Source organism: Pseudorasbora parva, chromosome 23, assembly GCF_024679245.1.
Source record: "Pseudorasbora parva isolate DD20220531a chromosome 23, ASM2467924v1, whole genome shotgun sequence".
Classification (NCBI taxonomy): domain Eukaryota; kingdom Metazoa; phylum Chordata; class Actinopteri; order Cypriniformes; family Gobionidae; genus Pseudorasbora; species Pseudorasbora parva.
Window position 1 is genome coordinate 30,041,994 of NC_090194.1, and position 52,472 is coordinate 30,094,465.

The 52,472-nt window shown below is 37.9% G+C and overlaps 5 protein-coding genes across 5 annotated transcripts; 2 read left to right on the top strand and 3 right to left on the bottom strand.

Annotated features, from left to right (window-relative positions):
* The first annotated feature begins 367 nt into the window (after nucleotides 1–367).
* LOC137062430 (trace amine-associated receptor 13c-like) lies at nucleotides 368–2,701 on the top strand. Its single transcript, XM_067433294.1, has 2 exons — nucleotides 368–764; nucleotides 2,064–2,701. Exons 1-2 carry the CDS (start codon nucleotides 368–370, stop codon nucleotides 2,699–2,701), a joined length of 1,035 nt encoding a protein of 344 aa, XP_067289395.1.
* A 4,003-nt stretch (nucleotides 2,702–6,704) lies between these two features.
* LOC137062431 (trace amine-associated receptor 13c-like) lies at nucleotides 6,705–7,718 on the bottom strand. The gene has a single exon (XM_067433295.1). It carries the CDS (start codon nucleotides 7,716–7,718, stop codon nucleotides 6,705–6,707), a length of 1,014 nt encoding a protein of 337 aa, XP_067289396.1.
* Nucleotides 7,719–13,344: 5,626 nt separating this feature from the next.
* On the bottom strand, nucleotides 13,345–14,358 carry LOC137062433 (trace amine-associated receptor 13c-like). Its single transcript, XM_067433296.1, has one exon. The coding sequence runs from the start codon at nucleotides 14,356–14,358 to the stop codon at nucleotides 13,345–13,347; it is 1,014 nt and encodes a 337-aa protein (XP_067289397.1).
* Nucleotides 14,359–23,557: 9,199 nt separating this feature from the next.
* LOC137062922 (trace amine-associated receptor 13c-like) lies at nucleotides 23,558–24,553 on the bottom strand. Its single transcript, XM_067433870.1, has one exon. It carries the CDS (start codon nucleotides 24,551–24,553, stop codon nucleotides 23,558–23,560), a length of 996 nt encoding a protein of 331 aa, XP_067289971.1.
* Nucleotides 24,554–49,981: 25,428 nt separating this feature from the next.
* Nucleotides 49,982–52,156, top strand: zgc:172131 (uncharacterized protein LOC100002821 homolog). Its single transcript, XM_067433297.1, has 3 exons — nucleotides 49,982–50,130; nucleotides 50,225–50,301; nucleotides 51,503–52,156. The coding sequence occupies exons 1-3, from the start codon at nucleotides 49,982–49,984 to the stop codon at nucleotides 52,147–52,149; spliced, it is 873 nt and encodes a 290-aa protein (XP_067289398.1). The 3' UTR covers nucleotides 52,150–52,156.
* Nucleotides 52,157–52,472: the final 316 nt, after the last annotated feature.

Genomic DNA, 52,472 nt, shown 5'->3' on the forward strand with positions numbered 1-52,472 from the left:
CAACCAGGTTAGGTTTACAGAGCAAGTTACCATAGTTACTGACTATGGTATCTATCTACCTCTCATTCAGAAACGGGCTTGACTTAAACTGCTTTTTTGGGTTTGACGTACCTCCCATTCTGAAATAGAGTTTCCCTCATTTCAGGGTTAACACTCAGACTTTTCACTTAACCTCCTTTCTGAAACGGGCTTTGAGTTATCAGTAGCATCAAGGTTTTGTTGTTGTTGTTTACAGTAAAGACAACAACAGCGTCGTTATAGAATTTCAGAGTGGGCGGTAGATTGGTTGGTCAGGTTGATCTAGACACTATAAATGAAAGGACAGTAAGGAGAGCAGAACAAACTCCTAACAGGAGGAGACTCACTCATGGCCTATGAGACAGAGGATCACGAGACTCAATACTGCTTTCCTGCCATCAACTCATCATGTATCAAGGGAAAACGCTCCACACATGAATACAAAATCATGTATGTGTTTTTTTCATTGCTGTCAGGATGGACTGTGTTTCTGAACCTGCTGGTGGTCATCTCCATCTCTCACTTCAAGAAGCTTCACACTCCAACCAACCTGATTATTCTCTCTCTGGCTGTGGCCGACATGCTTATTGGGCTTATTGTGATACCAATAGAGGCCATCAAACTCATTGAGACGTGCTGGTACTTTGGAGACACTTTGTGTGGAGTGTTTATCAATACTCTTGGATTGCTCCTGTCAGCATCTCTGAGTAATTTAGTTTTAAAGGGATCCCCTGTTGTGGAGACTTGTATGGCTTAATATAACATAAATGATGTCTCTTACTGAATTATGTAGTAGAAAACCCATGAAAGATCTACGTTATTTTAAAAATCGATTTTATATTTGGACCATGGGCGGCGCCATTTTGTTTGCGTTCTAGGTTGATGACGTAGAGTGGTTGAACTCCTCAATCAGCTGGCATTACCCGTAGCTATTTTTACCACAACGCAACTCGAAAATTGTTTCAGAGTTAAACAAAACCAATGAATTCCTTTGTAATTATACTTAAAACACACTCAAACATACATGTGCACACAAACTCACCTACACAAGTCACAAACAGATCGGCGGGCGCGCACACGACAGGCTCTGTCTCAATCGAGATGTTGGGCTGCTCAGTCTCCACGACAGGGGCTGAATCTGAAATCGACCCTATACCCTTAAATAGGGCATTATTTGAAGGGACGGACATTTGTAGTGTTGTCCGACACCATAGTGGACATGTTCAAGTGCAGTCATTCAGTCTCACGTTCCACCGCAATAACGAGTAAAGCCGATTTACAAACAGCTGTCCGACTTCACGCACCCAAACATACATGTGCACACAAACTCTCTCTCTCACACAGACTCTCACACACACCCCAACAGATCGGCGCGAACACACACACCCCAACAGATCGGCGCGAACACACACACACCCCAACAGATCGGCGCGAACACACACACACACACACGCACGCACTGCGCGCGCATACATAACCCTCAATCTATTCCCTGTGTTGATATCCTGTTCAACACATCCTGTTCCCTAGATAGACTGTTGATAGTAGATTAAATATAATGCCTAATGTGACCAGCAGAGGGAAACATCTAGGTAGGACGATGGGATAAAGTAACGTGAGGAAGAGAGGCAGGATGTTTTGGTGATGATGCATGCGATTGAGACAGAGCAGTCAGGTGTGTGTGTGCGCGCCCGCCGATCTGTTTGTGACTTGTGTAGGTGAGTTTGTGTGCACATGTATGTTTGAGTGTGTTTTAAGTACAATTACAAAGCAATTCATTTGTTTTGTTTAACTCTGAAACAATTTTCGAGTTGCGTTGTGGTAAAAATAGCAACGGGTAATGCCAGCTGATTGAGGAGTTCAACCACTCTACGTCATCAACCTAGAACGCAAACAAAATGGCGCCGCCCATGGTCCAAATATAAAATCGATTTTTTAAATAACGTAGATCTTTCATGGGTTTTCTACCACATAATTCAGTAAGAGACATCATTTATGTTATATTAAGCCATACAAGTCTCAACACCATGGGATCCCTTTAATAGCTGTTGATCGTTATGTGGCTGTGTGCCACCCTTTACTGTACCCACAGAAAATCACCACAACTAAAACTTTAATGATCATCTTTCTCTGTTGGTTTTGTTCATCAGCTTACAACACTGCCATTGTAATAAATAATGGATATTTTGACTCTTTTTACCCAACAGATGTATGCTATGGAGAGTGCCCTTACATGATGAGTTTTGTGTGGAGAGCCAGTGACATGATCTTGTCCTTTGTGTCTCCTTGTACCATGATCATAACCTTATATTTGAGGATATTCTGTGTTGCACAACGGCAAGTGAAAAATATTAATTTACTTTTAAAGACTAGAAAAGGTATAATGCAGGACACTTTAAAAATGAAATCTGAAGGCAAAGCTGCTCTTACATTAGGAATAATTGTGACATTTCATCTACTTTGCTGGATTCCATTCTACGTTCTTTCTTTAACAGGAAGCACAGTCAACACTGCAATCATGTCAACATTTCTGACTTGGACCTTGTATGTTAACTCCAGTCTGAATCCCATTGTTTATGCTTTATTTTACCCCTGGTTTAAAAAGGCAGTTAAATATTTCTTCACTCTCAAAGTATGTAAGCCAGCATCTAGTTATGTGGACATTTTTAATGATTACCATTAATTAAAAAAAAAATGTGAATTGCAGTACTGTAGATATTACACGTGACAAATATAAAAAGTAACATTTTAACTCATCTATTTTATCTATCTATCTATCTATCTATCTATCTATCTATCTATCTATCTATCTATCTATCTATCTATCTATCTATCTATCTATCTATCTATCTATCTATCTATCTATCTATCTATCTATCTATCTATCTATCTATCTATCTATCTATCTATCATATTTTCGGAGGGCCTATTACAATAACTCCTTTTTTTTAAACAAACTTTGATGCAGTTTTTTGTTTTGTTTGAACAAAACATTTCATTCACCCACTCTCTACCATGGTAATCTGTTTACAGTGTCACATGGCATACTTACTATAATGTCTCTCTTCTTCTGATTCTGCTCTGTTCACAAATTGCTTTATCTTTTTGTCACAACATTTAATCCCCATAATGTAGAGTTTACACAAATTCCCCCCTCATTTTGATGATCTGTGATATTAGTATTATTAGTTTTTAAAATGTACACCTTTTTTGTGAAAATAGTGAATAAAAACTGTAATGGAAACCTATCAGGCTGTTATTTAAAGGGTTTGTTCACCCAAAAATGAAAATTCTGTCATTAATTACTTCCCCTCAAATCGTTCAAGAACTGTTTCAAAACACTGCTTCCTAAAACTCTGGAGCTTAATGAATCAACGTATCGAATCAACAGGATAGCCAAAGTCATGTGATTTCCAGACCCATACTCAAAAAAACATTGTCCATGTTAAGAATGGGAATCCTTAATACTTAAAGACTCCATGGGAGTCTTTAACAGTGTAAAAAGCTCAGTATGCATGAAATAGCATTACAGCCCTCTTTAACATAGCTTGTTTGCAATCATGTGCTTCTGATGATGTGCAAAATTCAAATGGTGAGAAGGAAATGAAAAATAGAATAGATGAGATGGAAAAAGAAGTCCATACTGTGCTGGTTTAGAAAGCTATAAACAGAAAATCCAAACATATGTTGGATGTGATCCTTATGTTATGAAGAGGACCGATTTTTATACTGAATTAGAAGACTTGCCTGCCATCTAGATGGTTAAAGTGGTGGTAAAACACGATTTCACTTTTCTAACTTTAGCTAGTGTGTAATGTTGCTGTTTGAGCATAAACAACATCTGCAGAGTTACAACGCTTAGGATGCAAAGTTTAAAGCAAAGGGAGATCTTTTCTTTTAAAGAAATCACTTTCTAAGGACTACAGCAAACGGCCGGAAGGGAACTACAGACTTTTCCTCCAGACTAGCTGACATCAGCAGGTTCAATATTTACATAAACCCCTCCTCCAAGAAGGATCGACTGTTGATCGCTGCACTGATCGGAAGGGCCTACCAAGCTTGTGGGGATGCTGCCTCCTCCTTACACGCTATCGCCTTGTTGCAGGTTCATCAGGCCTAGGCACTGAAGACCTTGCACACAGATGGTCACGATCAGTGTTAATTTTGACAGCAAATTTTTATTTAGTTTGTTGAAATAAATATTTAAAAAAAGAACACTGTCTGTGTTTGTCCTCTGAATATAATCCTCTCTAATTATTCTCCATGGCCATGTGGTAAAGTAAACATTTACAATGACAACAATAAGCTTCAGTTACATTTACATCTTTCCAACTAAGAAACAGATCAGACTCTTAGCTAAAAACACTTAGTTCTCTCAAAAATATATGTGCTCATTAATGTATATTCACTTCTTTCAAGTAATAAAGTATTCTTGTAAGTTTATAATATGCCATTTAAAATACATACAGGTGAGGGGTTCGAATGCCGGTCGACATGTTGGCCCTCCATCTTGAAAGTACTTTAGCCAAAGAGTGACATACCCGTAAATTCAAGCTTCGCCTTTTGCGTACCTCTAGCTCTCCCTCGCACCTCTGTCACATCAACTGATCTCTGCTCACGGAGAAAATGATATAGCCTATAATGTAAACTTTGCCTTACGCTAGTGATGGAACATTAACAGAATAACGATAGCACTGATAAAAGTAACTTTACTAAGATTAGCTTGCATTCGTCTGGGAACTTGATAGCTGATGTTAGCAATGAAATGGTAAAAAAAAAAATAACGAAAACGTAAAACTATTATTCATTTTACATGTCATAAGCTGCATGTTAACTGACAAATTAAATAACTGCAAATTCTAATAGTTTTCTAAAGTAACTTGAAGGAACACCCATGGACGAGGTCTAACTGGAAGCCATGTTAATCTTGGACTAAATCGGCCACCGTAGTAGTTAAAACGAAATCAGAATTGAGAGGCACAGAAACTAATATTCACTGGATGGTCATATACCTTTTCACCGCTAGATGGGGGAAAATATAACACAGTTTAGTTTTAAGTATCAGCAGACACAAAACGCCATTAAAGACGACAACTTTTAAAGTAAAAAAGTTACAGAAACGATTTAAAGCTCTTTGGGGTTTCTCGGCTTGATCAATTTGAGCAGGAATAAATTACACAAATCATAGACATTTTGAGTTCTATTGTTTTGATTCCAATGGTATTGATGTGCAAACAATCAATCACAAACAAATGAGCCATCAATGGTCTTACCTGTAATTATATCGTTATTGTAACAAATGCTATAGTTAAACATTTACAAGAACTGTTACTTTTTCATAAGGCCAAGTGCAAATTAGAATCAAGAGCTTTAAAGTCTGGACCTTCTTAAATTATTGACTAAATATGTTGATTTTTCTCATTCAGATATTGCAAAAGATGACAGGGAATTACTTACAATCTTATATTGAAAATGTTAACGTTAGTTTTACTTCCCATTGCACTTTGATTAGAAAATTCTGTCAAAGTGATAAGATTTTAGGTGCTTAAATAAAATGCATCATGTCCTATGTAAACAAGTACTTGTAACTAGGCTATTACTTTATTGTACTTTATTGTACAAAAGGCCATTTTGAAAAAATAAACAAACATATAAATAAACCTTATGAGTGAGCATGCACTAGGACACTGTGAAACAATGTCCAATGTTCCCAAACCTATGCCCTTATCCATAACAATAACCTCATCAGTTCCCATGACATGCATATTTTAGGCCAGTTTAAATTAAAGGAGAACTCTACTTTTAATAACAAAAATGTATTTCTAAGCTACATCTAGATTATGGATTACAGTATCACCCATTGAAAGAAAGTCTGCATAGTAATTCTGGGCAGGGTTCCATATCTTAATATCTGTGTGAAAGATTAATTAATACAGTACAGGTACTACTGGGAAAACAGGAAACATGCAATGCTTAATAGCTCTCCATATCATCACTCTAACTAATCCTTTGTCATTTAGTCCCATTTCTATCTCATTTGTCTTATATATATATCATTTTATACCCACTGGCCCAGCCAGTGTTGACACATGAGAAGTATTTTACTTAAATTAAAGATTGTTTCTGAAATAACACTACCGCAACATGACAAAAAGTGCTACATATTAACTTCCCGAACTTTAACAGCATCACAGTTCTTTAGAACACACCAAAACAAACTTTAAAATAATTTTTTACTAACGTTAGAGCCATTCCGCAGCATTCCAAATCATTAGCTTTCCACTTAGAGTTGGTATATTCTTTAAAAAAAAAAAAGTTATTTAGATGATAGTCATTTGAGGGCATTTAGGAGAACAAATAGAGACTTATACAGAGTAATTTCAAAGCAATGTATGCTACACACAGACAGGTTACACTACTTTATTTGGAAGCAGGAGATCTTAAGGGGTCTCATCCTGCTTGCTCTAATATTGTTCTAAACCTGTATGCATTTCTTTCTTATGTAGAAATTATATTTTAAAGACTACTGATATATTTCTCAAAATATGAGATATTTCTAAAAATGTTTTATGTTCCATACGAAAAAGTTATACAGTTTTAGAACAACATAGGGGTGAATAAATGATGACATCATTTTCTTTTTGGTGTAAATTATACCCTTTATGTGCTTTACATAGGTTTTACAGTCATGCAAGAGCAGGAGATAATTTATCTTCCTTGAATAGGTTGAAGTATTCTGATGAAGGTTTGAATATTTTCAAAGTCAATATGTATTTTGCTGATATCCGAAACCATTTATAAAACATTGCATAAATGAGTGGATTCATGCAAGAATTCATGCATACAATCCAATACATTAAATTAATTATAAAGGAGTCACCTGTGTCTTGACCAAGAGTAAGAGCAGCTATATAATATGGTATATAGCAAAGAAGATAAACCGTTACAACAATCCCTAAGGTTCTTGCAGCCTTTTTTTCTGACTTGGCCTTTTTGTCTGTAAGTGAATTTATATGCTTAGCTTGTTTGTGGGCTATGAAGCAGATTTTCAGATATAAAGAAATTATTAAACAACAAGGTGTCACTAAAGTAACTAAGACATCTGTTATGATATATTCCAACTTAATAAAAAGTATACATTCTCCAATACATTTATAATTTTTCTCTGGTTGGAGTAAAGACTCATACAAAATAAAAAATGAATATATGCAGTTAAATACCCAGTTTACAACAATAGAAAAGACTGCTCTATTAACAGTTACCCTTGATGGATATCGCAAAGGGTCATTCACAGCAATGTAACGCTCCACAGATATAATAATTAAATTACCAAGAGATGCTGTAGTAACCACATAGAAAATAAAAGGAAATATCGAGCAAAATATTTCTCCAAAGTACCAGCAAGGCTCAATCAATTTGATGCCCTGTACTGGCATAAGAATCAGTCCCACAATCAGATCTGCCACTGCCAGAGAAAAGATCAGCACATTGGTTGGAGTGTGGAGCTGTTTGAAGTGAGCGATGGAGATGATCACCAGCAAGTTCAGAAACACAGTGAACACTGATATTGTAGAAATGAATATGTACACAATAATGTACTCGGCTCCAGGTTTAATATTTCTGGTACAAGACAAATTGTTGTTCGGAAAGCAATATTGAATTGTTTCATTTTCCGTGTTTGTTACGCCCCAGTTAGACATATTGACGATAGCTCAATTTTTAGTAGACTCTGTGCTTCATCAGAGATCTATTCCAAATTCAAACCAGGATTCTTGTCAGTTTGGCCTCCTGGAGCTTATCACTGACATGACTCTGGTATATACTTACAAAAAAAGTGCAGAGACCACCCATTCAACATGACATTTGATTATTCATCTTTCAACCCACCTACTACTTGAATATTCATAGTCAGGATTAATCTTGATGTTTCCCATACTAGACTGTGGAGGCCTGCCACATTCTGCAAACCCCATTCCAAAAAAAAAAATTGGGTTTCCTCATAAAAATAAGTTTCTCATAAACTTATTTTTATTCACAATAGAATAGATATGACATATCAAATGTTGAAAGTGACACATTTTGAAATGTCATGCCAAATTTTGGATTCCATGAGAGCTACACATTCCAAAAAAGTTGGGACAGGTAGCAATAAGAGAGCAGAAAAGTTAAATGTACATATAAGGAACAGCTGGAGGACCAAATTGCATCACATACAGGAATGCTACTGTAATGGAAATCACAACAAGGGCTCAGGAATACTTCTAGAAAACATTGTCGGGAAGAAAATCCACCGTGCCATTCGCCATTTCCAGCTAAATCTATAGGTCAAAGAAGAAGCCATATCTAAGCATGATCCAAAAGTACAGGCGGTTTCTCTGGGCCAAGACTCATTTAAAATGGAACGCAAAATTTGAAGTTCTTTTTTGAAAACTGGGACACCATGTCATCCGGACTAAAGAGGACAAGAACAACCCAAGTTGTTATCAGAGCTCAGTTCAGAAGCCTGCATCTCTGATGGTATTGGGTTGCATGAGTGTGTGTGGCATGGGCAGCTTACACATATGGAAAGTTCTAGAACAACATATGAACAACAGGGAACACCTTGCATTTTCCAATATGACAATGCTAGACCACATCCTGCATAAATTACAACCTCATGGATGTGTAGAATACAGATCCAGATACTGAAATGGCCAGATCATTCACCCATATAAAACATTTGCCGCATCATAAAGAGGAAGATGCTACAAAGAAGACCTAAGACAGTTAAAAAAAAAAAATATATATATATATATATATATATATCCAACTGAACATTTTCTAGTGACTGATCACATCTACATTTTTCATTAAGCCAAATTGATTTTCTGTGTATGGATGCAATTTAATTAATTGAAATTCAATTTGGCCAACTAAAAAATGTAGATGTGATCAGTCACTGGAACATTTTCAGTTGGAGACCTGAATTGTTTTTTGTTTTTTTACAGAAAAAAACAGAAAACATTCCTATTGCTAAACTTGAGCAACTTGTCTCCTCAGTCCCCAGACATTTGCAGACTGTTATAAAAAGAAGAGGAGATGCGACACAGTGATAAACACTGCCTTGTCCCAACTTTTTTCAGATGTATTGATGCCATGAAATTTAAAATCAACTTATTATAACTTAAATTTTCTCAGTTTTCTCAGTTTCTCAGTCATATATGTTGTATTCTCAATAAAATCTTGAAATTTGAAACTTCCACATCATTACATGCTGCTTTTATTCACAATTTGTACAGTGTCTAACTTTTTTGGAATATATATATATATATATATATATATATATATATATATATATATATATATATATATATATATATATATATATATATATATATATATATATATATACAGTGAGTAAAGTAAGTATTTGAACACCCTGCTATTTTGCAATTCTCCCACTTGGAAATCATGGAGGGGTCTGAAATTGTCATCGTAGGTGCATGTCCACTGTGAGAGACGTAATCTAAAAAACAAAAATTCAGAAATCACAATATATGATGAACTATTTATTTGTATTATACACCTGCAAGTAAGTATTTGAATCAGCTAGAATTCTGACCCTCAAAGACCTGTTAGTCTGCTTTTAAAATGTCCACCTCCACTCCACCTCCATTTATTATCCTAAATTAGATGCACCTGTTTGAGGCTGTTAGCTGCATAAAGACACCTGTCCACCCCATACAATAAGTAAGAATTCAACTACTAACATGGCCAAGACCAAAGAGCTGCCCAAATACACTAGAGACAAAATTGTACACCTCCACAAGGCTTTAAAGGGCTACGGGGAAATTGCCAAGCAGCTTGGTGAAAAAAGGTCCACTGTTGGAGCAATCATTTTAAAAATGGAAGAAGCTAAACATGACTATCAATCTTCCTCGGACTAGGGCTCCATGCAAGATCTCGTGGGGTCTCAATGATCTTAAGAAAGGTGAGAAATCAGCACAGAACTACACAGGAAGAGCTGGTCAATGACCTGAAAAGAGCTGGGACCACCATTTCCAAGGTTATTGTTGGAAATACACTAAGACGTCATGGTTTGAAATCATGCAGGGCACAGAAGGTTCCCCTGCTTAAAGGACAACTCCGGCAAATTTTTAAGTTTATCTTTATCGTTGCAAGCACCAATCCGGTTCTTTTTTTTTTTCATTCTATAGACTGTACTCACAAAGGTATAACGATCAAGATAAACTTAAAAATTCGCCGGAGTTGTCCTTTAAACCAGCACATGTCCAGGCCCGTATTAAGTTTGCTAATGACCATTTGTATGATCCAAAGGAGTCATGGGAGAAAGTCATGTGGTCAGATGAGACCAAAATAGGACTTTTTGGTCATAATTCCACTAAATGTGTTTAGAGAAGGAAGAATGATGAGTACCATCCCAAGAACACCATCCCCACTGTGAAGCATGGGGGTGGTAGCATCAAACTCTGTGTTTCTCAGTGACAGGACAGAAACCTGACTGATCTAGAGAAGATCTGTGTTGCAGGAGTGGGCCAAAATCCCTCCTGCAATGTGTGCAAACCTGGTGAAAAACTACAGGAAACGTTTGACCTCGGTAATTGCAAACAAAGGCTACTGTACCAAATATTAACATTGATTTTCTCAGCTGTTCAAATACTTATTTGCAGCTGTATCATACAAATAAATAGTTTAAAAATCATACATTGTGATTTCTGGATTTATTTTTTTAGATAATGTGTCTCATAGTGGACATAAGATGACAATTTCAGACCCCTCCAACACCAGCAGCTGACTCCCCATGGCACCCCAGACCATCACTGACTGTGGGTACTTGACCCTGGACTTCAGGCATTTTGGCATTTCCTTCTCCTCAGTCTTCCTCCAGACTCTGGCACCTTGATTTCCGAATGACATGCAAAATTTGCTTTCATCCGAAAAAAGTACTTTGGACCACTGAGAAACAGTCCAGTGCTGCTGCCCTGTAGCCCAAAGTGGCTTGACCTGGGGAATGCGGCACCTGTAGCCCATTTCCTGCACACGCCTGTGCACGGTGGCTCTGGATGTTTCTACTCCAGACTCAGTCCACTGCTTCCGCAGGTCCCCCAAGGTCTGGAATCGGGTCCGGTCCGGTCACCTCTTCTCGTTGTGAAGCGTTTTTTGCCACACTTTTTCCTTCCCTTAGACTTCCCACTGAGGTGCCTATATACAGCACTCTGGGAACAGCCTATTTGTTCAGAAATTTCTTTCTGTGTCTTACCCTCTCACTTGAGGGTGTCAATGATGGCCTTCTGAACAGCAGTCAGGTCGGCAGTCTTACCCATGATTGCGGTTTTGAGTAATGAACCAGGCTGGGAGTTTTTAAAAGCCTCAGGAATATTTTGCAGGTGATTAGGTTAATAGCTCGTTCAGAGAACCTTTTCATGATATGCTAATTTTTTGAGATGCTGTTTGCCAAAATCATCAGTATTAAAACAATAAAAGACCTGAAATATTTCAGTTGGTGTGCAATGAATCTAAAATATATGAAAGTTTAATTTTGATCATTACATTATGGAAAATAATGAACTTTTATCACAATATGCTATTTTTTTAGAAGGAAAAATAATCTCTTAATATCTCTGTAGCAAATGTTTAGATAGTGCTGGGTATTGATTTCGATACTTTTTAGGCATTGACCAACTTGCCTCGGTACCATCGAGTATCAAAAAAGTTCTTGTCATTCTATACCAAATTTTGATACATGAGCGGTTAATCTTGTCAATGTCAGTGATCCAATAAGCATGTAGTATGATTGGATGTGTTGAAAAAACACTTCACCAGTTACGCTCAGAGAGTAGATATGAGCTTACAGCTCAGACAACATATACTTAAATGTTTATCACTTTTAGCCATGTTTTATGTAACTTCAAAGGGTTTCCTATAATATGACACAATCATTTGTATTTAGACCAATGTAAATGGAGTATGGGAAGCTTTTCAATTTGGTAGGCTAAATCCAGGTGGAATTTGTACCAAAGTAATTTAGTGAAAATAAATAACTTTGTGTAAAACAAATTCCAAAGTGATGCATGTTTTCAGAAAATAGACATTCTAATCTTTCAAATGGAACCACAAATTAACTCCTCCACAGATTTTAAATGTAAATTATATACTTGATGATGTCATTCTGGACCCTGTACAGGGTCTCCTGAGTTTAAGATGTTATTTATTGTGGTTTGCTGTTTTAGCTACGCAAGCTGAAGCACTTAATGAACCTTTACACTGAAGCACTTTGCTGGCGCATTATTTAGCTCACAAAAATGAATCCTATATGAGATTAATCAGATAGAAACATAATATTACAAATTATGTCTGCACAAAATGATGTGAATGGACAAGTGAACTATAACCAAGTTATGTGCTGTTCAAAATGCGTGACTCATGTTGTGCACGTGCTCTTCATGGAGCAGTATGATTAAACAGGCAACTAAACCGATAATTCACAATCACAAATTCTCTTTATAATAATGATGTAATATGATAGTCCCAGTCATAGTCATTATTAGTTGTGCATTGCTTTTTGAGCTGCATCCACTGAAGGTGAACACCGATGCACTTTACTACCTCAGTAATTATAAACCAAATGCATCCTATCAGATAAATCAGATTGGATAAGCCTACACAATATAAACATAATATTACAACTTAGATTTTCACAAAACAAAAGGCTGTAATTACACACACAAACTTATAGTCATGCTGAAGGTGTAACCCCAGCTGTAAAATGGTCCCAAACATAATTGGAGCATACTCGCTTCATTTTTCCTCGTGTTTTGAGGTTGAGCAGCACAAACCCGCATGATCCTGCTTAATCGATGATTGATAAATTCTATCGATTAAATGTATTATCAACAACTCTGATCATCGATTAATTGTTAACATACCTACTTCAGGTGTATAACCTTGCATATGTATTACACTTTCAGTTTATTAATTCTTATAAATAAGTTTACTTTAACTTTAGATGATCTTAGTCATTTAAAGGCCTTTAAGAGAACAACTTAATTTGGTAGTAAACCCTTCTTAATTTTGGAACGGATAATCTGAAGGGGTCTCATCCCCATATTGTTCTAAACCTGTGTAGATTTCTTTCTTATGTAGAACACAACTTATATTTTAAAGAATTCTGATATATTTCTCAAAATATGCAAAATTCCTGTATGCAATAAATGTTTTATGGTCAGCATAAGAAAAAGTTAATAGTTTTGGAACAAAATGGGATGAATAAATTATGACGTTATTTTAATTTTGGTGTAAATTATACCTTTTATATGTGCTTTACAGTCATGCAGTAGCAGGAGATAATTTATCTTCCTTGAATAGGTTGAAGTATTCTGATGAAGGTTTGAATATTTTCAAAGTCAAAATGTATTTTGCTGATATCCGAAACCATTTATAAAACATTGCATAAATAAGTGGATTCATGCAAGAATTCATGCATAAAATCCAATACATTAAATTAATTATAAAGGAGTCACCTGTGTCTTGACCAAGAGTAAGAGCAGCTATATAATATGGTATCCAACAAAGAAGATAAACCATTACAACAATCCCTAAGGTTCTTGCAGCCTTTTTTTCTGACTTGGCTTTTTTGTCTGTAAGTGAATTTATCTGCTTAGCTTGTTTGTGTGCTACGAAGCAGATTTTCAGATATAAAGAAATGATTAAACAACAAGGTGTCACTAAAGTAACTACGACATCTGTTATGATATATCCCAACTTAATAAAAAGTTTACATTCTCCAATACATGTATAATTTTTTTCTGGATAGAGTAAAGACTCATACAAAAGAACAAAAGAATATATGCAGTTAAATACCCAGTTTACAACAATAGAAAAGACTGCTCTATTAACAGTTACCCTTGATGGATATCGCAAAGGGTCATTCACAGCAATGTAACGCTCCACAGATATAATAATCAAATTACCAAGAGATGCTGTAACAACAACATAGAAAATAAAAGGAAATATTGAACAAAATATTTCTCCAAAGTACCAGCAAGGCTCAATCAATTTGATGCCCTGTACTGGCATAAGAATCAGTCCCACAATCAGATCTGCCACTGCCAGAGAAAAGATCAGCACATTGGTTGGAGTGTGGAGCTGTTTGAAGTGAGCGATGGAGATGATCACCAGCAAGTTCAGAAACACAGTGAACACTGATATTGTAGAAATGAATATGTACACAATAATGTACTCGGCTCCAGGCTTTATATTTCTGGTACAAGACAAATTGTTGTTCGGAAAGCAGTACTGGATTGTTTCATTTTCCGTGTTTGTTACGCCCCAGTTAGACATATTGACGATAGCTCAATTTTGAGTTGATGCTGTGCTTCATCAGAAATCTATTCCAAATCCAAACCAGGATTTGAGGTCCTCCTGGAGCTTATCACTGATATGACTCTCTTATATACTCACAGATAGCACAGAAACCACCCATTCAACATGACGTTTGATTATTCACCTTTCAACCCACCTACCCGTTAAATATTCATAGTCTGGATTAATCTCAGTGTTTCCCCATACAATAACTAGACTGTGGAGGCCAACCACAATCTAGTTTGTCATGCCCAGTCTCAAAATAAACATGAAATCTAATGACCGGAATATATATTCCGGCTGGGTATCGAGTTTGATACTTTTAAGGCACCAACTGAATTTCCTCGATACTATCGAGTATCATAAAAGGTCATTGTTTGATAATACATTTAGATACATGAGGAGTTAATCTTGTCAGTGTCAGTGATCGAATAAGCATGTAGCATGATTGGCTATTGTGGAAAAACAGTATTTTACACCAGTTATGCCCAGAGACGTACATGAGGCTTTAGTGTGTAACCCCGTCTGCAGTGCACTACGGCTCCGATGCAGCCTTTGGACCTCATTGTGGCCATTCAAGTCAATGCCTCTGTTTATACCAGCCACTCCATGGCACGAGGATGTAACAAAACCTTGTCGGAGCAGTGATGCACCACAGATGTGTGCAGTGTAACGCCGGCTTCACACTGCACGCGTAAGCAGGGCGTAGGCAGCCCCGAAGCAGCGCGTGTGTAAAGCAGTAGCAGCGCGCGCACTTTTTGCTTTCACACAGGCAGCGTTTGTCACGCGCAGTTGTGTACAGAATACTCCATAATGGATAAGTTTGCATTTCTCTTTAATGTATTTGAAATGGAAATAAAGCAGATTTATCATGAAGCTAATTTTATTTTAAAGAATCGTTTCACTTGTTTCTGATGTTTTTTTATTTCGTTTAGTGCGAGTTACCCATCATTACCCATCATAAACCTATTAAAGATAATTCATAAATGACTGTAATAACTAAGAGGAAACTTCTTAATGATATATTGTAGGCTAAATGAGCAAATTATCTAAAAACGTTTTTTAAAAAATGACAAAATAACGCACGCTCTTTTTCGTGTTGACCCTCAACCCCAAGCGTTGAATATGTGCTAGAACTACATCTCGATGTTGAACTGCCATTTCGAACGATTGGGCTATTATTAGCCAGTCGTCAATATAATTCAGTACCCAGATGCCTTTTAAATCTATTGTGACGAACCAGTCCTTGGGCTGGATCTGACTCACGATGGTGGGAATAGTCAACATCTTGAACCTGAATCTCCTCAGAGACCGGTTCAGATACCTCAGATCTAAAATCGGCCGAAGCCCTCCATCCTTTTTTGGAACTATAAAGTACCGGCTGTAGAACCCGGCCTCCTTCTCCGACGGTGGGACCCACTCTATGGCTCCCTTTGTCAGCAAGGATTCTACTTCTTGTTCCATTACCCAAACCCGCTCTGGCACCACTGCAGTCCATGTCACCCCATTTTGGAGGGGGATGATCGAACTGCAGTCTGTACCCCATTTCTACAGTACGCAGGACCCATGTGGATATATTCGGAAGGCATTTCCATGTGCCGAGATAATCTACTAAGGGAATCAGCCTCTCGAGGCTGGTCTCGGGTACTAATTGAAACTCGTTTTTCGCTCCCTGAAGCGGAATGCCCGGCAGAGAGCGAAATACAATTTTCGGTATTTGGACATTCATCCCGCCCAGTCGCAGGTCTTTCTTGAGGCGACTGGAGCGTTACGTGTCCGTGGGAAAACGATGTGGCCGAAGCGTCTGTGACGGCGGGATTACCACAGCGTTTTCCCATTGAGAGCGTCATGCGAGGGACAACCTCGGTTGTTCTTGCGCGAAGGCGGCCGCTCTTAGAAGTCCCACCGCAGCTAGGACTTCTTCCCAGCAGCCTTCTTAGCGAGAAGGACGTTCCTCAGATCGCCCTTCTGCACGGAAGCCTTCTGGTGAGGGCACCGCCTCTGTTGCCAGGCTCCCGGAGGAGGGGCTCTAGAGGCTGACGGCTGAGGCTGCCCACTAGTGGCAGCCTTCCCAGATTTTGGCCGACGAGGTAGGAACTGTCAAAAGGCCGCTGACTGTTTCCTCGCCTCCTGAAACCTGTCGACGACAGAATTAACGGCGTCGCCGAACAGGCCAGAAGGCGAGATCGGGGAGTCTAGGAGAAAAGTCTTATCTTTCTCCTTCATCCCTGATTTAACCATAAATGTCTCTCCACGGTCACCATAGATACCATGGAGCGGCCGATGGCATGGGCCGTCTCCTTGGTGACGCGTAGAGACAAGTCAGCAGCCTTTCTAAGCTCCAGAATGTCCTCCGGAGCGGGACCTTCTCCCTCGTCAAGCTCTTTGAGGAGGTCGGCCTGGTACACCTGCAGAATAGATAACTTGTGCAGGGAACCACTAGCCCGACCCACCGCCATATAAGCCCTTCCCACCAAAGCCATTGTGTCCCTGCACGGCTTGTTGGGCAGATTCGGGTGACAGATAGCTCGCGAGAGCATTTTCCACCCGCGGCATCGTCCCGTAGCCGGCCTTGCGTGCCCCCACAATATTTGCATAGTCTAACACGGGGGGATTGGATATGCGCGCAGAGTATGGTCTGTTCCAGGACCTGCACAACTCATTGTGCAGGTCCGGAAAGAACGGCAAGCCCTGGCGAGGTGACTGAGCCCGGCGCGAGAGAAACCGATCATCCAGCCTGCTTGATGGCTGAACTTCCTGTCTCTCTTGTGGTCAATCGATATTTAATTTGGCCACGGCTCGAGTGAGCACCTCTATTAGCTCCTCTTGGGCGGGTGGATGCGGTGGTGACATATATGCGGCTCCACCCGCCTCGATGTTGATCTCTTCCGGATCCTCGGACCCGGAGAGGATCAACATCGGATTCTCCACCCCGGGGGAAGAAGCCACTTCGCGGGCTTCCACACGAGGTGGGAGAAACTCTGAACTGTCAGAGGAAGATTGAGAAAGTGCCTCAGCAGTCTCAATCTCCGCTGACATGTCCAGCTGTGAGCCCCATGATCTGCGGGGCTCACGTTGTTGGCCGGCCTCATCAAAGACCGCCAACCGAGACCTCAGCACCCTAAGCATCAGCAGCTCGCAATGACTGCAGGCGACTCCCTCGAGAGCCGCCTGAGCATGCTGAACGCCCAGGAACTGTACACATAAAGAGTGTGGGTCCGCTCCCGAAATGAAGCGGGGACACGGGTGCACGCATCTCTTAAACTCAGTACTTGACATCATACTTTCTAGGTCTCTTTACTGAAAATATATGTATATATATGGGACAGACAACAATAAATAGACAGACAGTCTTTCAAACACACACAGAGCGTTATGCTGAAGAGCGATAACTGACGCAAAAATGCACCGGGCTCCCCTTTATAGCTTCCGGGTATGACGTTATGACGTAGGACCAATAAGGATTGGACTAGTTTCATTCATACTTCAGATGCATTGATGCTTAGGGAGCATCCCCAAATTCGTCGTTTCGATGCAGTGCGAAGTTCCCTCGATATAGGGAACTATAAATCTGAAGCACGGATTAACTTAAATGCAGTTTGGAATGGCGGTTTGGGAGAATAAAGATCGGTGTTGTTCCTCGTTCCTCACACTTTTGGAGGAGATCAAACTGGTCTTTGACCGAGCAGCTGCAGGGCATGAGGCGGCCCGCAGGCTATCCGAACTCCAGCAAGGCAATAGACCCATTTTTGACTACATCATTGACTTCCGAACCACGGAGTGTGGAAGGAACGAGGAAGCAAAGAGAAGTTTGTGAGTTCCTTGGTGCTAACACAGTAAGTTCCACCAATGATCCCGAGCGCATGCAGGTGGGCAGAGCTCGGCTTTCCTGGGAGGAGAAAGAGTGTTGTAAATCTGGAGGACTCTGTCTTTACTGTGGCACAGCGGGGCATTTTCTCAACGAGTGTCCAGTTAAAGGATTGAGCCCGGCAGTAGAGAGGAGGTTGCTGTCAGGTGGAGCTGCGTTGGGGAAATCCTCATCCTCGACTCTCCTTCCGGGAAGACTTCAGTGAGTAACCAGATTCCACATCTGCCAAGCCCTGGTGGATTCTGGAGCAGAGGGTAAATTTATTGACCATTCACTGGCGCACCAACTAAGAATTCCTGTCACCACCCTTTCCAACACTGATGCTGTACACGCCCTCAACTGTCAGACATTGCCCACCATCACTCACACCACTGACAGGATCACACTCACCATTTCTGGCAATCACTCAGAGACTATCACGTTCCTCCTCACGGACTCCCCTCACGCACCCATTGTCCTTAGTCATCCCTGGTTTAAGTAGCGCAACCCCAGGATTGACAGTATGTTCACAGCTTGGAGTAGTCAGTGCTATGCCTCTTGTCTTGTGTCTGCCCATTCGTCTGTGTCTAGTTCTGTGTCTCAGGAGGAGACAATGGATTTATCTAATGTGCCAGAGGAGTATCTCAACCTGAAGGAGGTGTTCAGTAAGTCCTGGACTGCTTTTCTTCCTCCTCCTCATCCCTATGACTGTGCCATGGATCTACTTCCAGGAGAGTCTCTGCCTAAGGGCAAATTATACTCACTTTCTACTCCTGAGACGGAGGCCATGGATAACTACATTTCTGATTCTCTAGCTTCTGAGTTCTTCCGCCCTTTCTCTTCTCGACCAGGGATGAGGTTATTTTCCCTGGGTAAGAAGGATGGTCCTCTGCTACCTTGAATTGATTAATTGACTGATTGTTAGGCTGCATTAACTAGGTCAGCCGGAACCGGGAACACTTCCCATAACACCTGATGTATTCGTTACGTCATAGAGAGACTAACATTAGCTTAGATGCCACTCTTTTTGTTTATCCCGAGGTTTATCCCGAGGCATAACGCTGTGTGTGTGAAAAACTGTCTGTCTATTTGTTGTTGTTTGTCCCTCAATATATTATATAAATATATATAAAAAAGAGAGATTATGGCGACTGAGTTTAGGAGGCCCGCTCAATGGCCTCAATGGTGACTGTGGAGAGGCATCTTTGGTTAAATCTTTTGGGGATGAAGGAGAAAGATGAACCTTTTCTCCTAGACTCCCCGATTTCTCCTTCTGGCCTGTTCGGCGATACCGTTAATTCGGTCATCGACAGGTTTCAGGAGGCGAAAAAGCAATCTGCGGCCTTCCGACAGTTCCTCCCTCTTCGGCCAAAAACTGGAAAGGCCGCCACTAGTGGGCAGCCTCAGCCGTCAGCCAGCTCCTCGCACCGTCAGGTGCAGAAAGAGAGCGTCGCCTCTAGAGCCCCTCCTCCGGGAGCTTGGCAACAGAGGAGGCGCTCTCACCAGCAGGCTTCTGTGCAGAAGGGCGATCTAAGGCACGTCCTTCTCGCTAAGAAGGCTGCTGGGAAGAAGAGGCACTTCCCCCGATCGCTCTGCTTCCAGGTGTCCTGGAGAGAGTCCGGCAACAGGGAGTCAGTCTCCTTCTGGTGGCTCCTCGTTGGCCGACTCGAGTATGGTTCTCGGATATAATAGCTCTGTTGGTGGGTCCCCCGTGGCAGGTCCCTCTGAGGAGGCAGGCAGGGGGCACAATATTTCAGCCCCGCCCCGAAATATGGAACCTCTGGGTCTGGTACCGAGAAGAGGGGCTGTTTTAGAAACCCTACTTAGTTCTAGGGCCCCGTCTACAAGGAGATTGTACAGCCTCAAGTGGAATGTTTTCGCCACTTGGTGTAGAGAACAGGAGGTGGACCCAATTTAACTACTTAACTTTGCTTCCAAGTTATGATAGTTGTGTTGTGCTTTTGCCTCACTGCCTAGTTTGAGTATACGTAAGCTGTGTTTTATTTCATTAAATTTCGAAGGTTGCGTCCTCCGGAGGACACGTCCTGTGAAAGCTGCAGTATACGGAATGTCTTTAATCAGAATTAAACGAGAAGTCCTTTGTAGGACACAGGCAGGAAGTACCACATTGCTATGCCAACACGTTCAGCCTCGTTGCGCTCTCAGGCCAGTTATATGAATGAAACTTATTCACAACTTGAAAATGCCTATGAAATGTTTTGTGTCTTGACAGCAATGTACTGTTCTAAACGTTTAAAAAGCACTAAATACTTGTAATCCTGTTTAACACAACTGTTTCAGGTAAGCCTAATACACCTTAAAAAACAAAAACAAGCTTAAAACTAATGACATTTAAACACCACATTAACGCTTGCATGTATATCTGGCGCTGGTGCCGTTTTTTCATATAATATAAAATAAATATGACGGTTGTAATCAGCGACGCTACAACAGCGAATAATTTGCTGTTAGAATTCGAAGTATGGATCGATGGGCACTCTAATTGCTGATATTGCCCACAACCCATTGCGAGTTGGAAAAGGATTCAATTAGAACTACAAACGCGGATAAAAAGCGTTAAAAAACTACAAACATTACGGATGAGCGAGTCAGATGGTTAAGTAGAGAAATTTAGATAAAGGGGTTTGAGTGACCAACTATCAATATTTAACCTGACCAAATATATTTATTCAGTGTTGTCCACATTATATTTTACCAGCAGCAGCATTGTGAACTTTTTTAATGAAACGTTTGGCCATTCATTTTTTAATGCATCATTATATTTAAACTGCAATGAGGAGAGTCTCTGACCCACAAAGACCCACACATGGCAGATCAACGAGCGGCTACATTTCTCTCCGATACGGTAGGAGATTAAACTGAATGTGGAGGATTGGAACTGTGACGAATCTGACGATGATTGACAGGGCAGATAAACGGTGACGGGATGCACGTAACTAAGCGACAGAGTCCGTTAAAGATGGCGAAGTAGTATGTCTCGAAGCTTGCATACTTTTCTGCTACACACTCAAAAGTATATACCTTTTCTTCACAAAAAGAGTACATACTTTTAGGACGTAGTATAAGTAGGCGAATTGGGACGCAGCAACAGCTGTAGTGGTAGTGATCTGAATCCTCATAAAGCATTGAAGCTTTTCAGCCAAATGATTCACAAAAGGGTTCATTCCTCGAGGTTTAATTAGCTCACAATACCACCTGGTGGTCAAAGAGTGTAAAACTATTAGATACATTACAGATAACCTGTGTTCTTTGATTTACTGTATTTTGCGCCAGAAATTACGGATCAAGAAAAAAATCCATTACCACTATCTATATGAATATAATGTTTTGGAGGTATATAATGATTGTATAACAACTGTGTAATAAACATATTGACTTGAAATTAATGGGGATGTCAAATGTGTTTCATAAGCAGGAGGGGCAATATTATTTTAACAATAAAACTGGAAATTGGCAGGATTTAACTGGGCAGAGGGCAAGATTCAAACTGCGAGGCTTCAGATGTCATCAATGACATCACTGGTCTAAAGAGAATACAAGCCTCAATACGCACTTCACTTTATATGTGCAGTTCATTATTAGTTAATGTTAACTAATGTAGTTAACTGCGCTGCTAGGATCCTCATGAGGGTGCGCAAATACGATCATATCACCCCCATTCTAAAATCACTCCACTGGCTTCCTGTGTCGTTCAGGATCGAGTACAAGATCTCTCTCCTTACCCACCAGTGCATCCATGGTGATGCTCCCTCCTATCTCAAGGAACTCCTCACCACACAAACAGCCACTCGTAACCTCCGCTCTGTTTCCCTGTATAGCCTCAAAACTCCCACAGCCAATCTCCGTACTATGGGAGATCGGGCCTTCTGCTCTGCAGCCCCCAGTCTGTGGAACGCTCTCCCTGACCACCTGCGGACTCCACAGACTATAGATACTTTTAAGCGTGGTCTTAAGACCCACCTTTTTAGCAGAGCTTTTAATTGACTTGCTACTTTATTTTATTTTTCAGTTTTATTTATTTATTGTTGTTGATTGTTTTTTTTTGTTTTTTTTTGTTTTTTTAATTCTGTAGCACTTTGAGATTTTGTTTAATATAAAGTGCATTATAAATAAAATTTATTATTATTATTATTATTATTATTATTATTATTATTATTATTATTATTATTATTATTATTATTATTATTATAGTTAACTAATAAACCTTACTGTAAAGTGTTAATTCTTATAAATAATTTCTTAAGATGATCTTAGTCATTTGAAGGCCTTTAAGAGAACAAAAGGAGACTTATACAGTCATTTCAAAACCATACATGCTACACAAAGATTGATACTATCTTTCACAATAAAGATTATTTTATTTGGAAGCTGGCAATCTTATGAGGTCTCATCCTCATATTGTTCTAATATTGTTCTATTATAAACCTGTACGCATCTCTTTCTTATGTAGAACACAAAATATATTTTTTAAAAATGATGGGATATTTCTCGAAATATGAGATTTTTCTTAAAAAATTGTATGGACTGCATAAGAAAACATTTTGGAACAACATGGGGTTGACCTGACATCATTTTCATTTTGGTGTGAATTATAGGAGAGCACAGGGCACAACCTAACAGGGGGGTTATTTGTAACACACATGGTTTAAAACTTTCCACACATGACAGGATGACAAAATTTACTAGTTGCCATATCAATCTTTGGAAGACCAAACTGAACATTTATTTAACCATAGGAAAAGCACATTTCTAAGGCATATTTTTCATCTCTGTTTTTTGTGTTTATTTAAAATAAGACAATTATCATATCATTTTAGTTCTAATATCTGTTATTTAAAAGTTGAGGTCATTCTTTAATGCTGATCTAACCAGCAGAATGACTGTGTTTTGAAGTGTGTCTGTTGCTAAGGCAAAAAAAAGTGTTTTTTCATTATTAAAAAATACATTATTTTATTTGTAAAAGTTAATAATTGTATTTTATTGACAAAATATTTGTATTTAGATAGCATTTTAAGCTGGCATTTGGTCATGTTAGAATGAGCCCCTCACATGTTACAATGTACCCCACCTATGGTGAATGTTGTCACATTTCACTTCCATTCTTTCAGGGTAAATCAAGAAAAAGTATACACTGTATTAGTTAAACAAAACCACATAACTGTACTAGACATGTGTGACATGTGTACCAAAAGTAGATTTGCGCAAACCGAGAAAGTAAAAAAACCTTGTGACCCTGCACTCCCCTACACATTATATGTGCTTTACATATATGTTTAAAGTAATGCAACAGCAGCTGCCGCCTGCCGGAGATCATTTCTCTTCCATGAATAGGTTAAAGTATTCTGATGAAGGTTTGAATATTTTCATAGTCAGAATGTATTTTGTTGATATCCGAAACCATTTATAAAACATTGCATAAATAAGGGGATTCATGCATGAATTCATGCATAAAATCCAATACATTAAATTAATTACAAATGAGTCACCTGTGTCTTGACCGAGAATAAGAGCAGCTATAAAATATGGTATCCAACAAAGAAGATAAACCGTTACAACAATGCCTAAGGTTTTTGCAGCCTTTTTTTCTGACTTGGCCTTTTTGTCTGTAAGTGAATTTATATGCTTAGCTTGTTTGTGGGCTATGAAGCAGATTTTCAGATATAAAGAAATGATTAAACAACAAGGTGTCACTAAAGTAACTAAGACATCTGTTATGATATATTCCAACTTAATAAAAAGTATACATTCTCCAATACATTTATAATTTTTCTCTGAATAGAATAAAGACTCATACAAAAGAAAAAAAGAATATATGCAGGAAAATACCCAGTTTACAACAATAGAAAAGACTGCTCTGTTAATATTTACCCTTGATGGATATCGCAAAGGGTCATTCACAGCAATGTAACGCTCCAAAGATATAATAATCAAATTACCAAGAGATGCTGCCGTAACCACATAGAAAATAAAAGGAAATATCAAGCAAAATATTTCTCCAAAGTACCAGCAAGGCTCAATCAATTTGATGCCCTGTACTGGCATAAGAATCAGTCCCACAATCAGATCTGCCACTGCCAGAGAAAAGATCAGCACATTGGTTGGAGTGTGGAGCTGTTTGAAGTGAGCGATGGAGATGATCACCAGCAAGTTCAGAAACACAGTAAACACTGATATTGTAGAAATGAATATGTACACAATAATGTACTCGGCTCCAGGCTTTACATTTCTGGTACAAGACAAATTGTTGTTCGGAAAGCAGTACTGGATTGTTTCATTTTCCGTGATTGTTACGCCCCAGTTAGACATCTTGACGATAGCTCAATTTTGAGTAGAATCTATTCGAGTAGAGATCTATTTCAAATGCAAACCAGGATTCTTGTCAGTTTGTCCTCCTAGAGCTTATCACTGACATGCCTTTGTTATATACTCACAGAAAGCACAGAGACCACCCATTCAACATGACGTGTGATTGTTCACCTTTTAACCCATTGTGGGAAATGCCTGTCAATATTGCAATCACTTACACGAGCAATCACGGTGGATGCCGAACATCACCACGGCGGGTGCTCTCTCTCTCTCTCTCTCTCTCTCTCTCTCTCTCTCTCTCTCTCTCTCTCTCTCTCTCTCTCTCTCTCTCTCTCTCTCTCTCTCTCTCTCTCTCTCTCTCTCTCTCTCTCTCACACACACACACACACACACACAAACACAAAATCACTCCAACTTCTCTAACTCCATGCTGCTTATCAAAGACGAGTCGCACTGTCACACACACACTCATCTTTATGTACAACAATAAGTTCTATCATCGCAATTCAGTCATGTTACAAAGATTGAAAAAAAGCTTCTTACCTTAAGTTAGAACAGACCAAAGATGCCTTGGTTCGACTTCTTGTGGTTGCCGTCCTGGTTTCCAGGAAGAAGAGAGGTGATGCCCTGCTTTGATCCAGCTTCTGACAAATGGAACTGGGTCAAATTTGGAACTCTGTTGAGGTCCACAAACAGGAATGAAGACAGGACCTGTTGTGCGCCTGGCTGCCTGTTTTATTAACTGCAGAAAAGCCTCATTCACACTCAGCTGACATGGGGAGATACATGCGACTTGCTATTTACAGTCTTTCCAATGTTTTTCCAGTGTAGTGCCCTATAGTTTCCAGTCTCTAAACTGTTCCATGGCCTCCCTGGTTCATTCTCCAACTGCTTTCGCAAGGCTGTGTGCTTCTGGTTCGCCATTCAAAATCTTCTGGCCAAAAAATGCTTGTCAAGAGTTTTGAGCATCAGGACCAAATTTGACTCCGGTAATCGCTTAGTTAGGGACACAATCACTGATTCATGAAATTAAAAATTAATGAAAGATTAGACCTGTTTTATTTTTATTTTTTTGCCCTGCATGCCTTCACTCTATGCCCTTAAAAAAGCCAGATAAGACGGACTGTTCAGCCTTCTTGGTTGATTTCCCCCCACCAGTTGTCTTCATGGCCGTCAAAACATTAAACATTGATTTATTGGATGGCGAGACCTGAATCTACAAGGGATATTTCTCTTTTCTGCAGCTTGAGAGACAGGCTCTCTAAAAAGAGCCTCTCAGAGTGGCACTGTCTCTCAGAAGTCAAGATCGGCAGAGTATCACAAATTCCTCAATGCTGTGGCAAAAAATAGTGGAGCAATATCAGAAAGGAGTTTTTCAGAGAAAATTTTGTCTGCGATTCTTCCTCTTGTACCGTCATGCAGTGTGAACCCCTTTGTCGCCAGTCCATCGGTCAGTGTGAACACAGCAGTGACTGAATGCTACCCTAGATAGTCATGAAAAGAGCAATACAAATATTTGTTTTATTTAATATTTAATTATTGGAGGTTTGCATAGTATTCTGATTTTTCTGATTTGACTGAATTTATTCATTCTGAGGAGTACTGAATCTTTATTGTGCAAGTGAGATAAATAAATGCTCACAATCAGTATAGAACTACAATAACCTGTTCACACACACCGTCTTTGCACTTACTCTCGATTTTTCTTAACAGAATAGAGAATAGAGCTCAGTCAAATAAATGTGAAAATGTAACTCAGATATTTTGTTGTAAATTTTAAAAGTACTGCGTTACTACTTGAAAAAGTAATCTGATTACATAACTCGAGTTACATGTAATGCTTTATCCCAAGACTGGTCATGACCCGTGAGGAAAAAACCCATCAGAACTTGCCGGTGCATTCATCGGCCAGATGGAACATTATTTTAATGTTGATTTAGGCCTACTTATATAAAGTGAACAGCATGAGTAAGATGCCCAATATGTCGGTAGACATGGATCAGACTTGATTTTAAACAATTCATTAAATTTTTGATTTGTAGAAAGCATTTATTTAAACTGAATTTTATTTTGTATAAATTGTATTTTACTTTTCTTCAGTTTTATATATTTAATAAATAAAAAATAAGCCAAGAACGTCAGGAATGGATTGACGTGCGTAACGAAACCTTTTGCCTGTTTCCGGGGTCTTCCAGAAAAGCTGAAATAATAGGCTAACGCCACATTCACACGGGGCGTAGGCGTTAACGCTTCCCATTTACTTTGAATGGGTGACATCATGCGTTGCCAAACTCAATTGTGGGTTCCGTCGCATTGCTTCCCTCATGTTACAAGCAGCAGAAGTTGAAGATTTATCAACTTTTCAAGAGCCAACGAAGGCGTCATCCAATCAGGTAGCCGTATGCAAATATCCTAGAGCAGACCCTAGCCAATTGCACTTATTTAAAACACTGGTGAAGGAAGAACGATCAAAATGGAGGGGAAACTAATCACTGCAGTGGGTAATCACCTGATCCTTTACGACCAATCGTTGTATACATACCAGGACACAAACTGGAGAGACCAGGCCTGTAAGGAAGTGGCAGAGATGGTAGGTGAATCATATGCAGTGCATTGATAGCAACTACACTGGCAATCGCATTCGCAAATACAACCAAATCTTCCTCCATTCGTCTCGCAGACTAGCTGTAAAAAGGCGCTTTTTTGTGTGCTGTGTTGTGGGCTAAGCAGCAAGTAATGTGATTGGCTGTTGTCACTATGACGATCGCGTCAGCACCAAGCTTCAGTCACGCCTTCCATCAAGCGTTAACGCCGACACCCTGAGTGATTGCGGCGTTAGTCTTTACGTTTTTTAATACATTGCTTGAATACCTGTTTAGGCCTGTAGATAGTTATTATATGTGTGCCTTTAAAGCAATAGGCTATGCTATATTGTATAAAGTGGTAATAAACATGACTTGTCTGGAGTGGTAAACTGCAGAACTGGTGCAAACGTATCCACATTGATATGATCAGATCAGATGCTTTCTCGTTAAAATGTTGTATTTGTTGTTGTTTTTTTTGTTTTGTTTTTATAATTGCGCTCATATTCACATAGACGGTTCATCTAAACGGTGTTGGGATGTTCATTAACCGTATAACGCTGCGAAGGTAGCCTATTTCAAAGTTATTTTTACCCCAAAGCAAAGTATGTTCAAGAACACGAACATGTGTTGGACGCTCGCAAAAAGAACTACACCATAAGCTACTGATTTTAGTTGGTCTAAATCATGGGCGACCAACTAAAATGGGCTAAATCAATTCCATTTGTTGCTTCAGTATATTAAAACAAATCAATTTTTGCTTTTGCTTGTATTGGGCATAAGTTTAGTAGCCTAAATGTGAGCATATTGTGAATTAATGTAATAAACGTAGTTACCTTTCCTGGTAGCCTTCAATAAATGAATGTGTCTACGAAAATAAATTCATAAAACATCAGTTAACGAGATTTACTTTCTTCACTGACGAAAATTGAAAAAACTATATCAGTCACTGACATGGTTTTTAAGCTGCTATCTAATTTTTTTGGCCTTCAGAATATCTTAAAATGCACATTTAGATCATAGAAATCAGAAAACTACCTCACATTTGGAATCTCAGTGATTATAAAACCGTGCCTTTATGAGGATAAAGGGGTTTAGGCCCTACAATATACAGAATAAGGTCTTAATATTTGATATATAAGTAATAATAAATAGCCGATATCCTAAAAAATTGGACCCTAAACTTAAGTGTTACCATTTTTTTATACCCTTACTGGGGCCCGTCATTAAGTTATGCCACTGCCCAGACATCATTGTCTTTCTCGATAAGTTCAATTAAGGCATAACACACCATGGCATGCATCTCAATCAGCTCCACAACTCACCATTATACGAATTCGGCCACTGGTAAGGGACCCTGCTCACTACACATTTGTACACTGATGATTCTATTTCCGGCGACACACACACTTGTAAAACGTAACACTAGTATAATCAAGATTGTGTATTTTTTACTTCTCTGATTGTAATTCTTCTTTTTTTTGGCAACATTTCATTGTTATAAATACTGACAACATTGTTACATTACGCTTGTTCAAATACAATAAAGTTCTCTCTTTAAAACTTTTTCTTTAAAACTATTTGCAGACCGTGGCTCGTGCGATTAATCCGCTTCGCGCCACATATCACCGCGAGCACCGTTTACCGCATATGTTTAAGCGGTATGACTCTGGTTATTCACACAAATGTTTCCCCTTGTAATATTTTTTGTTCTTACCTCATGTAAGTGTTTTATAAGAAGAAGAGCAGCTCGAATAAAGGCAGCAGAGATGCCGGCGTCAAGTTCTGCTGTCCATTAGAGAATGAGCAGTATGAATAGCATCCATGAAGATGTTTACTGACACCTAGTGGGTCCGTGATAGTACTGAAGAAATGTATTTCTAAATGTAAATGTATTTTTGAACTATTTTAGTACACATATAAAACCACTGTTTGTTCCACTCTAAACCACTCTAAAATTATCTGTTTTATGAAAATGTTGCACGTTATTACTACCAACTGTCCTCTGACTGAACATTTCAAATTTTCAAATAACTAACAGGGTTTTGAAACGTTCAACTTACAAATGACAGGAAACAATTTGAGTGACAAAAAAACAAAACATTTATCTCCAAATAGAAAACTGAAGCAAAACTGAAGCTTTTTTGCACAGGATTGAAAAGGCAATTATTTTTAAAAAATATCAAATCATATTAATTATTATTAATTTAGAAAGTGTCTGTTGTCAAATCAAATAATTTATTTTCATATTATCTGAATGGCCATATTAGGACTGCTTGACAGAATAGTAGCCTTTCCATGGGCAGGACCTTCCCGTCATTGGACAAGGTTTTGACCTTGCTGGTTCTAGAGTTAACAAATAAATTTAACAGTGACAACAACAAAGTCATACAAAGTAATTTATATTATTCTCACTGACCTGTTTTTTAGGTCAGGATTAAAATTGATGCTGCCTGTTAGCCTACCTCACACTCAAAAAAGTCAACAAGCCCTTGCTTGATACAAAATATATGTTTGATTAATGAGAATATAGCAAATTCACTTGTTAAATTATTCACTCTTGTTTTTTTAAACTAAAATAAGAAATAATTAAATGAATTAGATCAGCACTTGATTCAATGAGACTGGTGCTTCATATCAGCGACTCTCTCTGGTGAGTCACTGCGCATGCGCAGAACTGCGGCGGGAAGTTCGGGAACACACGGGTCCAGACATTTTCGCAGTCTATGGTTCACTCCCGACGGTGGATTTTTATGAGTGGAGAGTTCTGCATTCTTGATATTGAGTCGGTAAATACTTATATGTACCTGTTTGTAATTAGTACTTCTGTGTGATTAATGATTAAATATAAGTTATTAGACACTATGGCGATGTTTCTGACTGAGCAAGCTTGTATTCCCATTTTGAGGCATGTTTCACATTAACGTTTATATATCCGTTACAATTGTGTCACATATTTCTGTCACAATTCAATAATAGCTGCATTTTTATCAACTACACAACCTAAGATAAACTGGTGGAAAACGGGAGAAAAAGTGAATGCAGAGTCGAACTGTCATGGTTCATGAATTCATCGTCTCATTCTGACTGTGTTGCGTGGTGTTGTTGGAGGCTTGGTCACTGATTACTCATCACCCAATCTCTCTCACCTGCTGCACCTCATTAACCGGCCTATTTAAGGTGCAGATCCAATTGTCCATGCAACACTTCTGTCGCGCTGCGCTCCACTTTATTCCTATTGGTGATGTCCAGTGACTTTAATGTGCCCGTGTAGCATTCCGGGACGGCAGCACTGTGTTTGAACCGATTTGAACACACAAATGAGGGGAAGCGTCACAACAGGGGAAGCGTCACAACATCACACTTCAGTCGTGTCACAAAAGTGGATCTCCTCGGTTATTCGTGTTTCAGGCATAGACTGTAAAAAATATGGACGTAGTGTCCGTGACTTCACCCATAGGATTACGGTGAGCCGTTCTGAAGCTTAAAGGGATAGTTCACTTTGAAATTAAATTTTGATATGTTTTAGCTTACCTCATGGGCATCCGAGATGTAGGAGTATTTGTTTCCCCAGTAGTTTCAATTTTGATCATTTTAGGTCAAACCGTGCTTGTCCGTGCCTCACATAATGCAGGTCTATGGTCACCACCTCAAAGAGCATACACAGAGAAGTCCCAATTAAACAATCCCCCATCGTAAGTACACACTGATGGCCTAAGACAGGCCTACGAGCAGTTTGTGTGAGAAAACGAACAGTTTATATCATTTTTACCTCTTGTACACCACTACGTCCGACTGATCTGAGGGCGCGCGTGCGTGTTTCCTGTGGTGTGCCATCTTGCGAGCGAGTCATGGTGTGTCACTCCTGGATAACAGAAAATGGGCAAAACGGTGGGATGTGGGCGGAGCTTAGGTGACACAATGACTATAGACGGTGGATAAATGGATATCCACCTGTCACTCAACGTAACCACGCCCTTAATTATCAAGAACTTTTAAGGCTTCATATAACGTAAACAAATGAGTTATAAAAAAAAGTAAACCCCCCTCACAGTTGTAATGAAGGTCAAAATTAGCTGTATAGGCCAAAACCACAATTTGTACCAGACTGTAAACATTTTTTTTCTACTGTAAAGTTGGGAATTTTAACATGGGGCTCAATAAGATTCTGCTCCCTTCTGGAGCCAGTTTACATGGAGGAACTGCCGTGTATTAATTCATGTTTCGGCGGGGACTTTTTACTGCGCCGAGCCGAAGTACTCTCAGAAGTGCTATTCCGCCATACATTATAGTTCTCCTTTTTAATCCAATTAGAAATGCGCCACGTTTTATTTTGTCACCATACTTGATTGTTCAACTACTCGTGTAACTGTATTTAAATAGGGGAAACGTGGAGGTGTTTGGTACTTCTAACTTGATCTCTGTTTGGTTTCATAGTGAATGAACTGGGCTTAGGGAGCTAAGCTAAATGCTATCAGATCGTCACTGCGTGTCAGAGAGATTAAGTGCACGCACTGAGACGAGAGAGGTATGTATCAACTCGTTTAAGTTAAGGGAATAACATAGTTTAATATGAAAAGGCAGTGAAGTATCACTTTAACACTCACATACAGTAACATACATGTAACTATCCTTGATTACTAAACCAACCTTCTCTTTCTCTTTCAGTGATGTGTATAAATCCCCAAAGACTGTGTTATCAAGTCGCTGTGCACCTAGTTGAATAAAGACCCTGAAAAACTGGTGAGTTGATGGGAAAGTAGTTTCAAAAGCCCATTGAATCTATACTTGGGTCATGTTTTTCATACACATGACTTTGTCAAATAACTGAGATGGACAAATTCATAGTTCATATAAACTGATGGTACACCATGACAAAGTTCTTATGTGAATTGGTTGATGCACTAAACCAATGTTTTATTCAAATCCAAAAACAAAACCCATACTAAAGATTTTAAACTAATCTGAAAAAGGCAGAAGCCGAATGCCAAAAAAACAAACAAATACATTTAATATTCAACAATTAACAACTCCACCTGCTCCTCACTCTTCTACCCTCCTCTCACACCCTCTTGTGTTTATTTATTATTTAAACTCATTAGTAACATTGTACATGGCTAGTACATTATATTAAATCAATACATATGGTAAAATGGTAAATGGACTGCACTTATACAGCGCTTTCTTATGGACACATCGACACTTGGTCAGGTGGAACCGGGGATTGAACCACCAATGTAGGCCACTGATTGAACCAACCACTGAGCCACTGCCCATGAAAATATGGCCCATATAAAGCTACTTTAAAAACATATGGGGCCTACAGTGAGGCCTGAATCCGATCTGAAGATATCAGAATCCATGCAGGTTTTTTTTTTACTGCTTACACGTTCACATGTCAAATCCAATCTGTGCCACATGAGAGGAAAAAAATCTGAATTGTGTCACTTGAACTATGTAGTGTAAATGGGGCCTAGGAAGGGTTCTGGTCTTCCATTTAAGGATTATGGATTATAGCCACTGTGCTCTGAGGAACCTTAAGTGCAGCAGATTTTTTTTGTAACCATGGCCAGATCTGTGCCTTGCCACAATTCTGTATCTGAGCTCTTCAGGCAGTTCCTTTGACCTTTATGATTCTCATTTGCTCTGACATGCACTGCGAGCTGTAAGGTCTTATATAGACAGGTGTGTGGCTTTCATATCAAGTCCAATCAGTAATCAAACACAGCTGTACTCAAATGATGGTGTAGAACCTTCTCAAGGATGATCAGAAGAAATTGACAGCACCTGAGTTAAATATATGAGTGTTACAGCAAAGGGTGATATGTGATAATGTGATATTTCAGTTTTTCTTTTTTTAATAAATTGCAAAAATGTCAATAATTCAGTGTTTTTCTGTAAATATGGGGTGCTGTGTGTACATTAATAATAATAAAAAAAATACTTAAATGATTTTAGCAAATGGCTGCAATATAACAAAGAGTGAAAAATGTAATGGGGTCTGAATACTTTCCGTACTCACTGTACATTTTATTAATAGTTTTCTCAAGTAACTTCCTCTCTCTTTTCTGCCCTCCTATCATATTCTGCTTCCTGCATTAGGAATGGCTTTCTTTTTTTAGGCCTCCTCTCCTCTCTTAGTGTGCCCCTAACCTCACTCAATGGCCTTGGCTGCTCTTCTGATGGCCCTGGCTTCTCCCTTTCTGCCACAGAAGGGTTCTCTGAGCATAAGGCAATTAAAACAGATGGTTGTACTTAGGGTTTAGACCCAATTGCCTCGAATTGACTTCCACGTGTCAGCAGTGTCTCCACCTACCTCTGTGGACAGACCAGACTGGGGTGCTTTCAGATCCTTTGTAAAACAGAATTGCTTGATCGTACATAGTTTAACTTAATTAGGTTAACTATAATTACTCAATAGTTTATTTTGTTTTCTTAGTTCTGTAATGTAAAAAAAATAAAATAAATGTTAATTAGAATTTTAGAAATAAACAATGTTGATGTGTTTAATCCGACAACCTACTTTGTATGCTTTTTTTTATTTTCCCACTTGCCTTCTGTGGGGATAGCTTATCCTGAAGACCCATCTCTTCAATTATGAATCTAAACAGAATTTAAACTGTTTAATACATATATAAAGATTTTTATTTGTTTTGTTTTCAAACAAGCAGTATATAGGACTTCATATCACATGTAAAATTACATAACTTAATTGGTCATGTTATGTGTAGAACAACGATAACAAGCTATTTGTAGCAAAAGTTTCCTGAGACATCCGCCATTTGTTTTTAACTTTTTTAAGGCTTTGGAATATAAGGCGTTATTTCTGTTAAGGGAACAGAGAGAGCACCAATGCTCCCTGGTTTTCATGGTGCATTGCGGGACATTTTAGGGAATTAAAGTTTCAGTGCACTAGAGCGATTTTGCGACTGAGTCAACCTTTTAAAATGGCAGATTCCCTCATCAATATCCTGCCGGCTGAACTAGGGAGCTGATTGAGATACAACACGGTGCATTGTGGAACTTTTAGGGAACGAAAGTTTATGGAGAGTTGCTAGACGACACTGGCTGCAAATTAGATCTGCTGTCGCTAGGGTTTGTCTAGATTTCTAGGCTAGTAATGTATTATTGATGAGCCAGCATGTGCATCCATTGAAATAACCCTACATTAGCGGAACCGTCTGTTTTTTGCATTATTTTCAACAAAGCATATTATAGATGCATCATCAGATTTGAGATGAAAGATAGATGTTAGTCATCATTGCACATTAGAAAACAGACAAATAAATGTATCTCATCCAAATCAGCACCACCATTACCCATTAGACAGTAATAATTCAACTGTGTGCTAGAGGGAAGGCCTCTGTTATGATGAAGGTGGTTATGGCCCAAACAGGCTCAGTGATGTACAATGATGAACAAGTGTAAATCTCCCATTTACTAGTTGTAGCTGTGTATTTATGCACCTTGTGTATTTATGCACTCAGATACATTCACAAAGTCTTGTTTCCTGCCAAATATTCCAAAGTTGAAACCATATTGACACTTTTGTTGATCTTGTAAAAGTTTGATAAAGTGTTTTGGTGTAATAAAAAACCCACTCCCAATAGGAAAATGATCTCAGCTACAATCTCTGTGATAGCTCTAGTTGCATCAGCTCAAGTCTGTTTACCTGTTATGCCTGCCTGTTTGCCTAACACCTTTGATTGTTAGTCTTCAACAGCATGTTTAATGAGACTACTAATGATGAAAGCCAGAGACAGGTGCAAACAGACTCCTAAGAGAGTAACACGTTTTGTGTTGATTGGTCACAAGAGTTCACAGAAGCATTGCATCATGGGTCAAGCACGGAGACATTAGAGACCACCCTGAACTTAATTTTACACGCAATTTAACACCGATAGACATCATTACAGATACAAACATTGTGATAGGTGTTAAAAGGCTATTTAGAGCATACCACTTTGTCAGATGAATAACATGGTAAAAAAGTGTTAATTGGTCACAAAAGAGAGTCATTATTTCATAAGTGTGGAGAACACTGCTGTTTGTTGAACTTTGACTCTTTCCTTTAGACATACAACTTCATGATGGAGTAGTTTGACAGAATTACTCAAACTACATTTTGTCCTGATGAATCTGTTGATTACCTATATCTACCTACCTAGTTTTCTGCTTAAGGCAGAAACAGACACGCACACACAGTTTTCACATAGGATTCCCACTCCTCAATGTTTTTTTTTTTTTTTTTTTTTCTAGATCTAGTTTCAGAATAACGTGTAGGTAAAGTTAACATACGTTTTTGTTCCAAATCTATATGATTAAATATTTTACTGCTGAAATTATTAAATATTTTAGAGCATACCTAGAAGCATGTAAATTTGCTATAAACCATTTTCTTTTATTAATTTCCAATAATTATTTAAAAGACTAAATGATTCTAAAAAATAATTTCAAAAAGATCAAAAGTGATAGTTCACCATTTCTGTGACATAAGTAGATATTTTGAATAACTTTTATCTTATAGACAAGAAACAATCAGATTTTTTAAATTGTCAAATCTGGGGTGCTGTGTGCCAATCTTTAAGACCAAGGTCATGCATGTTGAAGCTCAATAAGGCCTGTTGCTGGAGCCTTAAAAAGGAAAGATTTCCTAATATAGAAACTTAAGCTGGGTTTTTTTCAACAAAAGTCTTGTTGCATATCCACCTTTTACCTGACAATCCTACTGTGTTTTGAATTATGGGAAGGCACTTCCAGTTTGGGGAACTTACACTCAAAAAGACCGCAACTAATAATTTCAAATGATAAGGTGACCAGAATATCTGTGGCAAGAGCTCTTTTCAGTCGCTACATTCTTTTCCTCCTGATTATTTTATTATAACAAAATGAAAAAAGACTTGTGGTCTGCTTTTCCTATTATATCCTTAAAATAATTAACTGGAATGGACTCGTTTTTCTCAATGTAATTTTCTCCCTTGTAGGGAGGATTCACGATTTTTGAATATTTGAATAGTTGATTTAATTATAGAATATAGAATAGGTTGTGCGATTATTGTCAAAAAAATAATGAATGGAACCAGAGGGTGGCGCTGCCAATAACGCCCCTCAAAGCTGATCAACTCTGACAACAGAAGAACAACACATTGGGCCCTTTTTTAAACAATCTAAGCACATAGTCTAAAGCGCATGGTGCATGTGCACTTAGGCATTTCCGAATTCACTTTCGCTAGTTTAACGATGGGAACAATAGTTGGTGCGCCAGACACATGGTCCAAAAGGGTTTTAATGAGTCATGGTGTGTTTTGGGCGTAATGTGAAATAAACCAATCAGAGTCTCATCCCCCATTCCCTTTAAAGGGATCCCCTGGTGTTGAGACTTGTATGGCTTAATATAACATAAAATATGTCTCTTACTGAAATATGTAATAGAAAACCCATGAAAGATTTACGTTATTTAAAAAATCGATTTTATATTTGGACCATGGGCGGCGCCATTTTGTTTGCGTTCTAGGTTGATGACGTAGAATGGTTGCACTCCTCAATCAGCTGGCGTTACCCGTAGCTATTTTTACCACAAAGCAATTCGAAAATTGTTTCAGAGTTAAACAAAACCATGAATTGCTTTGTAATTATACTTAAAACACACTCAAACATACATGTGCAAACAAACTCTCTCTCACAGACTCACACACACCCCAACAGATCGGCGCGAACACACACACACACGCACTGCGTGCGCGCATACATAACCCTCAATCACTATTCGCTGTGTTGATATCATAGATAGACTGTTGATATGCAGTAGATTAACTGTAATGCCTAATGTAACCAGCAGAGGGAACTATCTAGGTAGGACGATGGGATATAGGGTAACGTGAGGAAGAGAGGCAGGATGTTTTGGTGATGATGGATTGGTTTGTGCATTAAAGTTTGAGCACAAGCTCAGTGAATTAACCTCAATCTTTAAACTTTCATTTTTAAGACACAAATAACTAGGGCTGGGCGATAAATCGATTTTATGGATTAATTCGAGTTTTTAGTTTACGACGATTTTTGTGAATGAAAATCGGTTCTCTCTTTAAAATCCGCCGACGCTCCCCTCTGGGCTCCCGTAATGGCTCAGCACTCCCCGCGCGCGTTTGCCACAGAGGTACACAAACAACAAGGATAGCGTCAACATTCAGTTTTTCACAGAACAATTAACAATACCCCGCTGCAAAGTGTGTTTGAAGTCTGAACGGAACCGCGCTAGGCGCTATACTCATTTAAAGCTGCGCTGACAGGAACGCAGCGCGAGCTCATACACGGGCCAATCTCGTGACAGACACGATACACAGCGCTGGTGATCCAGTGAGAGACCGTTTAAATCAACACACCATCGCTACTGTGATCTAGTGGAAGCGGTCGGCGCACAATTCTGTTATAAACCACAGATAACAGATCAAACAGAGCTGAGCGAAGGTCAGGGGTTTCTCTCACAAATCACCAACATTCACCATGATTTACTGTAAAACCACATGGATTTAATGTTGTTGTTGTCATTATTTATCTCAGGATTCGTACAACCTTTTGAGATTGAAATTCAAGCACTTTCCAATGGTTTTCAAGAGCTTCACACTTATTTCCAGCACTTCAAAGCTCTAAATATCCGATTGTAATGTTATTTTTAATGTAATGGTTTGTAAAACTAAAAGTTTAAAGGGGGTCTTGTGAAAGAAATAGTGGAATGGTTTTTTTAGTTTATTTTTTTTAAATGTGTAATCCATTTTGTAGCATTTTTATTTTAAAAAAAGATATGAAATGCCCACCACTATAACCAGCAGAAGAGCACTTATTGATTTATTAGCGATTTCCACTCCCTAATGTATGGAGAAAAGTACGAAGTCACAGTCTCAGGAAAAACTAAACTTTTCTTCAAATTGTGACTAAATTACAGTAAAGTAAAGAGCTCCTTTAATAATCACTGAAGCTGTCGATCAGTTCAGTGTGAGACTATTGAAAAACAATGCTAATCTATATTTAATAAGAGCATAACATTTAAATTTTCCCTATACTTTTTTTGCACATTATGTTGTTAATAAAAGTTAATTTTATCTGCATATCAATTCATAAACCTTTGATATGTATACTGTATATTGCAAAAGATATGGTGCCCATTTATACTGTGGAATAGTCGGGGGTTATTCACATGCTGAAAGTTTTGCACCCCAGGTAGGCACTTCTACCAAGCCGCAAATATTTAATTTTACCTAAACAAAATAAAGTTAAAACTTGTTTTGAACAATTTCTTTGTCATCTGCAGATTGATTTTAAGTAGGAGGGGGAAAAAATCGTTTTAAATCGTAAATCGAATTTTTGGTGAAAAAATCGGGGATTTTTTTGGGGGGCCATATCGCCCAGCCCTACAAATAACATTCCCTACTTTTGTTCACTAATACAACTTAAAGGAGTGAATGAAGACGAGTGAAGTCGGACAGCTGTTGTGTGTAAATCGGCTGGACACTCGTTGTTGCGGTGCAACGTGAGACTGAATGACTGCACTCGAACATGTCCACTATGGTGTCGGACAACACTACAAATGGCCGTCCCTTCAAATAATGCCCTATTTCAGGGTATAGGGGTCGATTTCAGATTCAGCCCCTGTCGTGAAAACTGAGCAGCCCAACATCTCGATTGAGACAGCGCAGTCTGTCAGGTGTGTGTGCGCACCCGCCGATCTGTTTGTGACTTGTGTAGGTGAGTTTGTGTGCACATGTATGTTTGAGTGTGTTTTAAGTACAATTACAAAGCAATTCATTGGTTTTGTTTAACAATTTTCGAGTTGCTTTGTGGTAAAAATAGCTACGGGTAACATCAGCTGATTGAGGAGTGCAACAATTCTACGTCATCAACCTAGAACGCAAACAAGATGGCGCCGCCCATGGTCCAAATATAAAATCGATTTTTTAAATAACGTAGATCTTTCATGGGTTTTCTATTACATATTTCAGTAAGAGACATTGTTTATGTTATATTAAGCCATACAAGTCTCAACACCAGGGGATCCCTTTAAAAGCTAGTTGTGCTCATGTAGCCCCTCCTGTTCAAAACACTTGCTCTAAGCGGGACTCGAACCCAGGTCCGCCAGCAGGAGTGCCGGACGCTCTAACAAGGAAGCTAAAGCAGCGTTTCTCAAAGTGTGGGGCGCGCCCCACTGGTGGGGAATAGAGACATGACAAGTGGGGCGCGACAAACAGGAGGAAATGTGTTAATTTTTTGTGCCCATCTCTATTAACCTTTTGAGCGGTCCCACATGGGATTTTTATGTCTATGCCCCTGAGAGTACGGACCCACATAAGGGATTTAGAATGTTCAATGACGTGACATCATTGCCAGAATTAAACGGTGGGACGCGCTTCGGCTGGCACTGAGCCAAATGCGGACGCGCTCAGCTCTTGACATACATCATGCAGTTTTCAACCACTTACTGTTTATTTTAGGTTTAATTTAATAGGTAACATTTAAATACACAAGTACAAGTAAAACAATACATTTAATGTTAGAGTTTGTAATACACACTAGTGGCTATGGAAGCAGCAATAACAATCCATTCAAATATAATTGGCTGACATGTTTTATTCATATCAGATACACATAGTGTAAGTAACTATAAAGTTTGCTCGATTCTTCTCCCAGTTCACCGGTCACTTATTCCAGGAGATGCTGATGAATATATGTGCTGTAAATCCAATTGACAGGACTCTGAACTGCAGTGCATTTGTTCAAACGGTTCAATAACGTAATAAAAGCGATACATCTGTCATACAGCGTTTTTTTGGTTGTGGTGAGTCACGTGATAAACATGACGCATTGCCATAGAAACATTAAGGTGAAACGTTCTAAAATAACGTTGCCTTAAAATAAAACTCACACTCTAGTCAGCTGACACTTTTAGTCAGCTAAAATATTTTGACTACGCATGAAAGGTTTAAATGTGATGTTAATAAAATAAATGTTAACAGGCAAACTTAAAAGCCTAGATAATTACCATTTTGTTGGGGTGATTGGGGACAGGTGGGGCTCGGAGCCCTTCCCTACCTCCAAAGTGGGGAATGGCAGAAAAAGTTTGAGAAACACTGAGCTAAAGGCTGCAATCTCTAGCATCAGTCGCTAGAGCGTCTCTTGAGGTCAGAGGAGTGAGGTTTACTCGCACAGTCACTACTAGCTGGCCTCTGTTACACTCGCACCATATAGTAAACACATAGTAAAATGAATGAAAGTAAAGTGCAGTGCAAACATATGAAGCTTGCTTTTCATAGGTCAACCAGTACAATGCACAGTAATTTGAGGGCAAAGCACCATCAGGTTCCATCTACAGGTCATCAGCAATCAATGGATAGTTCCATAATCAGGACAACTCTAAAATAAAAAAAAAGATGGTTCTTTAAAGGTTCTTTACATGTTTTAAAAGTTTTATTTAGAACTGTATCATCCTGAAGAACCCTTTATATGCTGAAATAGCTCTTTGTATTAGAGTTTAGGGGTTTTTATTCCCTACTTTTTTTCTTCTTTTTTTTTCAAATCTGTCAAAAAGTCTGTATCTGTCAAAGCCACCTCATTACTGATTTCCTGGAGCTCAGCTATACAAATGTATAGTGTGTCAACACATTCTCAACAGATAAATTATTTATTTCTTAAAAAATGTTTATAAATTTGAACTTAAATTATGACTAAATGTAAAAAATTAAACTGGTTTCCTACCAACCGGGTCTCTTTTTAGTTTAACACAACATGTAGGCTAAGTGTGAGAAGCTATGTTCAATAAAGGATACTCATCTTCTCCACAAAGTAAGTAATATTGAATTTAAGATTGGGGCAAACAGGAGGAGACAGAGGGACCATGAGAACTGGGCAAGGCCGGTGGTGAGTGATGATGAGCGCCACCTGCGCACCGCACCGGTCTTGTGTCTCACGGTCCCTCGGCCTCATCCTGCCACAATGATCCATACTGTTAGATTTTTTTACATTTATTATTTATTTAACATACCCAGTCACAAAAAACACAACACAAGTCTTTATATAACTTTTTCTCTTTAACACACTAAAGTTCACACTGTCTATTTTTGCATTTTTTGCCTTCATAAACATATTTGTTTACATATATCAAATATAAGAGACTGTTGCTAGAGAACTTTCATTTTTGCTATAATTTGCCATATCTATAAAAAATGAAAGTGCCTATTTAATACAGCATGTTTGTCACAGGCTGAATCTGAAATCGCCCCCTATAACCTCAAATGGGGGAACAGCCATTTGTAGTGGTGTCCAAAACCATAGTGTACATTATGGAGTGCACTCATTCAATCCCACAATACACTGCAATAACGAGTGTTCAGTTGATGTACACACAGCTGCTGTTCGAATTCACTCACTCGTTTTCATTCACTCCTTCAAGTGAACTGTATTAGTAGACTAACATGGGGAAAAGTGAATAAGTCTTCAGGGTGCAATTTCAGATTCACCCACAGTCACCAGCTTAGTCACCTTCAGCACTTCATATCCCAGAATGCTATTTATTTACAACCTGCACACAATCCACTTACACCTGCAGTCAATCACCCTCATTGCAACACATAATATCAGAAGCACAAGCACTCTCATCGCACTTCATTGTTTGGTCTCGCCTTTACAAGACAAGCTATTGACTCTAGTGAAGGGCAGACTGAGGCTTCTTGAAACACTGAAAATGTGCTGTATTGTGTCAAAGCTTTGAAACAATTCGACACCTGTCTACATGGCGACCTCTGCTGGTGAGAAGAGTGTAAATGTAACAAAACCCCATGCTAAAAAAGCAAAAACAAAAACCATGCCAAACGTGCTTAAAAAAAAAAAACCTTTTACAAATCTTTTGCAAGTGTTTTATTGAAAGTAAAATCTTTCAAGTGCAAGTAACTAATAATCTAATCAAATTAAATATTAAGTGTCTATATGTTCTTTTATCAAATGTCAGGGGTCATGAACCATTTGACATTTCAATGAGTTATTTTTTTCTTAATTCAAAAACATGAAAATGTTCAAATACATTCACGAGAACATTAAGTAGTATTCAAAAAACACAACAAAAAAACATTTGTTTGTAAATACCAGACAAAAGTAATGATATTTATACATTCAGGTGCTGGCCATATAATTAGAATATTATCAAAAAGTTGATTTATTTTACTAATTCCATTCACAATGTGAAACTTGTATATTATATTCATTCATTACACAGACTGATATATTTCAAATGTTCATTTATTTTAATGTTGATGATTATAACTGACAACTAAGGAAAATCCCAAATTCAGTATCTTAGAAAATTAGAATATTAATTAAGACCAATACAAAGAAAGGTTTTTTAGAAATCTTGGCCAATTGAAAAGTATAAACATGAAAAGTATGAGCATGTACAGCACTCAATACATAGTTGGGGCTCCTTTTGCCTGAATTACTGCAGTAGTGTGGTGTGGCATGGAGTCGATCAGTCTGTGGCACTGCTCAGGTGTTATGAAAGCCCAGGTTGCTCTGAGAGTGGCCTTCAGCTCTTCTGCATTGTTTGGTCTGGCATATCGCATATACCACAATACCCATAGATTTTCTATGGAGTTAAGGTCAGGCAAGTTTTCTGGCCAAATAAGAACAGGATACCATGGATTGACACAAGGAATGTGAAACCCATGTCTTGCATACGTCTGTGCGTAGTGTTTTATCCCTAGTGCTTGTACACTTTTGTATACCACATCTTTTCCTTCCCTTCGCCTCTCTATTAATGTGTTTAGACACAGAGCTCTGTGAACAGCCAGCCTCTTTTGCAATGGCCTTTTGTGTCTTGCCCTCCTTGTGCAAGGTGTCAATAGCTGTGTCTCATTTCAGAAGGCTGCGTCCTCCGGAGGTCGCATTTTAAGGGTGCATACGTCATAAGGCCGTCTCATTTCAAAAAAGTGAGTAGGACACTTCAAATGCGGCCTTCGAATGCATCCTTCTTTCACAGGATTTCGGAGTGTGCATGAGGTGTAGCCTTCATGGCTAGAGATAACCCATAATTATTTGCGTCGCCGTTAACAACCATCATATATATATATATATATATATATATATATATATATATATATATATATATATATATATATATATATATATATATTTTTTTTTTTTTTTTTTTATATTATATGAAAAAACGGCACCATGGCCAGATATACATGCGAGCGTAGGTGTGGTGTTTAAAATGTAAGTTCAAGCTTGTTTTTATTTTTAAGCTCTATTACCTCAAACAGATAGTTGTGGTTAACAGGATTACAATGCTTTAGTGCTTTTTAAACGTTTAGAACAGTACATTGCTGTCAAGACAAGAAACATTTCATAGTCATTTTCAAGTTATAAATAATTTTCATTCATATAAACTGGCATGAGAGCGCAACGAGGCTGAATATGTTGGCATAGCAACGTGATACTTCCTGCCTGTGTGTCCTACAAAGGACGTCTCGTTTAATTCTCGGACACTTCGTATACTGCATCCTACACAGGACGTGTCCTCCGGAGGAAGCAGCCTTTGAAATTTAACGAAATGAGACACAGCTAATGATTGTCTTTTGGAAAACTGTCAAGTCAGCAGTCTTCCCCATGATTGTATAGCCTACAGAACTAGACTTAGAGACCATTTAAAGGCCTTTGCAGGTGTTTTTAGTTAATTAGCTGATTAAAGTGTGGCACCAGGTGCTTTCAATATTGAACCTTTTCACAATATTCTAATTTTCTGAGATACTGAATTTGGGATTTTCCTTAGTTGTCAGTTATAATCATCAAAATTAAAATAACTTAACACTTGAAATATATCAGTCTGTGTAATGAATGAATATAATATACAAGTTTCACTTTGTGAATGGAATTAGTAAAATAAATCAACTTTTTGATAATATTCTAATTATATGGCCAGCACCTGAATGTATAAATATCATTACTTTTGTCTGGTATTTACAAACATGAATGGATATAATATACACATTTAATTTTTTGAATGGAATTAGTGAAATAAATCAACTTTTTGATGATATTCTAATTATATTAGCAGAACCTGCAAAGAGACTTTAAATGAAGATATTGGCAGTATTATTATTATTATTATTATTATTATTATAAAATATTAAACATGCACTTAATGAGAGCACAAATAAATATACTGTTTATTTTGGGGCTGTCACTGGATTTGTATTAAAAGCAGGCAAATTTGTGGACAGTCCCATTCTTCATAATATAGAGAAATCCTCTGGCTTTTGCCTTGTATAATCAATTCCCATCTACTTCAGGTTACTTTATCATATATTATAAATGCATAGAATGTATGCATTTATAATGTGGTTATAAATGTAGATTGGTTCATGTAGGTTGTCTACAAAGAAGAACGTTGGTGTTTCAATCCCTGGTTCCACCTGGCCAAGTGTCGAGGTGTCCATGAACAAGACACCCAACCCCTGCTGCTCCTGACGAGCTGGATGGTGCATACAAACTTACATGGCTGACATCGCCTTCGGTGTATGAATGGGTGAATGGGAGGCAATATGTAAAGCACTTTTGATGGCCATTGGTCTGTTGAAAGTGCTATATAAATGCAGTCCATTTACAATTTTACCACAAAATACATTTTAAATTAATAAACACTTATTACACATTAAAACTAACAGACTCCAGTGCTGTTTCCAGCCTGTCATGCCCTGACAAATTTCTACCTTTGAGAAATATTACTATCATAACTGTCTGTTTCCTACCTGTAGTGGCCTACTACCTGCTCTAGGTGGAGTACAAGTCCCTTGTAGCGTCTCAAAAAGTTTTTAATATTTAAATTAATAACTTGATTCAATACCCGTATTGTGTATTGAACATATGTTTTACCGGTACATATGTTTTTACATTGTATTTACATTTTTTTAAACTCCATTTAATTATATCTGTAATTAATTTCTGTAAACACTGTTGACACTTCCCTTAAACCTAACCCTACCCTTAAACTTACCCATATCCCACCTCATTATCTGCAAAAGTGTTTTACAATACAGTATGAACACAATAAGTACATTGTACGTATTTTTTTAATTACTTTACATTAGGTAGCATGATCAAAACTTCCACGATTGCATTTTACCTCCAAATCAAGTAAAGAGAGTTAACAACACACATCAAGAAACGAATGTTATTTTTTTTTTATCTCACTTGGATTCTTAATTAAATACAATTTACACAGACTTTATCCACACAGATTTATTTGATGCTCTCCGGAGCATGTTTCCAAATCTGTTTTGCCAGTATATTATTACAGTGTCTACTTGTGCTTGCGTTTGAGAGTACTTAAACCCCCGTAGAATCGGGTATACCTTTCTCCATCTCCATACCTCCTAAGTAAGACTATTAACACCGTTTTTTAACTCTTTTAAAATAAATTTTGCCTAAGACGGGAGATTATTATAAACCAAATCCCCAGGCTTGCTTGAGGAGAGTAGCGCAAGTTCCCGGTTTTGCCAGACTAATGCTACCTTCACATGATTTTAGAATTAAATACTAGTTTCCCAGTTAAACAATAGGACACGAATAGGAGTTCTCAAGTCAAAACTTGCAATGAGCTCGTAATTACAACTTCAGAAGTGGGAAATAGGAAATTTCCGATAGCATGGAAAGGTAGCATAAACGTGGCCCTTAAATGTGCATCAATTATCCAGACCACTTAAAGTTTTACAATTTGGAAAATAATAATTATTATTATTACCTTTGACAAAACCAAGAAGTTAAAATCAGGTACACACGCCGTCCATGACCATCGAGTTTATGACACCTTTATGACAAGGTGTGGCTTTTTAATGGTCGGTCGGTCTCTGCCATTTGGTTAGCCTGAGGATTTCATTAAAAAAATCAAAGTAAATGTCCAAAATTCGCTAATTACCATAAACAAAAGTTTATAACTGTACAAACAACAGATATTTTGCTCTAGCCTAGAAATCTAGACCGACCCTAGCGGCAGCAAATCTAGTCTGCCACGAGTATCATCTAGCAACTCTCAATACAGTTCTGAGCTGTAAAAACCAAACTCTTGTCAGGCCAATCACATCGTGTATAGTCGGTGGGTGGGGCTTAACATAATGACAGCAGAGTTGCACTTGCGCTTTTAGTAAACACAGAAGCTGGCAAACGGCGGTCTTTCGAATCAGCTTTGACCGCGACTCTGGAAGACTTGGAGTTAAGCTTTTCTCTAAATAAAGAACAAAGAACGGCACTGAAGTCATTCTTAAAAAGGGAAGATGTGTTCTGAGTTTTGCCGACCAGATACAGCGAATGTTTAATTCCGCTTCACATTGCTCTGGTTGTTTGTAGCGCTATCCTATTGTGTGCAGAGGGAGTTTGAAAGGCAACCGTTTATCCCGCCCCTCGGATTGAGTCCTGTCAATGGTGAGTTTCCAGACCAAACATCTTGATGTGGGTCTGGCTTGTCTGGCTAATTTTGCTCTATAAATTGAGTATAAAATAACTATCTAAAATTGGAGATTATATAAACCAAAAGCTGCTCTTGAGGAGAATTCCTCTGCCGACTCCAAGGACTCCCCTAAAGGCAGACAAGCTGCTGATATTTTAATTTTCTATGACAAGTTCATAAATGTTATGTATAATAACTATAATCGCAGTGTTTAGTGAAGACATACATTTAGAGTTGTTGATCCTCCCCTTGTCAGTGTGGGAAAAAAAATTCAACCTCACCAGATTTTCACTTTCAGTTACAGTGCAGACTCTAACCAGAAATTATCTTTCAAGAAAATCTCACTTTTTTTTGGTTTGTTTGTTTTTGAGTAAAATGATCTGAAACTTCATATTGAGTCAGTATGTCAAAAGGTAAGCTTATAAAAATGTTTTATATTTAAACAGTTCAATAGTGAGGAATCTTTGAAACATTTTATCGTTTCAGAGACTCACTGACGTTATCTTATGATGTCTCAACTAGTAGTTTGTGGAGGTAGCAATGCCAATGCCAAGGAACACACAAATTGATATAAATGCATACTTTGAAGTAACTTTTAATTAATTTGTAAAATATTGTGACTACACTGAGAAAAAAAGAAGGAAAAAAATGGACAAAAAAGTTGCTGCCTTAAATTTTAAGTACTATCAACTTGGATGTTTAAGTAATTTTAACTTAAATTATATTACACTGACTTTGAAATCACAGAACCTTGTATGACTAGAAAATTGCATAACTTATTTTGATGAGTTAAAGCAATGTAAAAACATGTCATAACTTATTGAACATATAATTCACAGTGTATTTGAAAAGCTTTAAATTAGCATACGAATATTTTGATAACACTTTACAGTAAAGTGTCCTTTGCTAACATTTAGTTAGCACACTGTAAAAAGTTAAAATTTAGAGTTAATACAATGAACATTTTTTGAGATTCAACAACCTTTATTAAAATATTATTAAAAGATTTTGTAAGCATATTGGGTAATTGTGTGTGTTTTATTTCTGATGACGCAGTGAAACATGCCAAATAGTGCTATTTTCATGATTTATCAAATTTTTTATGTGGTTCAGATACAATAATATTTTGAGTTTCTATTTATTAAACCAATTTCCTTCATTGTATCAACCCAAATTTTTAATTTCAATAAACTAAAAATTTTAAGGCAACCAGGTTACTTATTTTTTTTAGTAAAACCAACAAAAACCAACACATTTTACAGTGCAGTAACAAAAAAACAAAAAAAAATCAGTAACGCTTTAGATTACGGCCCGGAAAGTACTGCATACTGCATAGTACTGCATAGCATAACTTTCGGTAATTATAGTGTAACGATGTAACTATCAGGAAAATTAACAAATAATTTATACTGTAAGTATTTTTTAATTAAGGGGTAATTATCCGTGTAGTTACAGGCTAAGTATGAATGTGCGGGCTGTAAATTAAAGTGGCTCTTGTTCCCCTCTTGTTTCATGTAGTTAATGGGTAAGTACAATAAAAACACAAATACAATCTGATATCACTTGGAAACCTTTAAATACTTTTTTTTACATTCAGAACACATTCATTTCTCTTGCTTGGCTTCATCCTCCTCATGTTCCTCTTCTTTTTCTTACTTGCCACATGAATCTTAAGAAGGATCCCACATGTCTCTTGCTAGTATTCTGTAACTGTTACACTGAAAATACAGTGCGTGCAGAAATGTCCTCACCGTTTACTCGTCTTTTAACCTCATACCATCCGAGATGTATACGAATTTATTTCCTCAGATGAACACAGAAAAATAAATAATCTCTGTTAATTAAAACTCATTTGGGTTTCTAAGATTTAATGCATCAAACAGCATATACAGCAATAACTACAGTAATCCATCCCAATGGATGAATCAATGTCTTCTGAAGTTAAACGACAAGTGTTTGTAAGAAAAATAACAATATATCGCATCCGACCAGCAGTTATCTGAGTGTGCATGCGAGGGTTGATTTCACGCTTGACGTAACTTGAAGCGTCAAGCGTGACGTGCGCATGCCGAAAAACTCAGGGTGATGCTGTCGGGGGGTTTTTTTTATGCTTACAACAATATAGGCTACAAACAATAACATAATATATGATAATAGCAATTAGAAACAAACAAGAGTAAAATACAAGAGACCCCAGTTCTCATGTGTAGGCTATTTCAGACGAAACGTGTATGTCATGCTTGAAGCGTCTCATGCACGCGCTGGTAACAGCTGATCAGATATGAAATGATAACTAAATTATGACAGCATTTCTTGGTGTACTACTTTTAATAAATAATATTTTAAAAATTCAAAAGACGTTTTCGTTATTTCTATTGATAAATGTTAGGATGAATCCCATATTCATCCTGACATCCATCAATGGAAATAACGAAAATGAAGAAGAGGAACAAGAAAAGAAAAGAAATAGAAACAGTCAAAACGTGCCTCTTTCTGTCAGGACGTCATCATTTGAAATGAAAAGTTTATTTAAAAAAAAAAAAAACTAAAAAGTGTTATAACTACATGAAACAAGAGGGGAACAAGAGCCACTTTAATTTGCAGCCTGCACATTCATACTAAGCCTGTAACTACTCGGATTAATTACTTACAGTATAAATAAATTGTTATTTTTCCTGATAGTAGGCCTACCCCTTTATTCCCTGAATATGACATATTTTGCCTTATACCTACACATACTTATACTATAATTACATCACATTTTAAGTCATAAAAATTCAACATTAGTGAATGCACTTAGAACTGCATTTACATGTATTCATTTGGCAGATGCTCAATTAAAAGTATAGCAAACAAATGAGGCACAAAGAAAGCCATCCATACTTAACAGAATAACAGAATAAACATTTCTATCATAATTAATAAATGGTAACAGCCTTATTGTAAAGTTTAAAATTCAGGATTTCAAAAAATGCTTTTTTGAACTTCATTACAGGTCATGACCACTCTGAGCAGTTCCGTGGAGACGTAATTTTTTTTCTAATAGGGGCAAAAAGATGGTGTAAGTGTCTGGTGGGAAATAAAATTGTTGGCTTTGAACATTTCCAGCCAGAACAGTCTACATTTGCTGAAGAGGTATCGCTGCAGATAGGAGTCAGATGGATTACTGTTATTCAAGAACCTCAGGCTGTAATTCAGAGGTATATGAAGACATCCTCCAGGTTTTTGATTTTATTCGTTCTGCAGCGTGACCATGTTTCTCAGAGGGACATGGAAACACTTATAAAATTCCAGCAAAACTTCGGAAAGATAATGGAGGAAAACACTGTTGTTGTTCTGGTCAGTAAAGATAATAAAACATCGGTAATGCCAAACAAAGGAACAGATGAGAACCTGGATAACATTCTCTATCAATGTGGAAGGAAAGTGTGTGTTTTTAACAAAAATCTGGAGCAGCGCAACTTAATCTTACAACTGATTGCATGTTGTAAAAATGTTCCTGAGCCTCATGAAAGGTAAGAAGACTAAACATACAAGTTTATCTAGATGATCGTACCCATTCCAGAGATGTCAATTCCATTCCTTGACCCATTTTCTATTTAACTGCAGATCACTACAGAGGGCCGCATCTGTGGAATGGGAGATCAGTGATCCACAGGAAGCAAAGACACAAGAGCATATACCAGGTATAATATGTTCTAATGATCACGGAAGATGATAACAAAAAGTTGTAATTTCTTCTGTGAAAGTATCTAAGAAATAATTCTCTAGACTTTTTTCTAAAGGAGAACATTTCATATAAAAAAAGAGGAGATGGTCAATTACTGATTTGTTTGATACTTACAAAACTATCTTGCAATTTCAAGTACCATGGTTACATATTTAAAGGGATAGTTCACCCAAAAATGAAACGTATCCCATAATTTACTCACCCTCAAGCCATCCTAGGTGTATATGACATTCTTATTTCAAACGAACACAATTTGAGTTATTAAAAACGTCATTATAATCCAAGTTTATATTGCAGTGAACGCATTTTTTTTTTTTTTTTTGATAAGATAACCCTTTAAAGCTCTAATACATGTATATGATCCACGAAAACGGAGATGAAGTATGTGCCACAGGCTTTGAACTTTGAGACAGTACACTGTAAAAAAAATATTGTTGGTTTACTTTAAAAAGTAAGTAACCTGGTTGCCTTAAAAAATTAAATTTATTGGAATAAAAAACAAGTGAGTTGATGCAATGAAGGAAATTGGATTAATAAATAGAAACTCAAAATATTACTGTATCTGAACCACATAAAAATGTGATAAATCATGAAAATAGCTAAATTTGGCATGCTTCACTGTGTCTTCACAAATAAAACACACACAATTACCCAATATGCTTACAAAATCTTTGAATAATATTTAAATAAAGGCTGTCGTTTCTCAAAAATGTTCATTGTATTAACAATTTTTTACTTATTTCAATGAACTCAAAATTTTAAGGCAACCAGGTAACTTATTTTTTAAATATTTTTTTTTACAGTGAGATGTCAGATATTGTATGTAGGCTAACACATTCTTTATCAGGTGGAGATGAGCGTTTAGCAGAAGATTTTACTGTCCAAGCATTCTTTAGCCATGTGCGATAATGATGTTACCAAGATTAAAATGTATAGCATTGGACTGCACACTAATCCATTTTGATAGTGCAGTGCAAAAGTAGTGAAAAAGTATCCCTTTTCCCAAACTACAAACCAGGAAAAGAGGTCTGTCAACGTAGAAAAGAATTAATGCAGTTTTTGAAATGTTATGTTATGTTATGTTATGTTATGTTATGTTATGTTATGTTATGTTATGTTATGTGTTACATTACGTTATGTTGCATTATGTTATGTAGATAACGAAGCTGCCATCAAGAAGAAAAACACCTTGACCATTGTGCTGCTGGGACAGACAGGAAGTGGAAAGAGCGCTACCGGAAACACCATCCTGAGAAATCGTCATTTTGAATCACGTGCCAGTTCTGTGTTAGTGACACAGATGTGCCAGATGGCAGAGGAAACTGTTTGTGGAATCAAGATCAGGGTCATTGACACCCCAGATTTCTTTGATGAAGATCTACAAAACCAGGAAGAGCAGATAAAGATGTGCAAAGAACTCTGGCAGCCAGGGCCTGACGTGTATTTGCTGGTCATGGAGCTTGGCCGTTACACTGATGGCGAGAGAGAGATAGTTCCGAACATACAGAGGACGTTTGGTGCAGACGTGGTAAAAGACACCATTGTTCTATTCACAAGAAAAGAGAAATTAAGAGGGAAAACCGTCTCAGAGTACATTAAAAACACTGACACCCAACTGCAAGAGTTGATCCAAACCTGTGGGTCAAGGTGTCATGCATTTAACAACAATGACCACAATGTTTCTCAGGTTAAGAAGCTTTTAGAGATGATTGTGGAGATGAAGAGGAAAAATGGAAACCCTGACAGTTTAGCACACTACTCATATTCCAAAGAATCAGCGAAAAAGGACTGCAGAATCCAGTAGTTGTTCGAAACTGATAGTCTTTTGTTCTGTGTGAGTAGTTTGATTCGAAAATGTGTTTAGTTCATTATTGCTACAATTAAATTAATTTACTACATTGTTATGTTGCATGTCAATACTTTACAAGAACAAATAAAGTTATTAACAACAAACAGTAAAATAGACCAGCAAAGACTGTGAAATTTGAACTGTGAAACCTAATACAACAAATTGTATATTCATTTTTTTTATTTTTTGACATTTTTTTGTGTTAGTCAGAGGTAAAATTTCAGAGAATGTGGTCCTCTTACAAGTCAATAATCTTTGTGTTGAAAGATCATAGAGTG

What these genes read in the sequence shown, in the direction of transcription:
- LOC137062430 (XM_067433294.1), top strand. Translation starts at nt 368, where the DNA reads ATGGCCTATGAGACAGAGGATCACGAGACTCAATACTGCTTTCCTGCC. An exon ending in ATCCCCTGTTGTGGAGACTT is followed by an intron (nt 765 to 2,063) that starts GTATGGCTTAAT and finishes TCCCTTTAATAG; the next exon opens with CTGTTGATCGTTATGTGGCT.
- LOC137062431 (XM_067433295.1), bottom strand. Translation starts at nt 7,718, where the DNA reads ATGTCTAACTGGGGCGTAACAAACACGGAAAATGAAACAATTCAATAT.
- LOC137062433 (XM_067433296.1), bottom strand. Translation starts at nt 14,358, where the DNA reads ATGTCTAACTGGGGCGTAACAAACACGGAAAATGAAACAATCCAGTAC.
- LOC137062922 (XM_067433870.1), bottom strand. Translation starts at nt 24,553, where the DNA reads ATGTCTAACTGGGGCGTAACAATCACGGAAAATGAAACAATCCAGTAC.
- zgc:172131 (XM_067433297.1), top strand. Translation starts at nt 49,982, where the DNA reads ATGCCAAACAAAGGAACAGATGAGAACCTGGATAACATTCTCTATCAA. An exon ending in GTTCCTGAGCCTCATGAAAG is followed by an intron (nt 50,131 to 50,224) that starts GTAAGAAGACTA and finishes ATTTAACTGCAG; the next exon opens with ATCACTACAGAGGGCCGCAT. An exon ending in GACACAAGAGCATATACCAG is followed by an intron (nt 50,302 to 51,502) that starts GTATAATATGTT and finishes TATGTTATGTAG; the next exon opens with ATAACGAAGCTGCCATCAAG.